Genomic DNA, 72,089 nt, shown 5'->3' with positions numbered 1-72,089 from the left:
CACTGGCTTCCAGTTAGACTTTGTGCCATTGATCATGGTCACTGTGTAAACCCTAGTGAACGTGCAGTGTCACCACTGACCTGTGCTGGAAGAGGAAAATGACAAGTTACATGGTGGTCCAGCACTACCAGGGTCTTGTGTTCATGCAAGAGACCACTTGCTGCATGTGAGTAGAATTCAGTGAACTATCTACATGTCCTGGTTTGGGCCAGGATAGAACTAATTTTCTGTCCTGTAATTTTTCTTTCAACTAAGTCTCTTCTAAGTAGTTGCACTTGCTGAACAGGTTTAATAGTAATAATAACAATGGCAGAATTACAAATCTATACAAATAGGTAAACACAGAACTTCCACTCCTCATTTAGTAACTACTTCCCAACCAGATAAATCCCAAACTGGATGCAGCAGCAGATGCTCCTGAGTCTAGGGTCCCAGTGACAGTGCTCAAAAAGCCTTGGAGCAGCCAAGGCAGAGTCAGGAGGAGGCAGCTCCTCTCTGTGAACAATGTTCTTTCCCAGCAAGAAAACAGGATGCCAGAACAGCAGCCCAGGGAAAGATAACAGCATGTACAAACATGTAACAAACATCCAAAGCCCAGCTCAGCCCACACCCCAGGCAGAGCAGGCAGCAAAGGGCTCTCTGAGGAGACATTTTACACAGAGCATCCTGGGCAGGAGAGCTGTGATTTGGTCACTGAGGTCTCACCCAACTTCTCTGCCCCCCATGGCCACAGCACCCATGGGGGGTGTGGGGAGCTGAGTCCAACATGGGCATGGATGGTTTTTATCCTAGTGCTCTCAGACCAGGATAGAAAAGAAGCAATTTATGTCTGATCTCTGACTCTGATCTCCAACTGCAGCTAACTCTCAAGCTCTAGGAGGAGGAAGGGCTGTTGTCACATGTGATCATTTTGAGAGGAATTATTTCAGGTGAAATTTCAGAATTTTCAGAAATTTCAGGTGAAATCTCAGAATCACCCAGGAACTTGAAAAATTGCAGACCTGTATTTCTACTGCTTCTAATGGAGGAAATTTATCTAGAGAGGGATACTTGCATTTCCTAATAGATTTCATGACAGTTCATTTAATGTTTCTTAGGCAGGAATCAGCGTTCTGTCAGAATAGTGCTCAGAAACCGTCTGGGCTTTCCTCCTTTTTCCAGGAGGGAATCTGGTCCTAGATATCCAGACCTTTACCATCTCAGGTGTGTGTGTAATTCATTACTTTTCCTGTTCTCCTAAAACTACCTGGGAACTTCTAGAAATCAGAATAATAGTTTACACAACCAGCAGATAATGTCAGTGTTCAGAGAACTGCACTGACTGCTAAATGGATTTTCAGGTGAAGTGTCAGGCAGTGGTTTGGATTTACAATGATTTGGGTTAACATCCCCAACACATTTGTGGGGGAAGGGATGTTGCACAGTGGTTGGGGTGTGCTTGCATACAGTGGTACATGCAACATTTGAGCTTACGCTTATCTGAAAAACTGCTACACATTTGGATCATGAAAGATCCCTTGATACCACAGAAAAGAAGCAGATAGACAGATCCTGATGTGAGTAAAGATGAGACTATCTTGTATGGTGCTGAAGATTCTTGATAGTTATTTTTTTTCCATAAATCAAGGAATGCCTGGGCTTGGACTTGTCTGCTGGGGGCATTTTTCTTGAATCAGCATATCAGTAGTTTAACATTGCATAAAACTAAACAGTGTAACAATGATTATAATTTTCTACTATAATAATTGCTAGAAGCTTGTGCATTACATAAGAAAATGTCGAGATATAAGGTTTTCAGCTCTTCTGAGGTTTTATAGGTTGATGGAAAAAAACTTTTGTTGGTGAGAGGGGAATTCATACAACTGGGAACTTTCTTCAGAGTAAAATTTTTTTCCACCTTAAAGAAAAACAATAACAAAAAGTAGGAAAGTGACAAAGATGTATACTCACAGGTATACAGGAGGCAAAATCTGCATCAAAAAAGCCAGAGCCTGATCATCTTCATTTTGTTCAACTTCAGGTTTGATTTTGTTTCCAGAACTCTAATGTCTCCAGATTTTGTCCACAAGGACTCTGTCAAGCAGCTACTAAAGGGCTGCAGATGATTCTGATCCTACTTTTCATCTGAGTCTGGCAGGTTTGTTTCTATATCACAGAAGGAACCTTGGCTCAGGAAGCAGCACCCTTGTCTACTGATGCAAAACTGTCCTCCAGAGATCTGCTGCATCCACACCTCTGGGCTTCTACCTCTTTTTTATTGTGAGTTTTGTCACTGTCTGTTCTTGACTGGCTGCTCCTGAGGTGAACTCCTCTGTAATTCTTGTTGCCTAGAAGAATGTCTTGTCTCACTGCACATTGCTGTATTTATCATGTTTTGTGTCTCTGCTAGAGGTGTGCCTCATCATGCTTGTCTTTCCTTTCACATTTTCTTTGAAATATCTTATTAAACTCACAAGTGAAAGCTGTGCTAGCTTCACGTTATAGATGGGTTTATTGTACCCTGTATTTTATATTCACTGCTGTCTGAATTTTTAATTGTGAATCATTTTAGAAAACAGTTTTTTTGAAAGATGCTACCCAGAATGAATTAAATTGTATGGTCTTATTGCACAAGAACAACTTCCTCCCCTTCAGTTTCTAGGCTTCATAGTCTACTTTTTTTTTTTAGCACCCTGAACAACATGCACCACCCTTGAAGTAGATAAGGAAAAGGGAGTTGGGCTGGGAATAATTTTGGTGGTGACAGAGAGCACATTATACCTAACTTCTTTGTAAGTGATTCAGCTAATGTCACCTCAGCCTTTGTCTAGAGAGAGAGAGCCTAACACGAACTGATCAGCTCTGTGCAGGGAATTCATCATATTCCAGAATTTGTCCGTGGGCCTCATGGTCCCTTCCAGCCTTGTGAATGGGGACAGGTGGATGTGCATCTTCTCTGTAATGCTCTCCTTAGAGAAAAGATGGTGGTTGCTCTCCCTGGTGTCTTGCCAGAGCAGATATCAGACCTGTAAACCTTGTACACAGGCACAAACAGTATATAATTAATCTGCAGCTCCCATGAAATAACCCAACATTGCTTTCCAGTTAAAACATTCTGGGTTTGGTCATGTGTTTGGTTTTTTTTTTCTAAAGAATTTTCATGAAAAGTACTTCCCCTTGCTCTGGAAGTATTCTGAAACAAAAGCCATACCATTTTGTAAGCGTTTCCTTAGCGTGTTCTGCAAAAAATAATTGAGAAAGATTCAGAAAATCCTTAATTTTTGTTCTACCTTTAAGCCTTGGATAAATTACCAGCCATTGCATATCTGGCTGCATTGCTACAGGGGAAAGAAATGGGAACACTGCCTGGGGAAACCACTTTGAGCCTGCCTGGCATGCATGTAGGGTTCAGGCTCCATCCCTTCTGTGGTTTTCTCTTGGGAACATTACTCATATCCTGCATGCTTCTTCTCCCTTCTTGGATTTCATGCTCTTTAGATGCTGGTACCACTACTAAAACTGAGCCTTCCTAATAATTTACACCTTCTTTCCCATAACTACAGCAATTACGTAGTGACTGGGTTGATGGGGGATCTGCAAACATATAGTAGTTAATTACAGCTAATTCTACATCTTTAGTTTCTTTAATCCTTTTTTATTTTTTTTCACACATGAGATTCTCCAGCTTCACAAATTTTTGTTTGGTTTTAAATCCTATGTACTAATTGGAGGAGGGGCAAGAGAGGGTAATCTGGCATAAAATGCCTTTTTCATGTAATATGAAGTTTATTTACAATTTAAAATTTTCAACATTTATAGCAGGACCTGGCTGAATAATTTGGTTGGCTTCTCCATTGTTGTCAGCATCTTAAATCAATCAATAGGCTCAACTCTTTCTTTGACGATCAGGTTAAGGCCTCCCTTTCCTCTGGGATTTCAGGGTCCATTTGACAAGCCATAGGGCTACTGCTCTGTTGGCCCCTGCTTCTTGTGGATGCACCAGAAAAAACTCTCTTGCAGCACTCACAAATCCAGCATCAGTAGAATCCAGATGTGAACATTAAGATTTTGCAGATTTGGGTCTGAGAAATGAAAGCAGAGATTGGCATTGCCTCACGGTGGTGTGTAACAAAAATGACTCTTTCCTTAACCAAGTGTGAAAGTTAATTTAGATAAAGTGTGAGACTGTAATGAAATGGGAAAAATACATTTTAATTAGAATGTCAGCAAGATAATGCAAACCAAATCCTAAGCTCACCACCATTAAAGTTTCCCCACTGAGCCCTCCTACCATTGTTCCTGTCTCCTTCTGATTGCTTTTTAATAACAGCTCCTGTGTGGCCTTTGTAAATAATTCTCTCATTACAGGTTTGCTTGAAACAGGCAATCAGTTTATTAAGGTATTTTCCAGGAGAAATTAGCAGTTACAATAAAGCGTAATTATTCTGGTACTCATTCATTTTTAAAACCAGAGGTTGACCAGGTACCACCATTACTTCTGCCAGCCTCAGTTGTTAGTTTGATGGCATATGATTCATAGCAGTATTCAGCTTAATTCAGGCTGGGCATGCAATGGCCTTTTCAGGAAAATATTAAAATTAGAATTTACCTTGTTTTTCCACTCAGAAATAGTCTTTGAAACAAATAGAGAAGTTGAATTTTTGATTAGGTAATTTTTTGGGATATTGTTTATATATGTGTGTGTGTCTTGATCCCTGGAGAGAATGCTAATTATTTTAAAAAATAAGATCAAGAAGGAAAACAGAAAGTATTATAAATTTTTCTCTATATTTAAGATCAATGTGTAATAAATGGCATTGTAAATGGTGGACATCTTCTTCTACCAAAAAGGAAGACCACAGCATCAGAGTATGAGTTCAGCTGGATGGAATGAGGGAACTCAGGATTCCTCAACTACAGTTCTCTTGTGAAACAGAGACAGTAAGTTGAAAAAGATATATTTTTAGTTTTGAGTTTTGCAGTAGAAATTTCAAAATTTCTACAGAAAATAAAAGCAACATTTTAGCCACGTTCATTAATATTTTAATTTGCATTATTTAAGATAAACAGGGTTGGGGGGGGAAGAAATTACTAATATCTACTAACTCTTTATTCATCACTGAAAAATGAGCTTGGTATATAGGGACTGTTTCCTGGTTGATAGATTAATGCATTTGAATTACCAAGTCTGACAAAAGTCTGTGGGAATATGAGGATCTAGCTATTATTCCAGGATGGGAAGTCCATTCATGTCAGGACAGAGGCAAAGGAGGTAGATTATGATGGGGATTTTTGTTAAGGAAGTCTTCTTTTTGAGGAAGATAGAAACAGGGCATTTTTGATAAAGGAACTGATGGCAATGCTGTAGCTGAAAATTATAACTTTTGCCAGAGCAATTGCTCTGACATCCCTTGCCATCAGAAAAATTACATTCAATATATGACTTAAGTAAATTTAGAAAACTAAATATTTTTATTTTCTTCTGTGTGGTTAAAGCCAAAAATTTGAGCTGTAAAAAAAAAAAAAAAAAAAAATCTTCATAATTTGTTTCACTGTGGACTTGATATTTTAGTTTCCAGCTCACAATTAATGTCTTTAGCCCACTAGAAAGGTAACCCTGTCAAACACATGAACAGCACACCAATTTGCTATTGCAGTGAAAAATAGAGAGGAATCAGAAGTCAGCTGGTCAGTATTTATGTTGCATTGCTCAGAAGACAGGAAGATAACACTGCTGGCTTTCTCTCCATTGTTGGAGATGTAATGCGTCCAGCAAGCTAATCAGAAATGCCTCAGAAGCCATATTGAGAGCACAGACTGGGAAGTACTGTGGTTAATTTCTGCAATGTTGTTTCTAACATCCAACCAAATTTTAAGATTATGTGGAAATTAATAGCCTCAAAAATCACATCTTCCTGTAACTGAGAATAAAGTCAGCAAAGTCAACTGTCAGCTGAAAAATGATATTTGTACCATTGAATAATTACTCTTTCAGAGGTCTTCTTTATATAAGTAGAAAGAATCTTGTCCTCTAACTTCTGTTGCTATGAGTTGCCTTGCCAACTCAAAACACAACAGTTTTCTGGTGTGTACTGGCCAAAGAATACATGTGCTCCAATAGAAATTATTTTTAATTAAAGTATGTGAAAATCTGTTCTGGGCTTGGATCAAAAAAAAAAAGTTGTGTGCGGACTGAATAGCTGGCTACTAAATGCTGAAGCTGTGCCTTATCTCTGGCATAAGTGAGACAGTGGCTTGCTGAAGAGCTGCTAGCAGGGCCCTGGGCAGGAAAGGACCCTGGTCCTGAGGTGTAGTACCTTCTGGTTATTTTACATGGCTGAATTGAGTAGGAAATATTTAGGATTTGTTACTTCAGAAGCTGTAATTGTGCACAATGTCCATGTACAGAGCATTGTACAAGTCCTTATAGAAAAACAAAAGAGGATGAATTAATAAATGTGCTCTTGTAAGTATTGCCTCCCTGGGGAGACATAAAGAAGAAGCTTGGAGGAGAAGAAGGTGTCTAAATTTGAGCTTCCTGAGCTATCCAGTTCTGTTAATGGAAACCGTTAGCAACAAATGCTGATGGCAGCAGGAGTAACCATGTATCATCATATTGCTCCCTTGGTGTTACTACAGACATATCACTGTGTCATATTTGTACATGGAAGGCCCAATTCTTGTCACACTTCAATGTCATCAGGGTCCAGAATGTGAAATCCTAAGCTTTAAGAAGTGTGACTGAGTTTTAGGAAAACATAGGTGATGAAATAAAAGCTAATTCCAAGTTAAGAGTTTCAGTGGAAAGAAAGAAAAAAGAAAAAAAGGGAAAAAAAAAAAAGGCAAAAAAAAAAAAAAAGAGGGATTTCATTTTTACCTGCAACTTTATTCTACATTTTTCATTGTTATATCCCTGACTAGGTCTTCTGCTAAGATTTAATTTTGTCCTAGTATTCCTTTCATTAATGCCTTTCTGTGCTTTCAGTTCTAAATTCAGATTCCCTCTGTTCAAAGTCTGTTATCTTCCTAGCACCTCTGTAGAGTGAACCCAATTTTGCTGCTAACAGGGAGCTGGATTTAACCAGATGATTCCCAAAGAGATCCATGGGGTTTATTCTGGCAGAAGAAATTCCACAAAGGTACTTGCACACACTCTTTTTCTCTAATATTCCTTATATTCATCTTTCCTTTCAGGACTGCTACAGTACATTAATCAGTCCATCTGTCTGTTGATTTATCTCATCCATCTGTCCTTCCAGTTCATCGATGTGACACATCCCTGTATTAGTAATTCACACACAGCCATCAGTCAAATGCTTCCCATCAGTGTTTCAATCAGTCAGCTTTTTCTCTATGCTTTATGGAGTTAATACCCTCTCTTTTAATATGGTGCTGTTCATGCATAGTAAACTATTTTATCTTTACACACTGCATGTATTTATGAAAAGTTCTCCATGACTAACAGTACTGGTTATTAGACTATTCTCTGAGCTAAGGGAAGAAAAGTAGACAGAAGGGAGGATTTTTTCAGGTGTGAAAATAGAAATGCTTATAGCAATGAGAACTAAGCATCGTTCCCTGCTCAAGATACAATGGTAGGATCTTCCCCTGCCATGTGCACTGCTTACCATTTTTAGGACTTTGATTCAGAACAAACCACTATGCAGCAGAATAAATAAAAATAAAGCAGAATTTACACAAGTATAAAACTTATGTCCATTTGTTCCATGATGTAGTGGACACCCATGCTTCTACAGTGGAGGATTACTGTAAAATAGATTTCTGTTGATGGAAGATCAAAAAGACAACTTGATATTCTATGCCTGAGTATGGGAAGGACATAAGAGAACACAGGCCTGTGTAGCTTCACTGTGTGGTTTGGATTTACATACATATTTTTGAAATATATTTATAAGATCTCATGCAAAGCTGTGCAGGTAAGAGTGACCTGTGTAGCCTTGCAAAACTGTCCATTTTTTTCTCATGCTAAGCATGAGAAAAAATAAATGGTTGAAAAAAACAGAAAATAGAAATTCAGACAAAGGAAATTATGTCAAGATTGAAAGGTGAAAAGGATTTGATCATAGTCTGATGCATTCATAATAGCAATATAAAAGATAGAAAGGAAAAACTAATTCACTGTATCAGAAGATGAAAGGATAAGAAGAAATAGTTGGAAACCGTGGAAGGAAAAAATTAAGGTTGATAGCAGCAAAAGATTCTTAAATTGAATTCATATGGTAAAGACACACTGGAATTAGATGCAGTGTTAAGAGAGAGGAAGAACTGACCTACTTAACAGTGAAAGAAATTGGACAATAATGAAAAACAAATGTAGAAAGAAGGCTTTAGGTGTTTTAGGTGCACTGATTGAAGTGCTTTGTAGATCTTGTTGCTCCAGGTTTTTCTGCATTGGGATGTGGATGCCTGTGGGGTCCAAAAGAGCTGTTACATTGTATCCTCATCTTCCTGCCTTCCTCTTCAGGTATGGTCTGGTAGGCACCAGCCCTTTCATGGGCAGTTTTCTTATCCTGGTTTCAAAGGAAATCTCAGGCACAGGGTCATGGGCAGCCCTGGCATACTCATCTCTGGTTGTGGTACGGATGAAGTCCGTACCTATGACACAGAATGGTCCAGCTGGGAAATCTGGTGAGGAAACTTCCTCAGCTGATTTCAGGCATTAGTACCATGGTTGTCTTTCAATGTCATCGTTGTACTAAGCTCCCATAAAACCACAGGAGAGAAAGAGATTCTCCTAGGCCACAGTTTGTCATCCAAATACAAATGCCAGAAACAGACTGGATGGATTTCTGTAAGAAAGGATCTTTCTGTGTTTCATATTGTAGGCAGCATCTGGGAAAGGAACTCAGATTTCACTTGTCCGTCATATATGTTTAGATCCAGTGGGATCAATCACTCTGCCAGAGTGGCCTTGAGGCGAACAAGTCCTGGGAAACTTCTTGGTCATGGCAGCCCCCTACTTGTGTCTGTGCCTGGCTGGTTGGACTCTGAATATTAGGAGGATTTATGTGTGAACAGATGGAACTATGGCCTGAGACAGCTGTAATCTCAGGTGAGAAGCTCTAGAAGAAAAAAACAGAAAAGACTGAAGGGAAGGCACAGATGCAAAGGTAGTCACTCTAAAAAGAATTAAATATCTTGCTTTCTGCAAACTTTACTTTAAAAGTATGTCCCTGGAAAATGTAAAAGGCTGAATGATCCTCTTAGCATTTTTTCTCCCTTCTTCACCATCTTTCAGTCTCTGCAGCCTGGGCAGAGAGATGATTGGGCTCCATCCTTCCCCAGTGAAAATTAGAAGGCAGTGTCACAGGAAATGTATTAGGAAATGTACTCAGGGTTACTGGGCTGCTCTGAATTGCCCACATAGGACTGGTGTTTGTTTTTAATTTTTTTTTTTTTCTTTTTTTCTTTTTTTTTTTTTTTTTTTTCCCCTGGATGGTGCAATTGGACATTTGATTATTTATGAAGTCTTGTATGACAGCTGATTAGTATTCAGAATGAATACTTCAGCCTATGCATATTATTTGCACAGGTTAAGTATTTCTGATAAGACTTTTCAAATCAGACAAGCTGAATTTAACTTAATTAGACCAATGAATACTTATGGATAAAGTAAAAGGGAGCTTGCCCAAGCTTTTGTACCATGGAAATGAGGAGAAGGGGCATGAAGGGTAAGTATGCAATAGGGAAAATCAACCTCAGCCATAAAATAAAGAAGACAAGAAGAGAGAGATGTCACAAAAAGCTTACAGCTGTTCCTGTACTCTCACTGTAGCAGAGAATGGGGAATGACAAACCTTTTTACTGACATTTTCACTTAAGGAACAATCTAAGAAACTTTCTGGGTTATTTTTGGAAGGAGAATTAAAGGTGTAAGTGGCTAGAAAGACTTCAATTGCTAGTACCTCCAGGCTACTGTAAATCTATAGCTGCAAAATCTGCTGTGTCATTGGTCAGCTCTTGGGATGTGTTTTTTACTTTTCCTAAAATTAAGGGCAACAGAACCATTCTAAATAGAAGTGTGTTTCACTGTGACATGTTGTTTCATCAGTGTCAAAATGTTCCTGGAGAATATGTCAATTTTGATGAAATTTTCATTGGAAAGGAGCTGAAACAAATCACTTCAGCTGTCTTGGTTTATTTTGGTAATGTCAAAACATTTTGTTTTAGTAAGGTAAAACATATAATTTTGACTGCACCATTTTAATTTTTTTTTGTTCTGAACAATTAATTTTTGATTGAATTCATATGAGTTTTAAATGGTACATTGTACTGAAGATTGAAAATTACATTGTAACGTTTTCACATTAACAAAATAAGGTATTTTGACATAATTAAGTGAAACATTTCAGCATCAACAAAGCAGAACAATTTGACACTACCAAAATAAAACATTTTCTTAGTTTCAAAAGCCATAGAAATCTGTGTAGCTGTCAGAATTATGGATAGAAGGAAGTTTTGTTTGAGGTCAAGAGGAAATAAATTTTTTAAAAGCTGAATTTTCCTTCACAGCAAAATGTCAGTCTCCTGCTTCTAGAAATCAGATGTATCAAGCCCAGGAGCAGCTCACCCTTTGAGACATGCTCTCAACTTGCTATTAGTATCTGAGTAATTTTGTGGGAAATATGTAATGCAGACGACACTAAGTTCAGGAATTAGCAATGAAGTGTCTGGATACCTGCTGCACATCAGTTCATCAGAAGGTTGAACCTCTACTGTCCTTTACTCAGGCAAATGTCTACTAAGAAATTTTTGTAAGTTTTTATAAAAAGTTACTATAAGTGAGCACAGGATTTCCTTTAGTGGTTTGACCAGTCTATAGTTTTTTAAATATTCTGTTTCTATCTGTATCAGAAAACAATGCACAGGAAATATGGAACTGAAATAGTTACAAACACAGATACAGCCAAACCCAGAAATAATCATAGGGGACCGATGACTGAAGAATACACAAAAAAAAGGAAAAGTGCTTATGTACCAGTTGTTTTCTTTTTCCACTGGTTTTTTGTCTTTGAGGTTATGCACACACACTTCATTAGTGTGAAAGAATGATCTATAAATAATAATAATAACTGAACATTAAGGCTAAAGACTTTTTACTTGCCTTTACTCATGCCTTTACTCATAGATGTAAGCCAAGCCCTAGGTTGGTTCTTGCACTGTTATATTTACTGCAGACCCAGAGGTAGATTTGGAGGACCACAGGCAGGTTTTAAAGGCAGGAAGGCATAGTTGTGAAAAGCACAGAATAAGGGATCTTGTCTGAAAGAGCTGCTGTGTGTTCACTCTGTCTCTAGAGCTTTGTGTGAGCATTCACTAACCAGAGCAAAATATGGAAAATACCTCTTCAGTTTCTACATCAATGCTCAGAAATGTTACAAAACCCTCTAAGATGTGAAATATAAGCATTTCTAAACAACTCTGGCAAATTCCCAAAGTATGGAAAATATCCTTCACAACAAGTCTTATTTTTTGAAATTAACAGTTTGCTTGGATATTCTATCAAGACTGCACATTTTGAAAATACCTGCTCTCATAGAAAAGCACTCTAGTAATGCTTATAACTCTAATAGTATAAAGGGATTTCTCCTTTACCTCCAGAAACAGCCAGTCATGTGTCCTGAGGCATGAGACTGGTACTATTTTTTCTTGTGATATTTTCCTAGATAACAGTCAGCAGCTCCTAATCTTGTGCATATACCTGCCAAATCCTTTCTTCAAATTTGCAAAGCTTTTTACCTTATTGAGAGATGTAACAATGAGGAACTGAGGCTTGCATAATAAGCAGATTAATTTTACTGATTGCTGTGTTGGAAAATAATGCTTTTTTTTGTCCACTGTAAGTGTACTGCCTTTAAATGTTATTGAAGACTCCCCTTGCACTGAATGAATAATCTGGTCTTCCTAATTTGGAGCATGTTTATTATATACCTTGATGTTATCTTCTTGGTTTTGTCCCCAGTCAGGACACCTTTGACCACTCAATACCAACAACCATCATTAAAATGTTATAAGGCAGAATATGCATCAAAAGGGAACTTCTGCTCTGGTTTTGCTGGTTGTGTGGATGTCTGCTTGACTGAGCTCTCTATTGCAGCTTGCCAAACCCTCAAAAGGAAAAACTTTCCCTGGCACTGGATTTGTTTTCCTCTTTCACTCTCTCTTCCCAGTGAAGCAGCATTCTCTCTGACTTCAGACGACCCCTGAAGACCCATAGGGAAAATGAGAGAATTTACCTTTAATGACAAACTCCCAAATGTATACATTTGAGATTCCATCAATGTGTGAGTTTCATCAATTAAAGGGAAAAAAAAAAAAAAAAAAAAGATTGAGAATTCAGAACACCAGCCCAGCTCTAATCTCACTGTTGCTGATAGAAATTTATTTTCTGTCAGGTATGGAGAGTTAATTGTAATGCCTACTCCTTCTGCAAAAGGTGGGTAACACTGCAAAAAGTTCAGTTACTTAGAAGCATATGTGGAAGAATGCTTGCCTTCTTAACAACAGTAGAAAGAAAAACCACAATATAGTAAGGAACTTGAGGCAAGGGATAACAAATAGGGTTAGTTTCTTTCATAGTAACCTGCTAAAAAAAATAATTTTAAAGTAAGAAAGCTTAAAATTTGCAAGATTTTTGTTTCTACTGTCTCAGTGAAGAACAGCATGTGTGAGGGGGTGTTTCTGAGCCTTTCATCTTCAGTGGAGGAAATCTTTAGCAGAGCTGTAGCCCTGTAGAAAATATGTCAGATACAGCAATTCTCTCTGGAAGGTGGTTAAATAGAAATATCAGTGGACTAAAGAAAAAACCCATACAACAAATAATAATATAAAAAGAACCCCAAACACTCTAAATCCACAACTACCAGCACCAAAAAAACCCACAAAAGCCAAAATACCCCTCAAACACCAAACCTAGACACTAGAAGAGTTTCCTTCAGGGGGAGAAGGGGAGGTGAGGAGGTGGTTCCCTGCCCCAGAAGTTGTTAGGAGAGGCTGGGCCCGCCTGGCCTGACACTGCCCAGGCAGAGTGCTGCTCTCTGCAATGGCTCTTTGCCTGAGGCACCTGAAAAAGAGTCTGATAGAATGCTATAAACTCTGCCTCTGAGCCTTTCTTGCAGGTTTCCAAAGCTCTTTACCCGGGCAGGGTGTTTCAGATGTGCCACAGTAGGGCCTGAGCTAAATCCAAGCCTTTGACCTGAGAGATCTGGAGGATTAACCACCCAGCTGGGATGCCCTGCTCTGCAGGATTTTACTTCAGGTGCTCAAAGCTGAAGTTAACAAGGTCAGGAGGGGTGAACTCATTGGAGATTAACACTGAATTCAGAGGCAAATTGGACAGTTAATTTCCTTTGCAGGCTGCAGATTGTAATAACGCAGGAGACAAATTCAAACAGATGCAGGCAAGGCATTATAGTAAAAAAGTATTATATGCTCAGAGAAGGGACTATCTGAACAGTAGAGACAAACAAGGGGGGAGTGAGATTCATTTTCTCTTGGGTTTCCTCCTACTTGCTACTCTACCACCCTGAGGGAGGAGTGAGGCTAAGACTGGAAGGAATCACTGCTACTGCTGCTGCTGCTAAGCATCCTACTCCATGTGCATGTGGAAGCTCAAACTGGCACTAAGTAGTTCACATGTCTTGCCATAACAAGGAGCACGGCATGTTTGCTGAGATTAGCAACTCCACATCAGCAAAAAGGGCTTAGTAGCAAGCCTTGAGGGCTAGAGGTGGGCGTGTGCTACTCTCTGAGGGGATCTTTTTTAACACACTGTGATATTTTGCAAAATAAAGGCTAAGGATTCTAGTTTGTGCTCACTGCAATGAAGAAATAAGTGAAGGGAAAGCCTGGGTAAAGGAGGAGTGATGAGGTTGGTGATGTGAGGGTGGGGGTCAGGGTGCTCTGAGTCCAGGCCCCACTAAAAGCAGTTCAGGCAGTTTTGGCTGTACCAAGCTGCCTTCCCTAACCCCTGCTTCCTCTCCTGTATGGCCTCTGCTTTGCTTACAAGTTGACCCCAATTTCCTTGCTTCATTCTCAGAAATCAGTTCTCCTGTCTTCCTCATACTTCTCTCTTCATCTTCTTCCTCCTCATTTTTCAATTGGGTCAAACCCCAGTTCCAAGCAGAACTACTTGCCATCTCTTTCCTTCAGATAATGGAGTACAATACAGGCATGGGCATGGTATCTCTTTATTTTATGAGGTACAAATAAAGCCTTGTTAAGTCACAAAAATTTATCAGACCAAACTTCATGCATGGCTGGTTTCCTTGTTTGTTATGATTGTTTTTGTTTGCTTGTTTAATGGTGTCATGACAAATGAAAACCCTTTTAGCATTCTACAAAAACAACATAAATATTTATTATGAACTTATTGTTCTATTATGGTCAGAAAAAAACCCCCTCAAATAGCACAGGGTTTTCATATGACTGAGAATTTAATACATCTTTACATAGATGTATATACATAGGGTTTTATGGGAATCTGTCCATATTACATGTATAAAAATCCACTGGGAGGGGGGAGAAAGATAAAATCCTCTGAAATACCTAACCAGAGTTTTGAATTTTTTATTAAAAAGAAAAAAAAAAGAAAAAAAAGAGGGTGTTTTAATCTTCAAAGAGACCTCCCAACACAGAGATATATAAAAGGGCTAGAAAGGAAATGTTTTCAAGAGGTTTCATGTCATGGCAGAGTAGTGGGAATATAGACTACTATAGCTCATTACTTGGCAGTGCATTAGATCAGGAAAAGTGGATTGAGTAGGTATCCACAGAAATCATCTGGGAGTATCACATGGTCTGTCCACTGGGTGTCATTCTGTACCCACCTCTGGGTTAGCACTCAGCCCTACTTTCTGTGCTCCAGGACAACTGGAAGCTGAACTGCACACTTGGAAGAATCTGTCCCTCTCCTTTTCTTCTGACCTGTGTTGACAGTAGTCACAGCTGGAGGTCAATTTCCCAAGAAAAAGCTCAACAATCAGATGTCTGTTATAATACAAAATCAGCTCTCATAATGTTGCAAATATCTCCTCTATAATTCAAGGTGGAATTGCTTGGAACAAACAAGGATTCCTCCAAAATTTGAAGTTCTTCTCTGCCTTTACAAAGAGCAAGAGTGTTAGCAAGCATGGTTGCTTTTGAGTTTGAGCAGTTCTGTCAAAACCACTCTCTGTACAAGAATGAACTTCCTCAACCATACATGCTTAAAACACCTGTGGAGATTACTGTTTCTCCATACAAAAGTAAAATGTTTTTTAATGGTATCTCTACCTGTCTGTGTTTTAGCTACCATGTTTCTTATAAAGGAACATTTTGCTTTGGAAATTTATGTTTAAATTCCTTGCTATATTCTTTCTCTGGACTTTTTGGTACAAAATGATTTTTGCCTTTTTTTTGATAGTAAGAGTCTAAGTGCTATAAAGAACTATGCTTTCTCTCTTGTGCTTTCTTTTGCTAAAAAGCATGAGGCAGCTGCACTGACAAGTATGAGCAAAATACACAGTCTACAATAATTCTGCACAATCAGGCAGGAAGGAAAAACAATTCCTTGCCTTAGCAGTACGTAGCCACAGAACAACGTTTGCATCTTCAGCAGCCTGAAACAGATGAGTTCTCAATACAATCCGAAGGCTGGTGACGGGAAGAAAGCCTCTGAAAAGGATAATTAATCTTTGGCTTCTATTAGGGGTGAGCTGCATTCAGGCAGTGAAGAGGGATTCTGCTGTCTAGTCCCAAAGGTCAGAGCCTTGACAGTCTGTTGGTAAGGTCTTCACCAATGTTCAATATAACTTTTTACCACAAAAAAAAAAGAAAAAAAAAAAAAAAAAAAAAAAAAAGGAAAAAAAAAAAAAAAAAAAGAAAAGGAAAAAAAGAATCAGGACAGGGATGGGAAGGGAGAGTGGGAGAAGGATTTCACAACAAATAAACTCAACCTTATCAGAAATATTCCCATGAAAAGCTAATCACAAACACTTGCAGCATAAATAACTAAGGCAGGTAAATCAGGCCCTAGCCTCAGCATGTGGTGACACAATAGGATGAATCCCAACTTCTCCTTACTTGCATCTCCTGCCTCTCAAGGATGATTTCTGAAGTGGACCTGCAAAATCACTTGGACTGGGAAGGACAAACATTGCAATGTATCTGGGTGGCATTTGTAGTTAATGGCATGCAGTAATGTATGAATGACCAGAAACTAATGAAAATGTTGATCAGATATTTCAGCTGTAGCAAAGAGGGACTGATGAGGAATTTTTAAAATTTTTTTTGGGGGGTGAGTTCAGACTGATTGCTCTTTGCCAAGCTGTTTGCTTGCTCTTATTCTGGATGGACAAGAGAAGAGAGGAAGTGTTAGTACAGAAATACCCTGGTGGTTTTGCAGCAAAACGGGTTGTGATGTCTCTAATTTGATGAAGCTGATGCTTTTTCTTCTCACCTTGACAATGTCTGTTCTGATTAGAGTCTAGCAGCATGGTAATGGCCTTTACAGACTTACGCAGATGTCAAACAGTAATAAAAGTTGAGAATGTCAAGAGGAGGGGGGAATGACAGGCAAGAGGAGTGAGGGGATGTGTGAAAAAAGGCTTAACAAACTGGCCTTTGGGCATAGATTTGCCTTGAAAATGCTGCCTCAAAAAGAAGTAGAGATGAAAAATCTTAATGATTTTTGCCAATATAATTCACCCAATGTAACCCAGAGAAGTACATAGGAGCAACTAACTTAGGGTTTTTTACATGAAAAAGTGTTACTGTCTATAATCTCCTTGTTTGGCATGGTTACATTTGAGGGATGAGTTCAGTGTAAAAGAATTTTAAATATCTCCTTTTTCTGTCACACTGTTTTTCCCTGTTCATCAAGTTCTGGCATTGTAGTAAAGCTATAGTAAACAATGTGTCTCACACCTGTCTCAGGTTTAGCCCTGCTCCTTTATCTTCCTGGAAAATTATGTGTATAATTCAGGAATATCCTCATCATTTTCATTGCTGTCACTAGCAGAAAAAGAAGGATAAGTTATCTAGTCCTAACAATGCAGTATTACTAAGCTTTCTATAATGAAGCCTCAGTTGAATGGAGTTCTTTGAGCCCTTCATGAGGGAGAGTTGTTATTTTTTTGCCTCTTCACCTGAGGAAACCTTCTCTACTTCACTAGCTGGTTCTCTGCTCTCACATATCGGCATTGATTTTAGCAATAACAAAGCTTTGTCTTTCTACCCAAGAAACTGAAAGCACCTGAAAACATACATGGTTTAACTAAGCCTTTTTAAAGGGAGTAATTTATTATCTCTGTCAGAGAAAAGTGAAGCAGAGTCATGCCAGTTTTGAAAGCATGTTGAGGTTTTTTTTCCCCAAGGGCAATAGGCATCCTACACTTCACAACCAGTCACTAACTCCTAGGACTGGAATTAGCTAACAGTAAGGCAACTGGGCTCTTTTACAGCTGAAATGTCAGGTGAACTTACATTTCAAAATACCAGGGCTATTTAGAAATGATTTTCCATTGACTCACATCCGCTATAGATGAAGTATTCACAGTGATGTATTTTCCTTAGATAAAACATCTTCCATAGTGAGTGTCCCCCCCGTGCTCATTGTGCATTGCTACCTCTTGTATAGGTCATTATTTAATTTATAAATGCAGAAAGATGATCAGAAAGACACTGCTTTTATTATGAAAGGCCCCAAAATGTTAGCCTTTTAAATGCACAATAACAAAACTCAGGTGAAATCTTTTGGTTGATTCTTCACTGCCCTGAGCTGGAGCAACTTCATTGACATTGGTGGTATTGCAGAGACACAGAGCTGAAGTAATGCAAGGGGATTGCACAACCTTATCAAGAGCTGATGTCCTCTGTCACAACTCATGTTTTCTGAGAAAGGTGTGATAGAGACAGACAGTAAACACTGCCTAAATCTAGCTTGTCACAATTTACTTTGCCTTCTCTTCCTCAGCTGCCTGAGCTTTATGAATTTTTTCATCCTTTCAGCCAGAAGTCACTTACGTTTCAATACCTCAATTAATGGGCTTGAGGTTTTTATTTGTATTGCAGCTGGTATCCCAGTGAATTTGCCTGCAGTTAACTTGATGGCCAGCTTTGCTCTGAACTGTATGCCATCGATAATAGCAAGTGACAATCCTGCCATTTCAACAACTTGATAAATCAACCAGGCTTCAAAATAAGTCAGTTTCACCTGCCACAAAATGCAGCAGCTTTTTTTTTTTTTTTTTTTTTTTTTTTAAATTTACATCCCCAGAGTCAAACATTTCTGACAGAGATCTCAAAGCACACAGGCTGGCAGGCTCACTGGGCAGGTCAAGCTTTTGATAGAGTGGACATTAGCAGTGAGGAGGAGTGAAAGGTGCAGAGGTATGGAGTGGCAGCTTTTCCGTGCTTTGCAGTGCTATGTTTGACTTGGTCTTGTGTTGCATTTGGGACAAATCAATTCTTAGTGTGCCCAAGCATTATATGTTAAATACCACAGAACCACCACATGCAATGCTCACACTGGGGACTCTCATTAAGACAGGAAGGTTTCTGGAAGCTGTTTTCATCAGCAGTCAGAATCCTAAGGTGGTTCCATCTGAGTTTAGTTTAAGATGCTGTGAAGTAAAAATGAATGGAAAGGGGCTAGTTCCTACAAGTGCAGTATTCTGGTTTTGCTGTGTGCTGAGGAGATGCCTCTCTACAGATGTGCCTTGGTAGACCCATGAAGCAATCCTGTCCTTTTTTGCAGCATCAGTAGCCACAGACTTAGTGAACACGGGGCATGCTGTTGTAGGTACTTCTTGTGACCTTGGGAGAACTTTCTGATGGTTTTATTAAGAAAGGGAGTCAGAATGTTCATTGGGAACCATTTTTATTATTATTTTAGGGGATTGGTGTTGCAAATGAGTATCCAGGTGTCTTTGTGGAGTTACGTCCTTTCTTATTTCAGTCCAACTGTATCAAGTAAATGATTGCAGGCCTCACCAAGAAACACAGCTCCACTGATAACATTTCTAAAAGTCCTCAAGGCTTTGTTCTGATTTCACAGTCCTTTTGTGAGGCTTGATATTAAGAAAGGGGCAGCAATTCCCCCTCTACTTTAGACTTGGGAAAAGAGCACTTTTCATTTGTACATCTGAAAGATTGCTATAGGACTCCAATCCAGTTGTACAGAGCTTCCTTTCAGGGTTATTGAGATAAATAGATACTTCCAGACTGGGAGTCAGGTGCCTCTTGCAGCATGTCTGAGACCAAATCAACACCTCAGGCTGATGCTAGCACAGCTGCTTAGATCTAGACTGGGAAGAAGAGAAATCCCAGGTAGATTTAGCTATACTAACATTCATCCTGTTGTTGATCTAGTTATCCCAGCAAACTTACATCTTTTTTCCATCATAAGAGGCAATTCTGCTGTTACAAAGGTATATATGCTTTTGCAGAAACACCTTTCTGCACACTAAAAGTAATGCACTCTTGGGGAAATAACACTGCAGTTTACAAAAAGGCCATTACAAAACTGTAGGTAGGGAAAACCTTTATTCCTCCAGGCAGTAGCATTTTTATGTTTCTTTTTCTACTTCTTTTGTTTATGTTTCTGCTGCGAAGGAACATGGATTAATATGGGGACAAATGGATTAGAAGCATCTGGAGCTAGCAACATTTTGGTTTTGCCATGCCTGTAGCAATTAGCATTTGCTCTTGATGAACATTTGAATTAGAATAATTGTGTTTACATGAAGTAGAGCTGACATACTTTATTTAAAATGAAAAGCATGATAATGTTGATATTTTTCATTAAAAATGCACCAGATCTTTGTGAGTAGTATAAGAATTCAATAAGCATCTAGGATGATTTTTAAACAGTTTATACAGATGCTTATGGTTTTTCAGGATTTTAAAATCTTAATACAAATATTTCCATAAAATAGCACTATTTTTATCAGTTTTCAGAAAAAGTTAATTTCAAACACAAAATGGAAATATGTTTCCAGCAGAAGTTCAGTGGAGCTGCTTAGAAGTGCTGTGTTATCAGCGAACAGAAATAATACCACAGGATTTATGCACACCAGGAGATGACCAGTATATATTATTTAAAATAATGAATAGTTTTTAACAAATCCAGAAGCTGAAATTTGTTCACTAAAGATAGGTTTTCAGATACCTGTGAACACTGAATCACAGATTCACAGAATAGGAGAAGATCTCAGGAGACCAAAATGGTTCTCTCGTTTACTTCACATTAAATATGCTGTGAACATACCTACTGGATATTTGTACAGCCTATTCTTATAAAGCTCCAGGGAAATATCTTTTGCAGAAATCCCTGTGGTGTAGGTTCCCATGCTTCACTCTGGCTTAGATTTTCTTCAGTATACAACTGGAAGAAACAGTTTTTTTAAACCAAATGAAATTCTTTCAAGCTCCTCCTTCGTTTGTTTTCTGGCTCTAAAGGCCTCTTTTGTTAGTAACTAAATTGTAAAATGAAGGAAAGTTATCCTGTCTTCCCTTTCTTAGCCTAAAAATTTTGGTCTCCTATAGCATTTATTCATAGGTTATGTTCATCTTCTCTTTCTCATTGCTTTTCACCTCATACATATTGTCCTTTTATTTTTCTCAAAATGTGTAATCTAAAACTAGCAATTTTCTAAATTCAAATTCTAAAAATAATTTGTGTCTTGGTACCAGCATGAACTGAACTGGAATTGTGACTGTGGGGTTTTTTGTAGAGTGCTTCCAGTGTAATATATTCCAGTGTGAGCTTTACCTTTCTGCAACAGCATCCTATTAATTTTATCATACTCAGTTTGTGATCTGCTGTACTCACTGGTTTTCCTCTGTGCAGCCAGCTTAGTCACTCGTTCATTTGGTTTACTTTGGGCTGTTGCCAATTGAATTTCATCTTAGGGATTTCAGAGTGGCTTGCCACTTTTTCAATATATTTTATTTTCAATCCTTCTGAAGAACTGGCGGTCTTTTCCAGCTTGCTTTTTTACACAGTTTTTGTAAGCATCCTTGTTCTGGTCAATTAAAATCATTAAGAACCACAGCCAAGCCAAATGCCTGTGGGATAATTCTTAAAAATCCTCTTCAGTTTAACCATGAGTCAACTATTCCCACTGCAGTTATGCATTTATCTGAGAAGAAACTTCCTGAGTTTGCTTATGAAGCTCGTTTCTTACACTGAGGAACTGTCAGGGGTCTAGGAGTTTAGTCTGACAGGAAGGTTGAGACTCACTTGGTGGCTTCTTTTTGGACTTTAGAGTTGTGCTTTTGTGATACATGTGCTTCCATTTAACAGCAACATCTGGATCTATTGCTAAAACCAGTGATTTTTTTCACCTTGAATAAGTTTGGGTTCAGCTTGCCTTTATAGGTCTGGCTTGTTTTTATTTTATCCCATGAATTTTACAGCTCCTAGAGAATAATTTATTTTCAAGAAAAAAGAATCAGAAAAATCATAAACTGATTTGCATTTAATACAAACAAACAAATGGAAAAACAATCAAACAAAAAGGAACCAAGCTTCAGCCCCAAACTTTTAATTTAAAGAAAAGAAGTGAAGTCCCATAACAACTTTGAAACACAGTGGATATATTTTTTGCTCACTGTTAGAACATCTTACAGCTATTGTGGCTTCTAGCTGCTTTTACACAAGAGTCTGACATATATGATGAGTTTCACTGTACCTCATAAAGAAAGCTTTTGCTTCTTGAAAACTTGTATTGCTGATGTAATAAGAAGCTTCCTTTTGTCTCAGAAAACAAACTTAGTTATTGAAAAGGACAAATTCATCAGCATGGACTTCAAATCACTGTTCTCTTCTTACTGTTTGTTTGTTTTGTGTTTGTTTTTTTAAAGTATTATTTCTAGGTTTTGAGGCTGAGCCCTAAATCTAGTTTTATTGAGGTCTGGGACATCTTACTCAGGCAACTTCAGCAGCGGATTTGCATAACTGATCTTGCCTCCAGGCCTACTCTCTCTCCTCCCAGTCAGTCTTCCTGCTTCTGCTCATTATCTCCAATTTTCAGCAAGCCTTCAAATTCCTGCCAGGCATGGTCTGAAAGACTTGCTAGATTGAAGTCTTCCTTGTGGAGGAGTAAGAAATGTGGGCAAGCAAAAGCAAAATCTTCTGGTGTGCTGAAGACCTGGGGAGGAATGTGCAGGAACCAAAAGGGGTGACAGAGCAGGATTCCTGCAGGATGCAGAGTCAGCATGGGCAAGACCATCACCTTCTTTTCTGGTGGGGTGGTTTAAAAGCACTTCTTCTTTCTGTGCCCATGTGGTGACACAGGTGACACATGCCCTGCAAGCATGGCCATGCCTGTTCTGCATGAAGATGCTGCTGTATAGAAATGTCAGCTCAGATGGCAGTGGGAATATTCTTATGTCATTACAGAGAGTTGGGCTCCAGGGGAGACCTTGCTGGGTGCTCACTGCAAGAACAGAGCCCTGCACTGTCTCATCCAGCAAGGGCCAAGTGCCAGAAGGGCTCCGTGCTGAAAGACAGGAGTGAAGTAGGAGCCTCTGGGGAGCAGAGGAAGGGAAAGAGTTGGGGGGAAAGGGTACAAGGGAGAGAGAAGAAAGGTGCTCAGAGTTCAGGTGTATAACACTGGTTGAATCTCATCACACTTTCCTGTAGGCTTTTAATAATTCCTTTTAACCCCATGGAAATTTACCCACATGGGGGACATTCACACCTGTACACTGACCAGAGGTGTTGCAAAAGGAAGAGCAGACACTTTGTTGTTTTATTCCTTCATATAGATTTATTTTAAAAGCCTTTGCCCACTATCTATTAGCATCACTTTGCATGATGTCTGCTGCAAATGTAACTGTCTATTAGCATTGCATTGTGTGATGTATATACGTGGATGCACTTATAAATCCGTGCTTGTGCATGTGTATCCATACAGATCTACTACATGCCTCTCTCTCAACAATGCTATCTTCTGTACTGTATCATTATTAAGAGCTTTTATATTTAGATAAAAATTATAATGTAAATCTAGGATTTTAGTATTACTTCCCAAAGTAAACAACATAAAATGGAAGGTGTTCACATTTCAAAGTCTGCAGAACTGAAGGAGGTAAGGTAGAAGCTTTTTCACCCAATTTGTTGCAGGTAAAATAATTACTTTCAAAAGTGAGAAATATATTACTATTTCCCCAATTACTCTATCATACTATACCAGGGCAATAAATGACTTTAAGTGCAACGTTTGTCTGTTTAAAAGTTACAGGCACTTAATTTTCATAAATAATATGGCCTTTTTCTAAAGCAGAAATTAAAATTCCCTTAAAAACTGCAAGTAATTTTTTTAAGCTCTTGTCAGACAATAAGGTCATTACTGAGGGAGGAATTAATTACTTACTGGGACAATGCATTTTAAAAATTACTTTAAACAAGTGAAAACAAAGGGTCATTCATTTAAATGTGAATGGAAAGAAACCAACTTCAGTTTCATACCATTTGGGGTGCAGTTCACTCGTTCAGTGATGAATCGGGCAGAGATTTGCCAGCCTGGTCTGACATGAAGTGATGGCAAAGGACTGACTGCCTCTCTTTGGGTCTGAGGAGTGCTGGATTTGTTGCAGGGGGCTGTACAGTGGTGGGTGGATGTTGAAAGCAGAAGGAAGGGAGAATCCAGCCTGTGTGCCTATGGTTGTCCCCATGCCCCACCTTGAAGACGGATCAGAACCATTCATGGGTTTTAGCAAGGGGCAAAGGAAGCCCTACTGAATGCACTGATGCACCTTGATCTGAGGAAGATGTAGGTGTAACACATGAAGCTGGGTAGGAGCAGGGCCTCTCAGCTTGATATGAATGTTTAAGAAACCCTCCCTGATGGCTGTCCTTCCTAATACCATTGTTGTTTATACTTCCATGTGCAAAGACACTGCTTTCATGTTTCAGTAAATATAAGCATAATTCTGTGCTGTTAAGAGTTTGTAGAAACTGCTGGCACTGCGGATCCTGGAAACTATAAATTTCAGATGAGCTTCCTCCAGGAAGTGTTTTTTACAGAAACATTGGGTTCTCAAGCTTGATAGCTACCATTATACTGGTATCCCTTGTCTTCCTATAAAAAAAGTGTCTTCTGGCTATTGTTTTTCTGCAAGTCAGGGTCAGTCCTTGTCATGGAGAGACTTGGAATAGTTTGTTGTCTGTAGGACAATCAACAATTGTCTTTCTGCCCTTCTGCTTTAAGTACAGCTTACACTGACAAGGAGGAGATCCATTCCACCACTCTGTTTTAAAAGGTGCTACACTTTTTAAACCCTTTGTAAGGTGGCATGTGGCAGTATATGCGCATACATACAAACAAGCCATATCAAGAGTCATATCAAACAAGCCATGCTTGCCCATAGGATAGATAAGGGCTCATAAATCACATACTAAAACAATTGCAAACAGTGTGAATGACATATTTTAAAAATGAGTCTTTAAGAATCAGAGGAAATTTTTATTAAGATTTACTTTATTGTCTCTAGTTATGATATCAACTTGCTTATGTTCTCAAGCACAACAGGCTGACATTTGTTGTGATCTAGTGGCACTGATTCTACCCTAATATGTTGGAAAAAAAATCGGTTTATACCACTAAGTAAATCAGAGATTTCTGCACCAGCTGTAAACTAACACCTGAAGCCATCTGAGCTGCATCTGTGTTTCTTGTGAGTCTGATTCCTCTTCTCACTGGGGAAACACTCAATATGCAATGCACATCAAGTAATTTTTCTGTTTAGCTTTTCTAACTGTTGCAGCACATTTCTAATTTTCCTCTTTTTGTAAATTACTCTAAATAAAGGCTCTAGTATTAATTTAATTTTTTTGAGAGAAAAAGAAACCCTGCAAAAGCAGAGACATGCATTGCTCTTCCTTCCTCTAATCAGTTTTATAACAGATTTTTTTTATTGGCTTATCCCCTTGAATGAAATTACCATTTTCAAATGAGGGACATATTAGAGTCTAGGCTGTTAAGCCTGCCAAAGCTTGTTTCCATGGCAGGGCTGTGTGTGATTTTCATAAAATAATTCTGCTCCTCAAATTATACTAATGACAATGTGTTTTTATTTCCAAGTGTTTTCCTGGGGGCTCTTTATGAATGATATAGTCAAGGAAGCTGCCTTTTTTTTTTTTTTTTTTTTTTTTTTTTTCCTCCTATTTTTTTTTCTTTTTCCTCCTCTCTGCTGTAAGGAAAGGCTGCCTACAGTTTGGCACATCTGTGACAAAAGGAATTCACATCATCCTGAGGGAACAACTCTGCCCCTGTGGGGCAGTTCTTCCAAAGGTTCCTGTGATAAGGGAAGCTTTTGAGGTTTAGGAAAGCAATTAGGGAGAAGTTTAAAATGTGTTGAATTGTCAGGTTAAAGTAGAGACATAAATTGCTTTTCTGTTTCTCATAGTGCTTCTCCTGTGGTACCTCAGAAGCATCCCTGGATGTTTGTATGAATGCAAACCATCAGAGCTGATAGAGGGCTAAACACACAAATTACTACCAACAATATTTGAGTTTCCATGAAGTATAATAGCATGGAGTTTGATTACCTGTCTCATGTGGACTGTTTTTCTTTCCTGATACTCGTCAAATTGTTCATGACTGACAGTCTGGGGCACAGGAAAATCTGATCTCAGGGAGTTGTTTACTCCCTTTCCATAAAGTAATGAGAAGTTTCTGGTAAGTAAGGGACAGCACAACAGCTGAACGATAAAGGAGCTTTACTCCCAATGTCATTAAAGTGGTAATTGTCCCATAATTAATGATCTGAACACTTTAGTCCTTCAAATAGTGAGTGCAGAGGAAAACAACATTATGGGAACACAGTGAGTGTGCTCCATAAAGACAGAGGACCTTCACAAGTGGCAGAGCTTGTCAAGAGTCCCATGTAACTGTGATAGTGTTTGCCCAGATGTTATCGAGTTTTGTACAGGACATGGAGTCATCTGGGTAATATCAGAGATTTTTTTTTCAAGGAACTATTTTCATCCTGTGGTAAAAGAGAATAGCTAACCCTCTTCCTTTTCTATATAGCTAAACGTTTTCATTCTCACTTCTTCAATATGCTTCATAACTCTCCATGGATCTTATCTTCACTGTACTGTAGTGCTAGGACTTGCTGCTGCCTCTACTATTGCTCTCCAGAAAAGCAAAAGGGCACTGAGGTTAACAACACCCAGCAACTCATTGACTGAGTTGTATTCCTGGCACTGAGTCAGGTGAACAATCCCCTACACATCTGTTTTCTCCCCACATAACATTTTTGTGTCATGGACTGCATCCAAACAGCTATGGGGTTTTTTTCAGCAGTGAAACTTATTTTTGTCTTCAGTGTCTTACCACAGCTATTAGGTAAAAAGAAAAATAAATCCACCAGGCTGATCTATTCAAAAGCTTGTTCATGCCCTTCTTTAATGTGGCACATCTGTGCTGCCTTTTTTCCAGCACCTGGCTGTCCTCTGCCCACCTTATAAAGCATGGAAAAATGCCTTTCCCCCATGTAATTGGCTGGCTGTGGAAATACTGTAAAGGGCAAAATTGCAGTCCTTCAAAGACTGATTCACAGAAGAACTTAGCTTTGATTTATAATTAGAGTCCTGAAAACCTTTCATTACAAAGTTGGGAAAACCTAGGGAAAAAAGTAATTTTCACCTGTTTTCTGCCTCGCTTGACTGGTTCATGTTTGTTCCCTGGCTCTGTGTTTGCAATGTTTTTGATGGTACTGGTATGAACCAATTTCAAAGGGAAATTGTACGGCAAAGGGAACTGGGAAGCATCCTCTTACCCCATAGCTGCAAAGCAGGTTTTTGCTTCCTTTGAAACCAGTGGAATGTTAAGACGTTCTGTTTAGCTCAAAGAAATGGCAAAATTTGCCTCACTTTTTCCTTTAGAAACAATGAATATTATTTCTCCATCTCACAACCTTGGTGTGTCTGGGAGTTTCAATATTATGAATATGGACATGGGATGAGCTTCTGCCTGTTCAAAAGGCAATGGGCTGTGCTTTACTCATGGCCTGCCATTTCACCAAACTGTCTAATGTTGTTTCTACCCAAACCAGGAAAGAAGAAACACCTTTTCCATTAAAAGACTTTGGTTCCCTCTTGGCCTCAGTCCCTTGAAAAAGTCCTCACAAAAATAAAAGCCCACTTGTAAGGATACATCTTCATTTGAATGAACGGATAAGCACAGACCTTGCACAGAAATTCTCCCTATGCATCTTTTTAAGTTCTTTTTTCTGTTCTTCTGCTCGTGTTCTTTGACATCTTCTTTTTTCTTGCTCTCTTCTATCTGTTATCCTAGGCTGCTCAAGATGGCTTTTTTATTTTTTTCCCTCTTAAAACTGTAAAGAATGATTACTTAAACATCCAGAGGTAGGAGCTGCAATCAGAGCCTTGGATTTCAAAGAAAAAAAATGCATTAGTTCTGTGCTATCTTTGATCAACTGTGCCATCTATGTCTTCATGGACCAAGCCATGGAGCTTTTTTTTTTTTTTTTTTTTTTAATTACATTATGTGACTGGACGTCACTGGTAATGTTCAGGTATGACAATGTATTGCTTCAGTTAGTATTTTCTGAAGCTTAAGAGGGCAGCAGTTTCTCATTTTCCCAGTCATGTTCCACAAATAGCTGTACTGAAAAAAATAAGTGATGTGCTTTTGACCATTTATCCAAGACCTTATGGAGTATGATAAAAGATTTTTGTGAGCAAATAATTTATTTGGTGTAATTTGGAATATAGATGACAAATAAACATTTGTGAATAGAGTTATAGTTAGATGTGGAACAAAAATTAGACAGCATACTTTGGGTACATATAAAACTGAAGAAGAAAAACAAGGAAAGGGATGAGGAGAAATGTGGCACACACCTCTGAGATACAGCTGTGAACTGCAGCTGAATCATGATTACTGCTGTGTAAATGCCAGGGCTCTAAGCATCAGTGGTCAAGTATTCCAGAACTTGAAACTCAGGTTTTAAAGGAAACACTCTATTTGCCTGTAAATGCAGTACTTTTAGGAACTGGAAAGTGGATTACACTGGATTAGCTGGAAGTAAGACAAACCCACAATGACTTGTAGGGAAAGCAGCAAGGACAGAAGGATCCATTAATTTTCCTAGTACAGTACATGGCATATTGCAAGGTATGAGAACCATGATGGATCTGGAGGGCTTCCCTGTGGAGCTGTGGAACATACAGAGAGAGAGGCAGTGGGTATGGTGTGTTTAAAGACTTTCCTTAAATAAGGCATTTGTGTTTTGAATGGGTAAAAATTAGGCAATCACGTTTTGTGCTCTGAGGATGGGAGCACTCAGTGTGACTTAGTCACATAACAGGCATAGCAGGTTTATTATCTTGTGTCCAAATATGATCACTAACAGACATACCAGAATGAAGTGATAAAACGGACTTGGTTGGCTGAGCATAAAGCATATGTCAATGAACCATCAAAATACTCCTCTTTGGCTAAATGTGTGTGACATTTTTATAACAAATACCAAACTTCATAAAGTGCAAATCAAAACTGTCCTGACCTACAAAAGTCAAAATATATCCTAAAGCCTGACTGTGTGGCACCTGGAGCATTTTGCAGATGTCTGTATTCATTTTGATTTGTGTCCTGTCCTCCCAGAAGCTGGAAAATGAAGGCACAGTCCAGTAACTCAAATAAAAAAAGGCATTCTCCATGAAACTGTCTGACTCTCCTATAGTCTCAGGAACAGATCTCGAAGTTTAAAGTTTGACTACCTTATTCTGAAAGAATGAGCTGAATGGGACTGTATTTTTGATAGTTTAGAAAGAAAGAGATAGATGGAACTGGACTGGAAGGCTGGGTCAGATTCTTAGGAGCAAAATGTCATCATTGTCACTAAAAACATTTATCACACCTTCACTACCCTTTTCCATTGAGTTTCCAAAACTATTACTTCTATTTCTACAATGTTCTGATTTAACTGTCCTCATAAACTTCTGTAACCCAAGTCTTCTGAAGGCTGAAAAGTCACATATTTTAGAATATGTAACCCTTTGGCATCCAGAAGTAAACACTAAATTCCTTGTACATTGTTTACCCTGATAGCATCACAAGAAGGGTGTAGTTAGATTTCACAAAGTCTTCAATTTGAGTAGTGAATATATTAAAATACTTTAAAAACCCTCCAATAAAACTGAACCAATAAGAAGTTAATTTTATACTTTCAAATCAATTTGGGCAGTACCTCAGCTTAGGGGGAAATAGTGAGTAAGTGTAGACTCAAATGAAGACAAAAATCAGTTCCAGATACCAGTGTCCCCCTCTCTCCCTTTGAAAGAGGCTGCATTGCCATCCCTGTCATCTCTCTCACAGGAAGGATTGGCCTGTGAGTTGTAATATCTCCCCTGTGCATATCACTAGTAACTGTGGCAGAGAAGGATCTTTGGATTTTAACTGCACAAAATAACAACCAATAAAAACCTTTTGTGATTTAACAACACAAAATAACAGGCAAATTTTGATGTCGTGGAATCATGATGTGTTGGTAGCTGTGGTATTCCCCAGCCCACACAGGGAACAAGGGGAATGTTTTATGCTGTTAATACTTCTTCCAATTTCAAGATCCCACGGGGTCTGCAAATGCAGAGTGACATTTATCCCAGCTCCTTGGACTAGCCACAAGGTCTGGACATCACTTACATTCCTCTTAGGGGTTTAAATGGTGCATGGGTTTTTGTGTGTGGGTGGATTACATTCTTAATGAAGTATGCCCCCTGGGAAGTAGGTATAATTAATCCCCTTTTGCAGACAACAAAAGGGATGCATTAAGGGGTGAAATAAGTTGCTGAAATTCAAAATGAGAATAACAGAAGCTGGGACATAAGTAGAAAATTTCCATACAGTCATTAACTTTTTTACACAGAATCACAGAGTGCTTGAGTTTGGGAGTGACTTCTGGACGTTGGTCAAATGATTCACCCTTCACGGCTCAGGTGGGGCCACCTTACAGCAGGCTTCTCAGGGCAGTGTACAGATGTCTTTTCAGTGTCTTCAGGGATGGAGACTCCACAGCCTCTCCAGACAACCTGTGTCACTGCTCAGTCACCCTCAGACCAGAAAAGTTTTTCCTTATGTTCATATGAATTTCCTTCCCTCCTTCCCTCCTCTTTCCTTCCTGCCTTTTTTCTCCATTCACTAGTGGTCAAGACAAGTGCCAGGATGGCTGAGAAACTCAGTGAATCTTTGCTACCTTCACAAAATCATAAGAAAAAATGCAGTGGAAACTTACCTGTTTGTCCATTTCCCCCAGGAAAGAAAGATTGCCTGGCTTCCAGTTCCCTACCTAGGGAAGGCCAATGAGTACATTCTCTGGGAGGTTTTATCATCATGAAATATAAAATCTTCCTTGCACTCTATTGTCTGTGCTGTTAACCAGGGTCTGTTCAGGCTGCAGAAAAGCTGATTTTTTTCCCTACTGTACACATCTTTCCTAGGTTAGCAGGTCTATAATCAGCTTTTTCCTTCTCGTCACCATAATTTTGTTTTCTTTTTCAGTCATTAGTCACAAAATTGCTGCCTTGCTTTTCCTTATTGCATCACTGCAGATCTTTTTAACCTATTAACAGCCCACTCAGCTCTTATTTCCTCTAATCTTCACTGGTGTAATTTTTGGAGCTTTTCTTTTGCTCTATATCAGACAATTCATTGTTCCTTGACACTTCTGCATGAACCTTCATGTTGTTCAGAGAGTTAAGCCCCAGTTATAGGTGAGATACCAAGAGACATGTATAAGGGGATCAGGAATGTGGCACAGTACTTGGAATTGCAACACACTCAGATTCTGACTTCTGACTGTCCAGAGTATTTCCTGTTCAAATGCCATCTCTCATCCATCCCTCATCATGTCTGACCTCTTCTTTTTACTCAGTGCTTCACACCTTCTTTCATGAACTCAGCCTCTGTCCTTCAGTGTACATAATGACATTATCTCTCAAATCTCTCATTTACTTACCTCATCTTTTTCCTCAGTGATGACTCAGTTGCTGAGAACACCCTGAGGAGATGCATAAAATGACTTTCAAGAACTCAGCCTAGTGGAAGCATTGGGTAAAGACCTGGATTTAGCTTGGTACATACTTGATCCCAGCATGAGCCAGTGGGAGGAACCGGCCAAGTTATGGAGTTATGAAAATTCTTGGAACCTGCTTTAAAATCTCTTGAAGCTCCAGTTCAATACTGGGCCACACTTGGAAACATGTATTTTCCAACATATGTGAAAAAAATTAAATTGATTTACGTGGGCACTAGGTCTTAGAGTCAGTATTTCCTGACACAATAAAATCCTGGTTAATCCAGATTTCAGAGTGACTTTTCTGTTGCACATGGAGGAGTGATTTAAGATATCCTCACTGCTTTTTGTATGTTTTGTTCCTTATTGATCCAGAGATCAAAACTAAACATGAGACCATTTTACTTCACCCCTACCCCCAGGTTATTTGGTGGTGGTTGTTATTACTACTGTAATTTTCTTGCAAGTGCAGTCTGGGTTTTTTTCTGCTTCCCATGCAAAAAGAATGAGCAGTGAATGAAGACAGGGAATCTTTAAGTGAGATTATCCCTTTATCAGAACAAAAGTAAATCTAAATCCCACTGAAATCCACTGTCAGCTGAGATCATCTGTCACACATGACAGCAATGGAGCAAAATGAATTCTATTTCTACTTGCTTGATTCAAAGCAATCTAATGTTAAGATTATGTCAGTCGTTCCAGTACCATAGCACCTGGACTGTGATATTTCTGGAATTCATAGTCTTCATTTTTACTGCTCAATAATCTCTCTGGGGACTATTTTTTGGCCCTTAGGGAAATGGCACCACCTGCCTGCATTCATACTTCATAGCATGTGGTTCTGGGTGAAGGTAACTTTTGGCCCTGGAGGGGCTGAAATAGTCTGGCATAGTGTTAGATGGTTTTGTAAGGAGATGGAAGCCAGAACTCTCTGTACTGAGTATGGGAGATAGTTCCTGTTGTACTCTGCCACCTGAGCTGTGTGCTGCCTCCTGGTCCTTGTGCTTGCTGCCTGCAAAAAAATTTGAGGACATCTACTCAGTAGATGCTCTGCCACAGAGCTCACTGTCAAGTGCAATAGCTGGTAGGAGTGACAGGCAAGACACACAGGAGATTTGGGTAAGGGAAACAAGTGCTGTGATCTCAAAGAAATTCCTCTGTAGGAAGTGTGCCTTCTTTCTGCCCCAATTAAATTCCCTATCCTCTTTTCAGTGTCAACCAGTGAGAGTGACAGAAAGTTTAGATGTGTTCAGGCATTTGTTTTGTTTCAGAGCTGTGGGAATGATGAGGTGGGGGGAAGGCTTGCAGGTTGGCCATGAGCCATGATGAGTGGAGTTGCCCCTCTTCCTCTGGATGGGCCCTTCTGTGCTGGGTGCTGCCTTGGCACTGAAGGAATGCTCTGCTGTGAGGTCTGCAAAATATGCATTTTACAATTTTTATAATTGGATGAAAGTCCCTTGTATTTTGTGAAAAAGTAAGGTTTTTTACTTAAACTCCTGAACTCTGAGTCTGAAGAAGTGATTACGTTTTTTGTGTAGCACTAATTTTCACGGTCACTGTTAGTTGCAAGCTGCTTCTCTTTCACCTCTATTCTGAAAGGCATCTTCAGAACTGTTCCACACTGGAGAGAGCTCCAAACCAGTATTGGCTGAAAAAATTATAACATGAAGTTTATGATCTTCCAGATCAAATCACTTGACAAATAATATGCAAACACTGCTCATCCATAATAAAATCAGCTGGGTTCAGAGGTCTGGGAGATGAAAACATATGGGAGAGGGAAGGAGAGAACTCATAGAAATTACAAGGTTAAGTTCTGCTAGCAAAGACAGTATGAACACAGACAAATTTAAAGGATCTCCAGAAGCATAGAACTGCTATTCTAATGTCCCTGATCAGTCAGTCTTTACACTGCTAGGGTTAGAGTTTATGGATAAAACAAAGAGACCAGTCTGTAGCAACCAGAAAGATGATGTCTTTTTTTCTGTTTTCCTTTGGTTTTTGGAGACAGAAATGGGTCTCAAGGGAACCTTTGCATTAAGGTCTTTGCCACATATAAAAGTCACAATTATTTTGTGCCTTGGTGTCTGAGATCAATGTTGCATGAAATTCAGGGTAGATTTACAGAGCACATTTCATTTCTCTGGAAGCAAGGCATTGCTATATTGTGATGATAGAAGAGATCTCAAAACAGTTATTTAAGCTGCATGGGAGCCCAGTATAAAACTCTGATCTTTATTTCAGATGGCAAGAGTACGGATCATGTGTGCAGTCACATGGGACAGGAGCAAGACCCTAAGGACCATTCTGTGGTAGGTTCTTACCACTTGTTCTATCATGATGATGAATAATCCATCTAGAGTTTGGGTTTAGTTGTTGGAACCCACCTATCTATGAAACATGCATCAATGCATTTGTAAACTCATTGGTATGGCTGTCTTAGTGAGAGAGTGCCAGCCCTTTGTGCCTCTGACAAAGTTTTTCATAGGGATTTTCAGTACTTCATCTGCTGGTCCCAGAGGGACCTAGAAATGTTAGGGGCATAACAGATGTGCTGGATAGTTTTGCAGATCTAGTATTGGCAATAAATTCAGTTTTATGGTCTTGTTTGAATGGGGTCAGCTTGGCTTTCCTTTATTTATAACAGCTTTCAACAATTATGCCTTCAAAAATGTCAAAAGTGGAACTCTCAGCTGAGGGTGATTTCACTCTGTTCCACCCAACAGAGGAACTAATAAAGTCAGCAGGAGGCAACATCTCGGATTAACTCAGAATATTATTACACTTTTCTTTAATACTTTCAAGTTTTTTAACATGGAAACCTCAAGATAAAGCCAGTTTTCCATTGTACTAAGAAAACCCATGTTATACAAGAGAAATCACATAAATAAATAAAATAGTATTGTCTTCCCTTTACTGAGAGGGATCTGAACCATATAAAAATTTGAAAACGGTAAAGCAAGAATTGAGAAGTCAACATAGGACCACAAAGCAAACTTTGTTTCCTGAGTTTTATACCTCTTCCTTCAAGCCTCTGATAGATAGTTGCATCCCTTACATTTGAAGAGATAATTACAAGAAGACAGCACTTATTTCTTATCTTATTGTAAATGTAATCACGACATAGCTGATGTGTTTTCTGTTGCACATAATTTTGCTGTGTCCTGACTGAAATCCAGTACCTCCTTGTGGCTACAGTAGACTTTAGGATGTTTTCTGACCTGTCTGTGGCTTGCAAAACCTTGTCATTTCTATCTGCCTTCCCATACTGAAAGCAGAGCTCTGTAATGGACTTTATTGTGGTAGAACTGTTTTCTCCTAGGGTGCTTCAAAGCAGTTTTTTCTGACCTGCATGCAGCTTTATTTGGCAGTCAGGAATGTCCTTACAGAAAAAGGACATTCTATAGATAGATGTTTCACACTCAAAAAAATTGTAAATAAAATATCAAGTAAAATACAACTTTCTAAAATATACTCTGCTTGTCACTTCTCTTAGTCCATTAGGTCTCTGATGATACTGAAAGCTGACTCTTCTTTTAATCCTCTGTGTGAGTGCTATTTTTGAAGTTTCTTCTAAAACCATGCTAACAGAGATTTTCAGATTATTTCCCCTCTGCTTCTTCCTTCCCCTCTAAAGCATAGTATTTGTTTATGGTTTTATCCTTCCATTTTAGAAGCACTACTTAACTTCATCTGAACTTTCAGTCTATCTAGATCTCCCTGTGAGGCTGAACTTTCCAGGTTGATTGACACCTTCATCAAACCTCCATCTCCATCTCTGTTCATCAAAGATGGATGTAACTTTTGTGTTTCAGTGCCAAATCACTCTTATCTTCCCTCAAAGAAATGCATGAAGGAAGGACTGAGCGTACAAGGCCGGTACAGTAGGGGACTTCCCTGTTGTCAGCAAGGTGAGAGCCCAGCCAAGCTGCAGGCAAAGGAGTTTCTCTTGTGACTGCAATCCAGATGCAGTCATCCATAGCTCTCTGTCACTTTTCCTGCCATCCCACTGTGACATCTCCTTTGTTGTGTAGGTGTCAGCTTCCTCTAACAATACAGTTCCTGACTGCAGCACAAAACATGGCTAATTCTTTTTAGGTAGGTAACTAAGAGGGCTACTGTCACAGTTTGATGCTGGGTTGGCAATTAAACAAATGACAGATGCTCTCTATTAGCCCTATTTTCTATAGGGAAAGGAGAGAGAATCAGAGAGAGACTTAGGGGTCGGAAACTAAACTACACAGCTTTAATGAAACAATATTGATCAAAAGGAAAATAATTAAATACATACAAATATATAAAAAAGTGTTGTCAGTTGATTGAAAAGAAAATAATTAAATATATACAAATATGTACAGATATATACAAAAGCATTATCAGGTGTTCCCCCCCACTAATGCTCATGTCACCACTGAGGCTGCAGGGCAGGCCCTGGGGAAGTCCCAGACTGGGCTCCTGGACTTGGTAGCAGGCATAAATTGGAGACAGGAACACACAGATTCAGGAATGCATGGATCTTGATAAAAAGCAGATAAATGGACAGAGTCCTCTCAGGACGCCGGCCATGGACAAGAGATCTTGACCCTCACAATCCCTCATATTTATACCAAGTATGATGTATATGGGATGGAATAATTTTCAATTTTCACCACCTTTTTTGTCTGCTTCTCCCCAGAGGAAGGTTTCAGGTCACCCCCTTTACTCCCTTTTGTTTCCAGAGTATGTTTTTCAGAACCAAGCAGTGTCCTTGGTTCTTCATGCCATTCTCCTGTAGCAACTATAAACAATTGTTACCAGTCCTAGAAGTTGACACTGACTAAAAAACATGCTGATAATTTCTGCAAGTGCAGCTACTTAGAAAAGACTTAATCAAAAAGTTAAAATTACTAGAAAGAAAATTGGTTCTGTTGTGACTCAAGACAGCTACAAACTGGCAACCAGAATCACAGGGCACAGGACATTTTCCAGAAAATGGACCTTTCCCTCAGTGTTCAGGACAGCACAAGACATGTCTGGATATGCAAGAAAACAAGGACAGCAATGGATCATGAAGGTTTTAAATGAGAAAGATCCCTGTTTCAGTGATTAAAGCAATGTAATAATCCCAAAGGCTTTTCTTTACATTGCATGCTGTTGTGGATGCTTCAGATAGACAACTTAATCTATTACTGCCTGGGGAAAAAAATTAATCTTCTTGATTTTTTCACACATCTTATCCTACCTGGGGCAGTAAGTAGTAGAGTGGGTGGCTCTTTTACAGCCACCTCATCTCATCTGTTCATCTAGTTGGATGCTCAGTTCTGAGAATTTTAACATGGCCATCCTGGTGTTCCAGTTTTTGCGGGACAGGTGAGGCTGTGCCCTAATTATCAGCTCATCATCCAATAGGCTCTAGGAAGGAGAAAGCTTGGATAATCCTTTCCACCATGCATAAAAAATTAGAAGCAAATGCAGTGCCCAGGTGTTAGTTTATAGGCAGAAGAAAGCTGGACAATTCAGGTGGCAGGGAGGGAGGCTCAGGATAAGCACATACCATTTCCCCTTGGACAGACCTCTTCTCATGCATAGTATTTGCTTTATTAAAGGAGATCCCATGGGTTTCAGGTTCCTTTTCTTTGGCCACCAGTTTTTCTATTACCCTTCTACACAGTCTTCTGCCTTCTGTGGACAAGTTATTCTCTTCCTCTTGTTTGTTCAGCCATCATTAACCATAATCAAAGAAGAGCAGAGCTGTCACAGTCATGACTGAGATGACTGACAGGGGTACTGCCCTGTTGTTGGAATCCCAGCTTCCATGAGACTCATGTGGAGAGCCCTGCTTGTGTCAGATGCTTTCTTCCTTGTCAGTCACTCTCTACCATAATGTCATAGCATAGTGAGAAAACTGGAGCTTTTGTGCTATCTGAACATGATGCTCTGGCTATTAAATAACTCCTGCAGAATACATTTCTCATTCCCCTGCCTTTGCACAGAGTCCCACATACACAGTGAGTACCCAGCTTACCAAGCCACAGGCATTTCAACCTTGCAGTGCTGAAATGATCCATCCTTACTCCTAGCTTTGCAAAGAGCAGCTGGCTCTTTAAAAATAATTGACTGAATAAAAGAAGGACATAACTAAGCTGTCCACTCTTAAACTACTTGTCTGTGGTTAAGGGCAGCTGAGTTCAGTTCCCATCTTCCCAATTCCCAAGATGAGGCACTCTGTGTGGGTTATGCTGAGTGAATGAAGTGATGAAGTGCATGCATCTTTGATCTGTCTCTAAATGAGCCAATGTGGGGCTTGACCACAGTGCAGCCCTGCCTGTGCTGTCAGCTGCACTTGAAGCAATTAAAAAAACTGGACTGATTTAGGGCTGTGCTGAAAATATTGTACTGCTTTCTGATATGGACTAATGTGGGCTGTGGTTCCCAAGGCTCTGTAGACAAAACAGCTTACACTGAGGTAACAAACACTTGTCCAAAATGCAGCTTCCTTGATTAGGGTTTTCATCCTTTATACATCCCTAGGCAAGTCATGTATACCAAATTCTGTAACAATATAGATTAGGGATTGAAGTGTCCGGATTGATTTCTAGAGATGATGTAAAATCCTGCTTGTCATTGACTTAACTGTGGGCATTCACCTGAAAAGAGGAAGCAAACCAGGCCACTTAGTTTCAGTTTTACCTCTTTCTTCTTACTTACCCCAGCAGTGATAAAGAGGCACTTTTTTTAAGTCTGTAAGTGTTCTAGGAACTCCTACTGAAAGATCTGTATACTGAATCTAGCTATAGAGACCTATTATTGAGTTATTGTTATTATTTAGAGTATAAATTATTTTTCTTCTGCCTTAGTGTTGGAAGTGGTAGACTCCTTTGTATTCAAACAGTATCTGAATCTCAAAGACCAAATCTTACCTCCAATTTCACCGATGGAAATCAGAAGTAACTCCATTAAAGTTCCTGCAATAATTCTGACTTTACCCTAAGGCAAATGAGAACAGAAAGCAGCTTTTTGCTGCCTAAGTGGAAATTTAAAGAATACTTTAAACAGGCTAATTTAAGGGAACAGGGAGGCCAACATTGACAAGTAATTTCTATATTACTCCTAGCAGTTTGCTTTACACTTAAAATATATGATCTCAAAACAGTGGAACCACTTGGCCGTGTGAGATATAATAATCTTAGAGGTGAAAACTAAACAATGGACTCCAGGCCCAAACTGAGGAAATAATGATTTCAAGTAAGATTTTGTTACCTTTTAAACTGCTTTTGGTTAAAATGACCCACGTCAGGTTTTCCATCTCATTTTTGCTGATGTAGTTGGTACAAGACAAATACACCTTTGGAATTCTTTAGGAAAAGTATTCCCCTATCTTTTGTTCTATATATCTTGGGAATTCTTTTTAGAAAACTACTTTTATTCCTGTAGTACTGAGTGTGCTGCCATCTCATGCAGGAAAGTGACTGGGTTATTTTTAACTGTGGGATACAGGTGAGAAATTTCAGGAAGCATTTTGGTGGTCATGAAGGTGAGAAGCAGTTCTGTGTGATATTACTCCCCTGCTGCAATCCTCCAAAGCATTTTACACAAAGCCTACAGTGACAAACTCTCATTCTGCTTCCTCAGAAGGTGTGCTTTCCTCACCTGCCTTTCCCATGGAGAAGGTTTGAACAGCATATTAGTGATATTATTTTATGATATCTCTTTATATAATTATTATATTAGTGTATGATGGTGGGATCAAGCATTTGGATCAAGCATTTTTGGGGCCCATTTGCCCTCATGTAACAATGTACTGTCCCAAGTCCTTTCTTCAGTATGAAACTAAAAGTGCCTCTCATTCTGAGAAGATATTTGATTTTGGATTTAAATGTTTTCCTGAGCTGTGGCCCCAGGGCCTACTCCAGAACTCTCCCCCCCCTCCCCCCCCATCAAATCATTGCTGAACATCCTGGTTCATTCTGTGTCTTTTGAAAAATTGTGGCAATCTTTATTGCTCAGCAGGAATGAGGGTGCTATATAATTACATTAGAGCAAAACAAAGACTGCAAGGAAATTTCTGTGAATAAGTATGTTTAGCCAGTTTATTTCTATTAAGAATAAGAGCATCTCTCTTGTGTATTCAGTTTGTGTTGCCACCTACTTGTTGTGCAACTGGCACAAGCTTGAAAGGCTTTCAAAGCTTGCAAATTTCAATGCTTCATGCGTTTGTTTTTCCAAAATCAGAAATTTAAATCCTTGCATATTAATATTGACATAGCAAGTGATCTAATCAAGAAAAACGAATCTTTAACCTTTCTAAGATATTCAGGTGGAACTTTGAAATATTTGTGATCTATCCCTGACTTCAAAATGTTTGAAATAGTATCATTACAATACAAATGTTTCTGAGGGAAACAGTTTCTTGATGAATAACTAGGTAGCAGGTTAAGGAAGTTATCTTCAATACAAACATCAAATAATAATAACAATAAAGCATACATACACAATCTTCCCCACTGTTACCACAATAAAGATGAAAAAAAAAAGAAATGAGAAATAGGGAAGACTCTTTTAACACATATAATTTGCTTACTATTTCCAGACTGATTTTCCTCCCCTGCTGTCATCTATTCTTCTTGATTTTTGTGATTCTAAATTTGAATTTCTTCATGCCACACAGTATGCATTATGTCCTTTAGGAGTCTATTCTTCAATCTATTGGACCAGAAAGGAAACATATTTGTCCAGATTTGCTGACTGAATTTTCTTCTCTTTAGTATTACTCTGTGACAATGGATTATATTCCTTTTTACAGTCTTAAATAATTTATTTTATCTTTGTTATTTATGGTCTTTGCCTTGCATGACCTTCTTTTATCCTGACTCCTCAGTTCTTTTAATATTATTTTTATTCAGGAGTCCATCTGTCTCTTAATCATTTGTTCTTCCATTTCTCTGAGTCCTTTCCAATTTAGTGGCATCTTTCAGGCTGTAAGAAGCTTGAGACTTTATGCAGTGTTCATAGAATGGACAAATAATTCATCAGTTTAGTGCAGCTTCTTTGGAGCAAGGTCCTTGGCTTTCAATCCACCGTTGCTTTCAGTATAGATTCAAATCCCAGTGTCCTGGCAACTCTGAAATAAAGAAGGGAGTGAACTGACAAGTCAAAGTGCTTTGTCTCTGCCTTCTGGAGATACTCTGGTCAGCACTAGGTGGGCACCTCACAGGCAGATGCAGGTCAGTCTCAATCCTTTGAGTGCTTTCACTTATGTTCCCTTTTTCTCCATTTGCTTTGCACCAAAACCTTCCCCGTATTCCCTTGCCAAAGATGCACAACCATGGTTACTCTAGGACAGGTTTTGTTGATTCTGTGTCTTTAATTAGTGCTTATGATAGGGCTGGTAATTCCTACCTTGGTTGCTCATTCTGCCAAGCTTGCACCTCCTACTTATTGCATATGGTGTCCTACAGTTTTACACATGCTGCCATCTTAGTGACCCAGCTCAAGGAAGGTCCTTTGCACATACATGACTCTCCTTTTGTTACTTGTAGCATCCTGCAGTTCCTCATTTTCTTGTCTTCTTAGCAGTACCACAAACCAGGATTATTTATCTGCTTGCATCCCAGAGCACATGTTATTATGGACATTACAGCCCTTCCTGTAAATCAGGATAACAACATTTGCACTTGCATGCCTCAAAACTGGGCTTTGTGGTAGAGCTAAGCCATTATCTGTAGCACTGGCTATCTACTTTATTATCACCCCCTCTGGAGTGATTCAGCCCTACTGCTGAAGTTCTCTTAACTTTCAGCTCTGATTTTCCTATTCTAACAATTAAAATTGCATAGTGATATTTTAGAGAACCAAAATAATAGAAGATCTGCACAAAGAACCATTGACTTGGTAATTTTCTGTCACGATGAATTGGGTCTGCTTGAAATGCTCACTCTTTCTTTCAGAAAAGTGAGGTGATTTCAGGATTAAAGATGATAATGAAGATGAGACGCTTGAGTTCTAGTCCTGCTCCATCAGATTCTCTGCATGAACAAAATCACAACGTGAACAAATCACTGATTTCTCTCTATACGATAGATAGAATAAGATATTAAATTTACATACTCCAAAGACTCTGATATTTTTGAGAAGGGAGCATGACAGATATTTAGGATAGTTATTATCGAAAATTTCTTTGAGACTTCCTGCCAGTCTTGAATTTTAATTGTAGCCAGAATAATTGGTTGAATCTTCATGGATGTGTTTATGGTGATAACCTGCTAGAGGGACTGTGTCATTAACAGAGCTCCTAGGATATTCTAGGATATGAAAGGAAGGGGTGGAGAATGTGACAAGATTTGAAATAAAGTTGTTCATTGCTGAAACAGCATTTACCAGATGAAACCTTTGTCTTCTGTGTCACAAGAAAAAGATATGATAGCCAGTATTTAATGCCTTAGTTTACTTTATCTCCTGCTATATTTTAAAATCAATGCATTGAGTATGAGTAATGAATCAATGGATAATACTGAAATTTTCTTATCCCACAGTCAAATACTTTACTCCATGGTCTATTACTGTAAAAAACTTACTGTTTTTAGCCATTGTCTCTTTCATTTAGAAAAGCAAAGACATTAAGTTCTTACTCTGTCTTTCAATTTATCTCAGAATTTTCATTAGACTTTTATAAAGAGTGAAATTAGTAAACACGACCATTTATTATCCAAACCTGTGTTTGAATTGTTATCTATGTTGGGGAATGTCTATGTTAGTATAGTAGTAGTATTATATTTAAATATAAAAGAAAATTCTCCATGATTTTCCTTCTGATACGCCCTCTCACATCCAGCACTCCCACTCTCAGTGCTTACACAGAAATATGCATTTCTCTTGCTGCTGGTTCTGGTGAGAATTCTCTGCTAAAGATGGATCTGCTTGCTTTTCCCACAGAAGAGTACGTACAGAAAATAAAAGGATGTTGCAAGAGAAAGAGCCTTTGTAAATGAGTAGTGGATAGCCTGATGTATTCTTTGTAAGATATTGTATTAATAGGCTTTGGAAAAAGAGAATACTATGAACCTAATTTGCACTTCTTTGACCAAGAAAGATACCATTGGCTGATGAATACTATAGGCTAATAATTCTCCATGGTCTTGGGAGGTATACTATCAGTATTAAAATACTGATGTTCAGAAAGGAAGGACAATTTTTCTTCCTTCCTTGCTGCAATTAAAGGGACCTGTCTTCTCTTAATGTCCTTTGTAACTTAACTGATAAAAGCTTTCTCTTTCAGCCTAGTTTCACCAGTAGTTAATATGTATGGCACATCCTTAGTATTTGCTCTCTGTGCTGAAGTAGAGAAATATTCAGAAAGTGAAAAATCACCGAAGACAAGAAAACTTGTGAAAGGTGAAAGGATCTGCATGCTTATCCCATTTACCTGAGTCTCCTGATAGTGAAAAATCTTAATGGATGTGTGAGGATTTTCTGGTGGTGTTCAGCATGACGGGATTTTGCTTAGACAGAGCCCAGGTGCTGCATTATGTCAGTGCTGGGGAAAAAAAATAGAGGAGGTAATACAAGTCTTTGTTTTTGTTTGTAAACCCCAAAACAGCTTGAAGTTTGGCCTGGCTTTTGAATAAATGTTCAGGTTTGTATTTTATTATGCAGGCCAATTAGTCTAATCTAAACAGCACATTCCATATTTCCATATAAAAGACAAGCCTTCTGAGGCATGTCCTCCCAACATTTAATCTGTATTTTGGCTGCCAGAAGGGCTGGAATAGTTAACAGGTCCTTTTATTTTCTTTTTATTTCTTCTCTTTCTCCCTCCAGATATAAAAGATTGGTACATCCTCTCTTTTTATTTGTTATCCTTGGCCAGGCAGTGTACTGCATATAGAGTAAACCTGAAGGGTAATAGTCTGGGAATGTAATTTGTTTCTTGAAAGTATGTGAGCAGGTAACTGTAAGAGGTTTAGGAAGGCTGCTTTGATATGGTTCCACACTGGGTGCTGCGAGTACTCAGTATTGTGAGTATTCTATAAGCATTGGCTTCATAAAGAAATTCTTCAGTGTGAGGGTGGTGAGACACCAGAACAGGTTGCCCAGAAAAGTTGTGTCTGTCCTCTCCCTGGAAGTGTCCAGGGCCAGGTTGGATGGGACCTGGAACAACATTGTTGGCTGGGAGGCGCCCCTGCCTATGTCAGGAGTATTGGAATGACTAATTTTAGGTCCCTTCCAACCCAGATCATTCTGTGATGCTGTGATTTGGGTTGAAGAATTACTGCTGCTGCATGCAGTAAATAGTCCAAAACAGTGTCTGCATCAAAGGACCAAGGCTCTGGGCACCATGAGCTGGACTCTGTAAGCTGGCCACAGAACTGAGACTGCTCATTGCCTGGTCATACGTGAGACCCTCATCTCCACTTCCACTCTGACAACAATGCAGCTAAAATGTGCCTTGAGGAGCCACAAGCAAGGGTGATGTAACTCTTGCTCTTCTGAGAAGGTTGTCACCTAAGACAAACCAGATGTAGATTCAAGCACAAGGATAGCTGGTAGAGTGAAGCTACTGTGTGAGCAGAAGACAAGAAGCCACTCATGGCTTTCCTGCACAGAGCACAGGTTCTGGCAGAACCAGGAGGTCTTGTCCTCTGGGCAATGGCACCCTCATCATGGGAGCATTTCCAGGGCTTCTCTGACATTAATGCTGTCTTAAGCCCGAACTCTTGGTCATGTCTAAGCACCATCCTGGGAGACGTTTGCAATTATCATCAGGAAAAGCCTGTGCATGTGTGCCAGTTCAATCCTGCCACCATGAGGGGCAGTTGCTGCATCACTGGAATGACAAAACCCTTTCAGCAGCCAAACACAGCTTGTGCTGTCTGAGTCCCTGTGGGGTCTGGAGTCCTGACAAGCGGTCTCAGGGATACTCTGTGAGTGCTGTAATTCAGGCACCCAGCAGACATTTCCAGTGAAAGAACCTTGGTTTAACATGGGCATTACCTGCTAGAGCTGCACTGGGAAATGTCAGGAAGGATGAGTTTTGGCTAATGTGCTCAGTGACACTTGGTAAAGGGCAATGCAAGCTAAGAGTAGGCTGACTAATGGCTGTGGTAGTGCCTCATGTATCCATGACTGCTTTGCTACTTTGGGAAAGGTTTATGCTTATTTATGCCAAGATAACTTGTTTCTGAGCTTGCATTTCATTAGCTGTGGGTCTCACTAAGGTTAAAGTGGGTTCTGTGCCTACTGCTGCCTGCAGATTTAGCTATAAAAAAGCAAGTGACATAAGTTTGGATCTCAGTGGTAAGCAGAACTCCCATATGAAGCACAAATATTTCAGACTGTTGTAATTAGAGCACACTAAGGGAGTCCGATGAGCAAACCTTTTTTATTAGTATCATTAATTTGCTAGTTTTAGGAGGAAAAAATATGAAGTGTGTTTTTTAATATTTCATCTGCCTTCAGATATATGCTGTAGGTACATAGAAATGGTGGAATGAACAGAGACTAGAGCTAAGAGGGAGCTGGAAGCGATCTCAAGAGGTCATCTTAACCCATCTTTTTACTCCAAAGCAGAATCAGCTATACCCAAAGCATCCCTGACAGGCATTTGTTTTATCTGTTCTTCAAGAGCTTTGGTGAAAAGATAGTACTGCTTCCTATGGGAAACTTCCCTAGTCCTTCACCAGCCTTACTGTGGGAAAATTTCCCCTACTTCCTCATGCGTTACCTTCCATTCTACCCACCTGCAGGACAGAAAAATTAACCCCTTATTCTTTACAGGATGCTTTTCCATTCCTTATTATACTTTCCTGCCATCTTTTCTCTGAGCTGGCTATTTATTTTTTTATTATTATTTTTAAATTTTTTTATTTTTCACGTAGCTGGGTCACATTTTTAGACCTTTAGCCTTTTGATTCTCATTAGTCTTCTCAGACTGAATGGTCCATACTTTTCTTGAAATATCATGTCTGAGACCAGGCTCAGTATCCCAGCTGTGGTCTTATGAAGAGAAGGGTTATTTTCAATGTCACAGATCATATCCTTGCTCATGTACTTAAAGGTGATATTAGAGAGTCTGGGAACTGTTTAGATTTCCCTCACTGAGTCTATGAATGGACATACAAACAGCAAGATAGCACCAGGCTCTCTGAAATCACACTTGAGACATCCTCCAGTATGACAAGAGACTACTAATCAGAATTTGCTAGGAGAGATCTGTAATGATGCATGAACATTAATTAATAGTCAGAGTATGTGGTGAGCCCACCTCTTAAGGCAACTCTGAAATATAATTCATTTCTCAAACTGAACCTGAACCAAAAGTGATGTTTAAAACTCTTTTGTTAGCCTTAAACTAAACTGATTCAAACTGTTGATTTTTCCCTGAAGCTGAAGTGAACCTCAACTATTCTGGGCAGCATTGTGGATCCCAAACTGAAATTAAATTGAAAAACTTTGTTTGCAAATGAGTCCAAACTGAAATTTGAGTTAAATAACACTGTTTTAATCCCCTTACAGTAGTATGATATGGACTGTGGTTTTCTAGCTTGCCCCTGAAAATACAAGGAGGCACAAACAAAAGCCTATCCTAGATCAGTGCAAGCTAAAGACTATAGAGGTAAGGAGATGGTAACATCTGCTGCAGCCAAAGACTGGGATGAGCCTGATCTCCTTGGTCACCCTCTCAAGTAAATGCAAAGACCCAGAAAACCTCATGCTCTGTCTACATTTAGATCCATGTGAAACCTCATGCTCTGTCTACATTTAGATCCATCTGCTTCCATTCCCCATCCTCAGAAAGGGGAAAGAAGAGAGATTTCTTCCTCTGTCATGTTTTGTTGTTTAAGTAAACTCACAGCATAAAGTTTGTATGTGTCCAGTTTTTGCTTTAAGAGTACTCTGCTTCACCTGCCAACACCATAGAAAAAATGAGTTATAAGAGCAAATACAGCACCCAGCATTTTAAAGTTTTTTCCTAAAAGCAAGCATAAATATGCAAGGAAGATAATTCTGCTGCCATTACATTACTTGAAATCATAGATCAAGTTTGACATTGGGGAAGTAAAGCAGAAAGAAAATTGCCTTTTCTTTGGTAGCAGAAAATACATCAAGCTACCTTTTGGAGCATCATTTTTACATGCATGGATAACAAAGCTCCAAGTGATGGTCTTCAGGTTGTTGGAGAAAATATATAAGGCATGTTCCAAACCAATTTTACTGAAAAAAACCCACACACCTGATATTTTAAACTTTTCTTTGAGGAACCTGACAACCATTGGCTTCCTGAATGAGATCAAGGGAAAGGACTGTGTAGGAGAGTGGACCTCTCCCATCTGCTACTTTCTATTGTTTTGAAGTAGAGAAGGGGACAGACTCAGGGGATTACTTAAAGGAGTTAGACAAGTGTGAGTGTCAGGATTGTTACTGAAATGGGAATTTGTGGTGGTTGTATCAGAACAGTGCTCTTTTCAGTAATTTTAGCAACTATTCTGCAGCTGCCACAACTGGAAGGTTGTTTATAACTCATTACTTAAGATTTTCACTGATTAATTATATTCTGATTGTTAAACCTTCATTCTCCCTTCTCTGTGGTTCGAAGATAACTTTTCTCATGGGAGAATAGTAAAGCGGTCCATAAAAACTGATAGTGACCCTGAATCCTAATCCATTTGTTAAAACAGACCAAATTGGAAAATGTCAGGCATTTGCAGGCTATGTAGAAGTTTAGAGATATTTAAATGGTGGGAACTCAGCTATGTAGCTCATTTTTGCCAGACCAGCACTGACATTCTTAGTCAGTCTTAGTGGATGGGATTCAGCTGGGGAATAATTTTAGAAAAAATCAGATAAATCTAAGATCTGAAGATCTTTAGGATGTGCCCATCAAGCACATCTTATTCAAAAATTGTGGCCGTCATGAGCATGGCATTTGCCAGAATAGAAACATTTCCCATACCTAAACCTGGCAAGCTAAAAGAAGAAAAAGCCAGAAGGGACAAACCCTAACCAGATTTCCTCTCTGATGGAGAGATGCAAGAGAGTTTACAAGGGATTTTACTGATAATTGCTCCCTTTTACATGGAAGGTGCTCAGACACATTGGAGGGTCAAATCTGACCTTGTTTTTTTTTTTTTTTAAATTGAGGAGCAAAATCTGACAGTGAATGAACTCATTACCTGCTCTAAATTAAAATAGCCTAATAAAAGTCTGTGACTGATACTCTCTCCCTTCCGTAATCTCTGCTAGAAAACAAAAAAAATCTTACCCAGGTATTCACTCTGTGTAATATCTCACATCTGCAGCAAACCACAGAAGAGCAGCTGCCTCTGCAGAGAGGTGGGAAGGCTTCTCTTCTCTTACAGGCACAGCACACAGAATGAGCAAACCTCACCTCTTTTCAGTACCATTAGCTGCATAACCCCCAGTAAGTAATGCTAATTTATACAGGGCTGCCTAATGAAATCAGTGTCCATGCAATGATCTTATGCTTTACAACTGCTGCTAAAGGCTGTTTGACCATACTTTCCAAAGGTCGGTGCACAAAATCAGAGCTGAAAGAAAAAGGCACCGGACTAATTTGCTTTGTCCAATAAGGATTGTGGTGACCTTTCTTTTAAGAGGGTTTTAACCTGTTTATTGGTGATATGCCTGAAGTTATCTTTAAGGAGAGGTACCTTTTATGTGTTGCAGGTGAAGAATTCCAGCCTCTTGGTATGATGTGCTTTCAACTGCAATTAAGTGGTGCCTGTTTTTCAAATGAGTTAGGTTAAAACAAATGGTTCCTTCTCTACATAAAATAAATATACAGTGGCAATGACAATAAAAATCAGCTGCTGTTTCTACTGAGGGCAGGCGAGAGGAGAGGGGGGATAGGGGAGGGCTGCTTCTGGAGGAGGAAGAAGCCATGTCACTGAATAACCAGTCCTCAGCAGGAGCCCCAGCACATAGGCTGGGAGCTAAACCCAAACCCAAACAGAAGCAATTCAGCAGTTACATGTAGATTAAGTTTTGAGCATCACCCATGAAGAAAAGTCATGTTTTTTTTCTGAGGAATCACAGATGCAGTTCAGAAAAGATTATTTGGTGCCCACTCAACCCTCTTGCCAGGAAGCTGTGACAGCTGAGATGTGTAATCACTAACTAAGCTCATGGCAGTGTCACTGATGGGATTAAGCCAGATCCTTCCCTGTACTAATGACTGCATTTTTTCTTGCTTGTGTGCACGTGGCTAAAGGCTTAGAGCAACCTCTACTTTCTTCATGCTTTTATCTCTACGTGAGCTTAAGCATCACAAATTTTGTGTTCCTCAAGCCTAGTGATTTATAAATTTGGATTCTGAGTTCTTATAACCAATTTTTTTTCCTATCTATATGGTTTACATAATGGAGTTGCCAAGCTGCTGTGTCTGTAGGAAGGCCACTTCTTGACTACTCTTCTTTCTGAAATTAAGTCAGTGGTTTGGGAGTTGTAGGATGCAGCTGCGATCTGTTGCTTTATGTTTGTGTTAGAGGGTCTTACCTCCAAGATAAGTCACTGGAGTTGCAAGATTATTCACAGTAGGTTGAGACTAAACCATCTAAGGCATATTTCTTAAAACTGGCCCCTGTACAGCCCTTGTATTACCTGTGTATACTGCACAGATAGGGACTGACACAGCTTGGGTCTCAAAACCAGCTTCATTTGAAAGGGGTGGGAGGATTTACCTTAGAAATGAAAAACAGTATTATGAGTGTTAGGAGTCTTTATATAACAGAAAGATATTTTCCCAAGACAGAAAGACTGTGTTATTAATGTGTCTAAATGCAGTATAGATATGCCCAAATATTCTGTTTTAAATTCGCTTCCAAAATATCTTAATCTGATTGATGATCTCTGGCTTCTTATATTCAAATCAGTTTGAGATGTGAGCTGAGTGTCTTATAGAGGAAATGCAGGTCAATAATAGGGAAACTAATGTCTCTGGGTAGTTTCCATCCTCAAATCTCTCTTCATTCAAACCAACTGTAACTTTCATGAAATGAATTTTAGACTGCCAATAACACTCATCTTCTTTTTCCTTTTTATTTTTTTCTTTTTTCTTTTTAAAGTGAATAGAATAATTTACAGTTTAAGGGGGAAGGGAAAGATAACATCTTTTTGATTTTGTTTGGTTTGTTTTTTCTTTGTACTATCAACTACATGGATGGACTAGCTACAGGCATGCTCTCATAGCTGAGAAACAAGGAAAAATATATGTTCTCTGTACGATTAAGTCAAAGGCAGAGTGAGAAGAGGAAGACAAGATTCTCATATGACTTCTAAAGCAAGCTACAAGTAATGTAAATATGAAATACATGTTAGGAAAAAAAAGGAAAAAGTGAAAAGTAGATGTAGCAAATGAAGGTGAAGAAGAGATGATGGAAACCAGATGGGTGAAGTTGTGGATAATGTGCAGAAATATAATTGGAAATATACCCTAATTCATATTACGAAGTACTCCATATTAAAACTCTGCAGGCAACCCTAAATATTATTTTCTGGCATTTTGGTTGCTTTGACCTCACAGTCTTTGTGAGTGTGCACATGTAACCTGTGCATATTAGATTGTGTGTCAGTCATAAGTAATGTGAAAAGAGGACTTTGTATAGAATTCAGAATTGCAGTAAGTGTATGTGGAAAACCCTGAAAAAACATTTTTTTTCAGATATTATTTTTACATAACCAAACATGAACCAAATAGATTTTTCATTGGTGCTTGTGCCTTTTTGAAGTTTGTACAGTAGATTCTTGTGCATTTTCTTCTTGCTTGGCATGCCTCAGCTTTACTTTTTTGCCACCAGTTTCAAGTGATTTTGTCTGATGCTCCTTCTTTGCATTTTTTAGAGGGAACAAGGGGAAGAGGAAAAAGAATAAATTTGTTGGGACTGAAATCACTCAGTCAAAACTGATCATTTCCACTCCTGTTTGCAACACAGTTGTCACTCCACAGGCTGGACTGTTCTTGGACCACTACTGCAATCTTCTCAACATCTCACTTGAGAACAAAAGGATGGCAATTAACCACAAAAGTTAAAATGTAAATGCTGCTTTCATTTAAAACAAGCATTGTTTAAATAAAAATAGTAATGAATGGACGAGAGGATTGTGAAAGATTTAGGTAGCCCAACAATAACATATGTAGGTGTAACAGTAGGAATCAGATCCTTACCTGACAAATACACTGCAAATCCCTGACAGTGGTGGTTGCAACAAATCCTGTTTCTTTTTCAGCACTGCCAATGATTATTCTGATGAAAAAATATATTGGACACGTTTTTCTCTGCAACTAGTGCTGTTGTGTTTCTGTTTTATTCCAGCTGGACATGTGTCAAGTAATTTTCTGTCTTTCAAGAGATTCATTCCAGGGGGCACTTAGCACACAGTGGTTTTGTGTGACTCTCAGCACTTTAGAAGACAGAAGAGTTTGAAAAAAAAGCTTTGTTTAGCTGCTCCCATCTCCACTTTGCCTTTTTTAATGCATGGCTCTATTCCATGCTGGGAGCAGATTGCACACACTTGAGGAGGTGCAGAGTGTGAAGGAGCATTTCCCTACCCAAGCACAGCTTTCTATAAGGTCTGCAAACTGTGGTGCCCTTGCTGCATCATATGTGAGACCCCTCTCCTGGACAGGATGCTGAAATCCTGGATGTTTGCTTCAACATCTCGTGGGGTTGGAGGGTCATCAGGCAGCTCTGCAAAGAACAGCCCTTAAGGTCTTGTAGTCAGCTACTTCACACACACTTGTTCTTGAGTAAGGCCTTGGAAGGATATTTAAAGTTTATTTGCTGAGCTAGTTGGTGCAGAAGGCATTTTAGAGTTTCCCTTTCATCACATCATTTATACCAGCTCAGAAGGTATGCAAGATGTTGCAGAAGAGAAAGTTATCTTTTTGCATGAGGACATGAACAACAGGACCTAATGCTGATGTTATTAGATCAGATTCTCACAATGCAAAGCACAAGAATATTAGAAAAGACAAAGGTAGAAAACCTGTGGATGGAGTGAAAAACCTGACTGTCTTTTTGCAGACACTGATAATCCAGAAAAAAGACTGTGTATTTTGGCAGGTTTTGGGTCAAAAAGACCTGGTAAAGAGAAAAGATGCTGCCAGATGAGTCTGCTTCACTACCAGCTATTTCTCACGGTCAGCTATGACTAGAGCTTGAAATAAATAGTGCTTTGAATTTATCAGTTCCTTCCAGGAAACTCCCACTGACTCCAGTATCTTTCAGAATGTGACATTTGCTAATGAGAAGCCTGGTCTGCTGAGATGTCTTCTTCCTGGTACTGGAGACCTCAATGGGAAGCAGGGGTGCCCAGTACCTTGCAGAAGGACTCTGCCGATCATTCCCCAGCCATCTGAGAAAAGTACCCCAATGTCTTAGGGAAGCATAAGTTAGAATGTTGCCAAGGCAGGAAATAGATTTGTAGCTTTAGTCTTTTAGCTTACACAACTTATCTTCTCTGTGAATGTTTTGCTGCACATCCTGAAGAGCTGAGTGTATACTTGGTTCTGGCCCAGGTGTCTCTGGCAACTGGAGACCTTTTAAAATGTAACCCATAGCTCCTAATTGTTGATATTTTCTTCAGACTTCTTGGTTGCCCTTAATTCCCGCAATCTTTAATTCATTGTGAAAGCACTGGAAATCCTCGAACAAGAGACATTTCAGTAATAATTCTAGGGGAAGTCTCAGAGCCTGGCACTTTCCAACTTCCTAGAATACAGCTCCAACCACCTATCCATGCTTTTCAGGACTAAGAGGGAACAAGAAGTGGTTAGGAGTTTCTTTGCCTCTGCTTTTAATGTTTGTCTAAAATGGTTCCCACTGGCTCAAAGTTTAAACAGGCAGATTTCCAAATGCAGACCCTTCTAGTCTGCATATTTTAGAAGAACAGGGATTCTGGGTTGTTGGATTTTGTTTCTTTGGGAGTGAGGGAAAGAGTGGTTTGCTTCTGCTTCTCTTGTTGGTTTTGGTAATTTGCAAATAATTTGTACATGAGGGAGCACCAAAAGCCCATAAACCCCTTCTCATTAATAGGAATGGTTTGAAACCCAGCTTTCAGGATGCTTCCTGCTTCATCAAAGAAACCTTTTACCCAAAGAAACTTGAAGAAATAGAACTTGTAACAAAAGCCTGTTAAAATCTTCTATGAGATTCCCCCAGTCTTCTCTGCTTCTTTTGAGTTTGACAGCAAAAGAAGAAACTCAAAGGACAAACATGCCATTACCAGTTTATGCCTGCACTTCCCTGGCCCCTTTGTGAATGAATTTTGCACTGGGAAGCTGTGTCAGCACTGGGAAAAACTGATGTGAGTGCAGCTCATCTTTACTAAGCTTATTGTAAACTCTGTCAATAGCAATGTTGGTGTTTCAGATACTCATTGTAAAGGCTCAAGGGACAACTGCTCCCTCCACACTCTCCGTTTCCCATCCCAACTGGAAGGATCTCAGCTGACATAAACAGATGTAGCAACACTGATATTAATTTAAGCCACACAAAGATTGGGTTCACCTGCAATTAATGAAGGAAAGGAGAAAAAAAAATGCATCTAGTAGTACGCTACAGAATTCAGAAGTTGCTGATTTCATCAATCTGGCTTATAAAAAGAGTTAGCAGAAAGCAAATAACACAAACCATTGCTCAAATTTGTCATGCAAACTAGATAACTGTACCCACTTTCAGAATCCAAACATGTTTAAAAAATCCAAACCCACTCTGCAAAGACAGTTGAATTTATTAAAAATGTCCTGTAAAAGGATCTATGCTGGGCTTGACTCCAGAACTTAACTCCTGCAAAACATGTATGGTATTTATTGAGCATGTTGTTTTAACTGCTTTGAACAGTGTTCAACGAGGCTGTTGATGAGTTTTAGATTACTGTTTTCACAACTGCAGTGTTTGGAAATCTTAGCAATAGGAGTACTTTGGTTAATTGTTATTTTTGCTGTCATCATAACAGAGAACGCATAATTGAATTAAAATAATTATATTAATAGTAAACAGAGTATTTCTCAAGGCTCTATGAAATGTCATTCTGGATCATATGAAAAGTCTATCCAGCTCCAAATGTTTCTTTCTACAAGGATCAGCTGTATGTAAACACTTAGGATTAAGTCTTAAGAAACAGGTAATTGTGAGGGTGGCTGTGTCTTGGTGCTGTAAGACAGCTTCTTCAGAACTGACAAATGCTGGATGTTGCCTCCCTCTCATCATGTTTAACACCACACCAAGAGATCTGTCCCCAGGAGCTGTCTAGGCAGTTCTGAATACATTTAAACATTAATTTGTCTCTGCATCTTGCAATAATGAGTACTGCAATTTACTTGCAAGTTGTGTAAAAGTAGTTTTATTCATTTGCTCTTTCTATTAAAAGATTAGGGTACCTCTAGCTCTTATAATTACTCACAAAAAAAGTACTCAAAAAAGTAATTACTACAGGTCTGCTGGTTAAGATTGGTAGACCTCTTTGATGATTTTGGTCTTGCCTTTTCCAAAAAGAAGAGTTGCAGGCTGTACCCACATGTAATCTGTTCTGTAGTTCTGATCACCCCTACTATGACTTTCAAACTTCATTGTACCATTTCTAAACTGATTTAATTGGTTTATGTTCAAGATATGAGCATGTTGTGGATTTACAAAGCTTCACAAATATATTATCTGTTCTGTTACCCATACAGTTCCTAATAACTTCTAACATTAGATTTGCCTTTATGATCATTGCAGAACATTGTGTTAGTGTTTTCAGAGAACCATTCAAATACTTTCTGACTGATGATATCTAATTTAGCAACCACCATCATTTATTCCTGCTTACTTGGGAACTTTATCTTGTGTATTACTCCGGATTTCATTGAGATCTCAATTTCTTCTGCTGCTCTAGTGCCTAGGCAAATAAGTGCATAAAAATTAATTCTTAGAAAAATTGTAATTGAGAAAAGTAAAGCATGAGAGTTAGACTTTTCTGAGTCCAAAGTTAATTAATAACTTTTAAATGAGGTGATACTAAGTTGACACTTTGAGCACATGATGCTTCATGGCAGTTACAGCATAAGGTCATTCCTTCATCTGCTCCTTATCCCATACACTGTTCTAGAGCTGGACAAAGATTTACATATCAAGCAAGTTGTATCAGAAGTAATTTACAGAGAAAGATATTCAGGTGAATTGTGTTGAGTTTGCTCAAAATATTATGTATTCAGAAAGAAAATTTTATATTTGCCGTTTGGGAATGGCAATTCTAAAAGACTTAGGAATACACTTGTGTTAGTTGAAAGAAAAATCATATGATTTGTATCAATCAGTGTTAAAGAACAGTCTAAATTCTGACTGTTAAATATTCTTAATGAATCACTTGACAGCAGCTCCAGACTAGGACTCTGAAGTTTTATTCTGATACTGAACCTAAGAAGCTGTCAGCAACCCACTCAAAAAATGTAAAGTTGAATAGCTACAGAATTGGCTTTCAAGATTTGTTCACCATTTGTACTCTGTATCAAGCAACAATAAACTTGAGGAATGGTTTGCCCGGTGCTCAGGCAGGAAAACATAGCAAAATAAATCAGAGACATTTTTTCCTAGGACTGACTTATTCAACTGTAATAAGATTATTCACATAATATTCCATTCTGAATACAGATAGATGTGTAGATTAATTTTATACAATTATATAATTCCACATATTTCATTGAAGATCTGTTTATATGAGCAAATACATAAGATTAAGAAGCATTTTCCTAATTTCACCCTTAAATAAGTCTTGGAGCAAGGCTGATGAGTAAAGACTGAATATTGTGAAATGTTTTCAGGATAGAACAGAACTGTTCTTTTCTCATTTCAAGACAGATAGAAATTTTAAATTAAAAGAAATAGATGATGGAAAAACACTACTTTCCTCCCGATTTGGCTAGTTGTCACAAATAACATCCTAATGTTTCTAGCAATTTAAACGATAATAAAAGCTACAGCCCTATGAATTTTTTTACAGTAGGCAACTATTCTCTCTCTGTGGTTATAAATAATACGAGAAGAAGCAGAAAAAAGCCTAAGATAAAGAGGTCCATTAAGAAGTACCATAGTACCTTATTTAACATAGTAGTTTAATGGTGACATTAACAGTGTCACAGATTTTTAGTATATCAGCATAAGTCTAGCTTCCCCATTCAGAGGGTAAACAGCCCACAGCCTATACCCAGGACACCTCTATCTCTCCTGTATGGAGGGTAAGGGGGAAGCAAATAAAAAGAAGGGGGAAATAAAAGGGATTACAGTATACCAGGTTGTTATTCATGTGACCGAGAAGCAAAAGAACTGAGCAATTGTATGAACAGTCTCATTTTTGTAAAATTGATGCTGCATTCAGCACTGCAGAAGCTTTGATTTGACTCCAACACCTTTAGAACTCTGGGAAATTAGTAATGTGCAGTGTGATGGAGCCTTATTTCTGTGCCAGCCAGGATGCCATCAATGGCATTTTAAGCTTATTTTCCCTCTTTGGGAGGGCAATGCAAGGTCTAAGAAGTCTGGTGTCTGAAGGTCAGAGAAATGGCAGGATGCAGACTGGGGTTTTGATTGGAGCGTGTCCCTGAAGTCAACTGCTGCACAGAACAGGATATATTCCCTGTCTCCCAGCAAAGCACCATGCTGGGACATGCAGCCCATTTCATTTTAGTTAAGAAGTTAGAGGTGAGGTTTAATGTTTTTCTACTGCACGGTCACAAAAATATACTTGTACATTCACTGACCAGGCATTTGCCAAGGTTATTGTATGTAATATATGGTGTAGAAAAAAAATATAAATTGGGGGCAACATCTTGAAATCCACCAACTTTTCTTGAGTTTGCTGCATCACACGCAAAAGGGTTTTGTATGTTAGTTGCCACACATTCAGTCTGTCAGACAACCACAAAACATTCTCTGGGTTTTTTTGCTCCTTCTGCTGGTTAATGAGTGGATGACATTGGAAGTGGCTTTCTAAAATGCTGTTGAGCATTCCAGTGTTTGGCTTTTAGCTTATATTTGCAAGTGGCTGTTTTTTGAACTCCCTGCTCAAATGAACTAAACTAGCACCAGGCCTGAAAGAGGTTCTCACTTGCTGGATTACTTGGCTGGCCAGCCTGGCAGAGCTGAAACAGCAAAAATAGAGTGTGTTTTCCTTTCCTGCCTTGTCTATATACACAGCAGATGGAAATACATATGTACTGGGCATCCCCAAATCATGCCATTGCAGCTTCTTCCCCTATTTACATTTGCTTTTGTCCCTTTCTTTGTGGCTAGAGCAGCCTAGTGAAGTGGTATTGCTCTGCTCTCTAACCTGGCATAATCCCACCTTTGGGAAGTGGAAAAGTGGCATTTGGGACCCATCCGTCCTAGACTTGGGTGGAGAATCTGAACACTAAGCAGTCCAAATGTTTGATATTACAAGTGTACAGTTTCTTAAATAACCTTTCTGTTGCTGCCTCCCCAGTGCTGAACAGGAGCTCTTTTGCAGCCATGGACACCATCCACCTTTTTTTCCCATCTGAACAGTGCAAAGGAGACAGGACATTATGTTGCAATTCAACCAGACATTCTTTAAGAGGCATCAATACCTGCTCCATGCAATTCCAGTGAATGTATATCCTACATGGAGACTGTCTCAATCCTTCACTTTTCAATTTGGCCTCAGTGTTGGATGCTTAGCCTATAACCAGGAAATTTCTGACTGTTTTGTTTTGTTTTGTTTTGTTTTTCAGAATAACAAATTGCATCTAGTTGTGAGTACATGATATTTGTTTTTGTGTACAGTGGCTTCATGCTGGACCGACCTGGGTGACACACTTACATAGGAGCTTTTAAACCCTACAATTCCCCATGCACAAGGTGTCTTCTCTGGCCTTAGACTTCAGATATTTCAATACCTTCAGCTGCACCATATGAGCCATGGTGATATTTTTCTGGATTTGCATCCAAACCCAAGTGTAACAATTCCATTTGTTATTTTTTTAATCATTTTTTCCCCTCTGAGATGTCACAGTTCCATTACTGTAGAAGTTCAAACAAAATAACTCAAGATGTCTCAAATAGTAATGAGAAAATAGAGTAGTACATATTCATATGTGTACGAATGTAGAACAGATAAAATGAGTAAAAGACATGGTTCCAGCAAAACACAGTTTTTCACTTCCAAACTCCAGCTGGCATGAAATGTAGCATGAAGAAATGCAGATGGTTCCATTCATAACCCTGGCTTAACCGGTACACAGAAATGTGGGCAATGAAAATGATGCAATATCAGACTCATGGAAAACACGTATGGATGAACACAAAATGTGTTGTGCCAGAAACAGGCAGAGCAGTTGGCACCCTAGAACAGCATCTTCACTTCAGTAATTACTAGAACACTGTGAGGACGAGCAATTCTATGAGGACTGGGAGTCAGGAGATGTGAGGGTGTGAGGGCTCTCTTGGGGTGACAAAGAAGGATCAGCAACCAGGACCCATTCCACCACTGTTCAGGGAGCAAGGGAAATGGGCAGCCCCAGTCCTGGGCATTAGGCAACTCCTTGGGGATGGGGACCAGCCAAGGACAGGCTGTTCTGTCAGCCTGTGGGTAGGGGTAAGGAGCAGGCGTCATGAGGGAAGCTACATCAGACACAACCCTAATATGTGCAAATACATATTATTAAGAAAATTACCATGCTTACAGGTACAGACTGAAAAAAGGTGTATTTCTGAGAGATACTGCATAACTTGTGCCTTTCTCTGTCTTTTAAAAGTGGGTGGTGTTCTGTAGCCTGTAAAGAGATGTTTGGTATCCAAGAGGTCCTAATTACTGTGACCACACAGAAAAGGTGACTGCTGGAAGATACCACTCCATTAAAATGCATATTTAAGCCAATATTCTGCTGTGAAATCAGACTGTGCTGCATGAGGAAGCATTCAGCTGGAGGCAGGCAGTTCCCTTGGAACTGATCTTGTGACCACTCATTAATCAGTAATTTTGTAGTAATGTTGTATGCTAATGTTGTATGCAGATAATACGTAGTTGAACAGCATCAGCAGTGGAGGAAAGGGTTGGAATTTCACAGAAAGAAAAAAAAATAGCGACAAGGTACTTGCTGAAATCTGTAAATAATGCAAAGTGAAAGGGGCAAACAGGAAAATCTTCTATAAACTCAGGAAATGAGAAATATATATTGGTATATAGATATTTTTTTTTTAAATTTCTGTCAATAATCAATGTGATATGAGCATGGAGAAAAGCAAATGTCAGTCCGTAGCACAAGGATAAGGTGCTTCAGTGGGAAGAGGAGATTGCTAACACAATTTTGCAAGGCAGCTGTAGGCTACAGCGTCACCAGCAGGTCCAGGGAGGTGATTCTTCCCCTGTACTCAGCGCTGGTTAGGCCACACCTCGAGTACTGTGTCCAGTTCTGGGCCCCTCAGTTTAAGAAGGATGTAGAGGTCCTGGAGCAGGTCCAAAGGAGGGCAACCAGGCTGGTGAAGGGACTCGAGCACAGGCCCTATGAGGAGAGGCTGAGAGAGCTGGGGCTGTTCAGCCTGAAGAAGAGGAGGCTCAGGGGAGACCTCATTGCTGTCTACAACTACCTGAAAGGAGGCTGTAGCGAGGTGGGAACTGGACTCTTTTCACAGACGACCTTCAACAAGACAAGAGGACACAGTCTTAAGTTGTGCCAGGGGAGGTTTAGGTTAGATATTAGAAAGAATTTCTTCACGGAGAGGGTGATTAGGCTATGGAATGGACTGCCCGGAGAGGTGGTAGATTCTCCGTCCCTGGAGACATTTAAAAAAAGACTGGATGTGGCACTCAGTGCCATGGTCTAGCAACTGCTCCGGTGGGTCAAGGGTTGGACTAGATGATCTCTGAGGTCCCTTCCAACCCAGCTAATTCTATGATTCTATGATTCTATGTCTGGGTACAGGCACAGTCAGATAAAGGGAGGAGACATGGAAGTGGCAACAGCCATAGGGAAAAGAGGAGTAGAAGAATAAAAAAATCTAACTTGTGAGAGGAGACTAGGAAGTAGGTCATTTTCTAGCTTGAAAAAAATGAATGCTGAGAGACCACATGGTTGCTCTCAAGGAACACATCAGTAATTGGACACTCTCATAGTAAGGAGTGGGACTTGTTAGCACATGGTCAAATTTTTTTCAGTGCTTGTATTTTTCTTGTGGGCCTACAAACAATGCACTTGCTAGTGCTAGACATAAGAACAAGTCTTCCTGGAAGACCTAAAATCCAAGTTGAATAATTTTTAAAAGTTAAAGAACACAATATTCCTTTGCTATGAAATCAGCTATAGCTAATGGTGAGATTTAACTTCCTTTTGGCTGTGATAATATTCTAGGAGGGGGATCTGTTTCCAGAACTGTCAGAGAAGTTTCACAGTGAATTGAGAAGTGGATTATGATCTACCCCACAAGCACCATAGGTATTTCAGCAGAAGTGAATCTCTGTGCATCTCTGCTAATGTGTGAAGTGCAAAGAGTACAAACTCTATATAGCACAGAGATGTGCTTTGGCAACCTGTAGCAATGTGATAACTGGGCCATGGAACTTTCTTTTGGAGAAAACTCCTCAGTTTCTTACTCAGCTTTCATCCCTCTAGTGTTGTACGTTCATATGCTCATGCAGTCCCTCAGCCTTTCTGGAACTGCAGAGCTGATCTCAAGAACTTTTTTTATTCTCTTACCTGCACCCAGTCAAATTTCATATGCTCTTCAGACAGCCTCATTTGGTGGCTTTTAGCTACCTTAGATACACACAGTCTCAAGTCATGGGTGATAGATGAGCAAGTAAAATGCAAACACAAAGCAATAAAATACAGATAATAAAACTTGTATAAATTGTGAAATGAGTTGCGTGTGAGCTTGAGATATGTTCCTCTTTCTGAGGAAGCCCTTCTCTTATGTTTACTACAAGCATTAATGTTCATTCAGTGATGAAACTATAACTGCATTAGAGAACTAATTTGTACCTCACTGCACATAGTTCTGAACTGATTGGAATTTGCTGCTATGGAAGTTGTTTTTTACATATCCAATGACGGAAATTGTGCAGTGAAGCAGGTACCTAAAAGAACCTGGTAGTTTTAAGTTTGGAAAGACATGTAGCAAAAGCCAGCTGGCAGCTCACAGACCAGATCTTATTCCCAAGGAGGTGTTAAGGCAACATCTGCTAACCAAGTGGCTTAATATCTTCTCTTGAGTTTGCTGGGATTAGCACTACCCAGGTGATGGGCTGTGACTGCTGCGGCTATGAAAGTTGTGGAGGAGATGGGGAGCCAGCTCCCTAAATGGCTAAGGTTATATCAGTTTGTACTTAATTCAGTTTAGCCACTGACAAACTGTCATGGTTAAGTTTATCTATGTGCACAGCCAAGATTTTACGAATTTTGAAGACTAAAGAGAAAGAGAAGGGATAGGTGTTAGCTTTGAACAGCCTCCAAGGAAAGGAAACAAGGGGTTGAACACAGCACTATGATTGCAGTCATGTAGAAAGAGGAAGAGGATTTAGCAAAGGTCTTTAGGAAGCTAGTTGAAGATCTGTGCTCCAAGATAGGTTATTGAATCAGTGTTTTACACACTGGATACCTGAAACAAGACTGTTTAGCATAAACTAGGACCAGATGTGTCATTAGTCTCTCCGATTTTATATAACACAAGACAAAATGTTTCAATCATGATTTTGATTATCTTTTCCTTTTTGGGGCTTTGGGGCTCTTGTCATTGGTGGTGGGTTTTTTGGGGTGTAGGGATGCTGGTTATAATTTGGAAATATGAACAGACATTTCTACGCTCAGAAAACCAATCTCTTCCACTTTATTGTCTGTTACAATAAGAAACATAAACATAGGTTCAAATTTACAATAAACTCCTGAAGAACTTCAATCTTTTCTTTTGGTATTTCCTGCCCCTCTCCCATTATCTTAAAGTGGCAGATATTTTCAGTATGTGAGGGTTAGCTATCCTATGAAAAGCAGGTCTTCTGAAAATGTAATCCCTTGTGTTTCATTTAGAAGATCTGGAGATCTAATTTCTAGCTGTGATGTTTCATGAAATATGAACTACTTGTACATATCAGGAGAGAAATTAAAGAGACAAAGCTCATTAAGAGATCTGATCAAAAGAGAACAAAACTTTAATTGAAGAATATTTTCTTGATGAAATTCTCATTACATATATTGGGTTTGTCATATAGTGTGGTCTAGTCTAACAATAGTATCATCTAGCAGAGTTATTAATCCATTATGAAACAACCATTCTTTGAGGTGTAGGTAATTTCTCTATTTGTTTTGGAACCAATGAGATAAAAAATTACAAAAAAATGGGACATTACAGGTGACATTACAGTTCACTGGTGGCAAAATATTATGTCACAACCAACTGGAAGCTGACATCATATGCTGGTGTAATCTAACACAATCTAACACAATGCTGGGGCCAAACTTAAAACTTTTTATGCTTCAAGTGAAACTAAGGAAAATATATCAGAAAAATATCTTCAAAAAGGTTATTTATTATTATATGGCTTCAATAAGCAGTATCATCCTCCCAGCCTAGGGAAATGTTTAGATCAGACAGCTTCAAAGACATTCGGAAAGCTAGTACATGGTATAAAATTTTATAATAATACATTATTAACGTTAATATTGTGTGTAATTCTTGTTTATCTAACAAATTTAAAATACACACAAGTCCCACTATACAAATTATATATTCCAGAGCTGAAACACAATCAGATTCCTCCTGCTTGCCCTCTTAGAGCTCAAAGTATTGGCAAAGAGCAGATGATTTCATTAGCTCCAGGCACATGCACAAAAAGAAAGAGGCCGAAGAACTGATAGAGTGAGATGCTGTGTTCCAGGCCTACAACTCTGGATATAACCCTGTGCCTTTCCACTGGCTCCCTGTGTGACTTCAAGCAAATCACTCATGTGCCTCTGTTTCTTTAACTGAAAATCCAGAGACACTAAGGTTCCCATTGCCTTGGATTTCCTACAGATGGTACCTGAAGTTACGTGGTGGGGACACATTGCATGCCCCAAAGGAAGTATGATGTAAAGTGGGGAAACTGATGTGACTCTTCACAGTGAAATAAGTGTGGGAAACAATCACAGCCCACACAGCAGAGTGCTTCAAATGTTGTTAGGAGCTCATTTTGGAGGCTATTGGATAATTTCCATTTGAGTACTAAAGAATTAAGTGTAAGACTAGTTAACCACCATCTGCAGACAGCACTGTATTCTTGGAGAATAGCCTGAATTAAAGAAAGAGGATAAAAGTGATCCAGGAATGATAGACTGATAATCTGAGCTCAATAATATGAAAAGCTCTGAGATTAATTTTTAAATTTAAAGATAATTAAATATGAGTATGAACATGAAAGTGGGAGAAAATATGATATAGGTTTGAAAAAAAGCAGATTGCAGCACATTAACCTAGTTCCATTTTTTTTTTTTTTGTGAACCAAGAGATATATTTCCAGAAAATATCAGCAATTAGCCCATCACAGTTCTCCTAGGATCTTGTGTACAGTGCCTTGCATGGTTCTGCTTATTCTGCTATGTTCAAGAGGGCTGCAGTCATACTGGAGGAGGTACAGAGTGCATATGAGAAAATGGAAAGACATCCTCTGAGAGAAGGCTGATAGCATGATTGACAGAGGGTGTGTGTCTTGCCCAAAGTATATAAAAGCACAAAACTGGACAGTTCTGATACTTCAGAGTGTTCTTCATCTCCCAGCTGAGGTTCTGCAGCCTTAACCATCCTCCTTGGGTGCTTTCTTCAAGTACTGTTCTCTAATTAATTGTCTTAGTTGAGAGCATGGGGTAGAGAGGCAAAGCAAATATTTGGATGTCCATCAACAGATGCTGGAAATGGGCCTGAACTATAAGTCCAAATCAAGTGCTTAAGGATGTCTGAAATAACCATGATGAAAGTAGACATTCTGTGGGAGTGTTCCATATGTGTGCTGCATCATATCCAAAGCCTGTCCTTAATAGCGGACTTGCATAGGTGAAGTCAAGAACAGCAATACTCAAGGAGCAGTGGGCACCTTTAATCTCTAATACCCATTCTTTGTTAAGAAAATTAGTTGATTGTCTTGCTCTCTCACTTACCTAGAACCCAAGTTTCAGGGGAGGATCTGGCATGTTTCCTGTGAATAACTGAAAAAGACAGTGGGATTTGAGATTCTGTAAATATAGCTCAGGCTTAGAACTGACTTGATTCTGTTTTCTCTCCCTACATGAGAAGGTCTCTAAGTCAATAGAGTGGGTATTTGAGATTCACTTATTAAAAGTTTTAGCTGAGTCTGTTATTCTGAGCCAGCTGTTTTTCCCCTGGGATGGAAGTATCCTTGCAGGCCCTTAAGATTATTTCTGTTTGTTGCAGAATTCCACTGAATTCCATCTTACACTGCATGCTGACATCTCTCATCAACTCAGCTGTGGAGTTGCTTACCATGGCATATGAAATATCTCACCATGGCATATGAAATATCTCTCTCATAGGATGATTCTTCAAAGCAGATATAACTGCAGTCACTCACAGCTAAGAGAAACCACTGCTGATCAGACTGATTCAATATTGGAGATAATCTATTGCTTTCCATGTACTCAGATAATTAGAATAAGCTGACTGGGCAAGCAGCCAAGATGGAGTTTGCACAGAGAATGGATTCCCCCTGAGTTTGGCCTTTTAAAACATCACCTTTTGTTGGAAGATTGAGATGGACTTAGCATCTCAGTATTTTGAAGCTTGTCTGGGAGGGGAAGGAGAAACCCACCAATGGGCAAAGTAGCAGGAATCCTCCTTAAAAAAGATACCAGGCAGGTGTAGGAAAAACCTGGGTCTATTATTTACATGCATGGAAGAACTTTTCGTGGGCACCCTCAACTTATTCCCCTCTCTTTCCAGGCAATGTGAGGGGTTTACATCAAGGCTGATTTCAGTGAGGCCTGGCAGCTGAAGTGAAAGAAGTGGGATTCCTTCCAACCCTGACCAGTTCACTTTCTGTGATGGAGCAGCTGTATCATCCAGGACATCCACCCTGGGGAAATAGCTGTTTGTATACATTTGAAAACCCACTGGTCATTGTGTCACTTTTAGCTCTGGGGTATTTGAATGCTACTTATGAGCAACTTCTGAGGAATCTGTGTTATGCAGCTAATTTCCAGTGAATTACACAGTTTGACTTGTACCAAAAATTGTTGGTAGAAGTGAAAAAAGGGACCTTAATTAAGTATATTAAGTGCTTCTGTTGTATGACGTGTCTCTAACAGAGATTCCAATTTCTCATCTGTAGCTCTTCTCAACAGCACCTCTTTATTATTACAAATAAAAAAATAAATATATTCATAAGTAAGGCAAGCCTTTGGCCAACAAATTTCATGTCAGTCTTATCTCTCCCAGCATAGTAAACAGCGTGCTACCATTTCTGGTTTTGAGATAGATGGTTATTCACTTTCTATTCTTGTACCTCTAATGTAAAACCAGATTAGAGTCCTTCTGAAATATGTCCTTCTTTCTTGTGTTCCACTCTTCATGTTATTAGAAGTACCCATATAAATGATTTATAATGTAATACTAGTTTCCAAAATGCTTTTATGCTTGGAACCATAACCTCAGAATGTTTCACTGTTGTGTTGCAATGGGTTTAATTTGCAACTACTACTTCTAAATTATTGCTAGACCTCTCTCATGTATAAAGAGTTGCTGCAAACCTATAACAATTATGTGCAAGAGAAGAGTTAGAAACAATGAGAAAAATGCATGCTCTTGCCTGAGACCAACATACGGTGGGCAAGAGAATTTATTCTAATTATTTATTTGAAGATTTCAACAGTACCTACAAAGATGAAAGGATGTTTTATTCTGCCTAGTTCAGTTCCTGTGGTTTGAGTAATTAATTTAATTTTGCCGTCTGTTGTTGCAAGTTTTTGTTAGAACTGAGCCAAGATCTTAAATGAAAAAGGAGATTATATATGGCTTTCCATAAAAAAGTGTGAAATCAGTGTTTTCAAGTACTTCAGAAATAAGACCCTCAGAAAATCTGTATTGTCTGGTAGATTTGTTGTATAGGGTGAGACATGATCTAAAGTTTATTGGGTGCTAGAGGAAAGTACAAGGGCATTTTAGGAGAGCTGAGCAAACAGGTGGCTTAAGACTGAGTGAATGTTTTTCTGAAAATATTTCAGAGGCATCCTGCTACATTTCAGTTAGAAAGGCAGCCCCTGTTAAACAGCACACGGCACATTACAGTTAAAAACACATCAGTTATGATATTTTAAGATTCTTTAATCACATATTCTGTTGCTTCTAATTTTTAAGGGAGAGATGGAAGGTCCTGCTCCAATAACCAGATGAATTATCACTTCTAAACACTCACGTGACTAGGGAAGTCCTTTTAGCCCCTTTAGGTGTCCTTTTTTTGACTGGTAGTTCAGGAATTCATTGCAAATATTTTACTGGATAGCATGTGGCCCTCTCCCTTTCTTTTTCCAGTGTGTATTATTTCACTCTCTGTTGTATCAAAAATCCCTTGTGAGGAAAAAAAAAAAAAAAAAAAGAGAACCACCTCTGGGTTCAATCCAGCTTATTTTCCAAAAGCACACTGAAAAAATGTTCCACTGCAGTGTAGGAAGTACTCATATGATTAGACCTTCATTTCTATATTTGTTTTCCTTGCTTGGAAAATAGCTGTAGATGTACTTTGGAGTGGTGGTTTCAGTTTGAGATCTTACTCACAGGACCAGTTATTCTACTATGTATAGAACAAGTTTTGAGTTGGTCTCTGCTCATCTTACTCCTCTCTTCTCACAGTCTGAGCACCCATGGCATTAGCACAGCCTCCTTTTTGACACAACCTTCTTGTTTCACAACACTCCTCCCCTGTTATCTCAACAACACATTTTTAATCTCGTAATAAACGTACTGAATGTCAGCCTTCAGACAACTTTTGTCCCCAAATCTCAACTGAAAGTGTATTGCCATTCTTCCTTGATTTATATCCACTTGCTCTGTTATATATGATTATCCTATAATATGATTGAGATTGCAGTCCTCATGGGAGAAGTACAAAGAAAGGGAAATCATAGAAGTTCTCTGTGTGTAGGCACAATGCTTATAGGGAAAGATATTTTGCACATAGAATGGAATATTTTTTTCCCTCTACTTTCATGTGTTCAGAATTAGCCTAAATACAGAGACTGCCTCATTCTCTGTACTGGACTCTGATCACAGCTGGAATGCTACCACAGGTATATGTTATTGTGATAAAATAAGTATTACTAGACAATTAGGGCTTCATTATGTTGAAAAATAAAATATCACCAGAAGGAAATATGGCACAGTTATTTTTTCTCCTTTAAGTTCAGAGACATTTGTTGTTTTAATTTGATTATCTGAATCATTCCAGTTTTATATTAGTGTTATGGCAAATAAATTGTACCAGGGACTTTACTCTGCTTATGTATTCCTAGGTAAAAAGGACACTGATACATTGGTCTTTTCCAATCCTCCTTGAATCATATACATTCTTTGGTTATAGAAGATACACCTTACATGCTCCTCCATCTTTGCAATAATCCTTTGTTGTTGATCTGTTTCTTGTAGCCTTGGAATTTTGCAAAAATCCCCTTTTTTACTTTCTAGAAAATCCTTGGGACTGGCATCTTTGGAAAATGCCCTTTTCTCTCAGAATTCAAAAAGCCTAAATTGGTTTTGGAATTGCCAAAGAAGAGCAGGTGATTAAAATGCTGTGTACATGGAGGTACAGGTAAAACACCACACTCTGGGAATTCACAGTCATAGGATCAGTCTTCCCCTCTCCCTGTTTTTCTCTTGCTAGTCTTACTCTTTTCCATCCTCATTTCTCTCTTCCTCTGAATACCCACTTTTTTTCCTCTCTATCTTCTTATGTATAATTTTATTTTTAAGGTAAACATTTGAATAGCTTGGTAAGGCACCAGCCCTCTGGGACCTCCACACTTGACAGGGTGTCTGGCACCATGGGAAGATTTGTCAGACTCTGTAGAACAGGACACCCAGTTTCTGTGTCTTCACTGCAGCTGTTGCAACACAATAAAAAAGAAGATATTAGACATCAGACTAAATGAAAAGGAAAGAAAATGAAAGGGATGGCTGGGGTGTGAAGATACAAAATATAATGTTGGGCGGGCTGGGCTTGGAAGGGATGCATTACATGGAACAGCATTTCCTTGCTCACAGAAAGGATGCCTCACATGGAGAAGTGTGTAATCTCACAGCTCTGTGCTCTGTCAATAGCAGCTGGAGCTGATGGCAACTATAGCCAGCTCTTGTTTTCCTGCTGAGAGGGGTAGTAGGATAGGGGGATCAAGATTACTACTTCTGGCCATGTTTCCAGGTCCTGGGTCCAACACCTGGCTCTGATGTCCATCCACAAGCAAGTCCTTCCTGCTGCACCCCATCACCAGCAAGAGCTTTGTGATTCCCCTTTCCATGTTAGCAGCTGTTTGGAATGACCCATCCATTCCTCCTGTTGCCATCATCTTTTTAGTCTTCCTCATTGTCACTCATTAGGTGCTCTGGCTAATTTCCAGCTCCAGCTTTCCGGTCATTTTCTCTTTGTTACCTTGATTCCATTTCTGCACATTTCTTTCCCCTGCCCAGTTATTTACTACTGTTTTCCAGTCTGTACCCCAGTTAGCCAGACACTTTCTGTCTGTGTGAGCACTGTAGATCACTGTTCTTCATTTCCCTACTCAGGCTGGTGCTCATTTTGTTTAGGGCATTTTATGCCACTCTACTGTATGCTGCAGCTCTGAAGTGAGGGTAAGTGTAATCAATGCAGGAAGAGATTTTCAAAGGCACAAATGGTAGCCAGATACCTGAGTCTTGATAACTCTTAATGGTAGCTGGGCACCTGATCAGTGTTTATGTCTTTGATCACGTTCCTCTCCCCCCCCTTTTATTTTTTGATTGTAAAATGCTTTCAAGAATCACTGGGAATCAGATGCAAAATCAGAGGGAGTTTTTTACTTCTCAGGATGAACTTTCTCTAGGGTTAGCCAATAAATGCTCTGCTCTGTTTTCTTTACCTTTCATCTCTGGAGACAAATCCAGAAGCCAGATGAGATAGTGGATATAAGAAAAAAGTCAAACTAAATTAGGCTTTTTGGATGTGAAGCAAAGAGCTGTTCATCTGTGTGGAGGCTGGTGTGTGATTTATCTCCTTTTCCATTATAATTTCCATATTCCACTTTGTATAATTCTTTCAGGATAGAAAAAGCAGTATCCATTGATAACTGTTATTGCATACCCATGCTAGCAAATGTCCTTCTCTAACTAATGATGCTAGAAGCATTAGTGGAAGTCTATATAGAGAAGAAATTACTGAAAATTTCAGATCTCAGACTTCAGCCTATTTACATCCAGTTGTTTTCTTTTAATTTCATTTTATTCTCCATATCTACTTCCAGCAGATACTGAAGTGGCCTTGTGTCCCTCCTCATCCTGTCATAGCACTAGATCTGTTAGAGGAAGGTTATTTTGCCAAGACACCAAGCAGTCAGAGAAGCAAGAAGTTCAAAATGAGCAATCAGTACTCTCATTTGAATCCAGAGATACTCACTTCTGTAGGAAAATAGAAGGACAAAAAGTTATTTCTCTTTTGGAAATAAACTCCCAGAAATCCAACTTGCACTGTATAATTCAAATTTTGGTCTCAGCCCAAAATCTGGATGAGAAATCTCTGTTGTAGATATATAGAAATAAGACAGCAGTGGTGCATTAGGTTGGAAGCTCAGAGAGAACAGACAACTCCTATTTATCTATGATGATACAAACCACCATTTCTCTGACTCCTTAGGGCACATTGGTTATCTGCACCCTTGAACAGGGAGCTTGCTGCCCTTTCACATGCACAGCTCTCCAGGTTGGGCACAACAGGTGAAGTTTTTTCCTTACATGGGAATCATATTAATAATTTTCCAGCTTGGCTTCTGAGAGAGGGATTTCAAGCATAACAAGTATGAAAACTACCAGAATGGCCTGGGATCAAACTGGAGACCTTAAGGAGCAGGTTGCAGAAACTTCAGTCAAAGCTTAGCAACTAATGCTAGAACTGTCTTTCTTCCCTAAAAGCTGAACAAAGAGGAGGGAAAAGACTCAGTAATCGAAGCTCACTGGTGGGCTGAAAATCCCAGGAAATGGAGGCTTCCAGTGTAGGGAATCTTCATGCAACGCTGTTTTTACTTGATTGCTAAGAAGAGTTTAAAATCCTGCTTTAGCTATACATTTTAGCTACATTTTTAAAAAGCTTTAATTTTTTCTGAATAAACACATTACAATTAAGCCAACACAGTTAAGCTATAATTTGCAAGATTCTCATTTACACTGAGATTCCTTTAAGACCTCATTGTGTGGGTAGAGTGTTGCAAAGTGCAATTGCACTTCATTAATACTCACCTTAAAGCCCCTTACAGCACTAGAGCAGTAGAAAGGCTTTGATGTGAAAATAAGTACCTAATCCAAGTACTCAGGAGTCTCAGTTCCTATTTGCATTATGGCCAATTTCCCCCACTTATAAATATAAAATCAATATAAAAAGACAGCAAATTCTCTTTACCCACTTATTAAGGCTTTTTTTTTTTTGGAGGAAAGCAGTATCAGAGCTATTAGAATAAATGAAAAGCAGGCCCAGCATCCTCATATTTGGTTTCACATTTCCAAATTAATCAGAAGAGGGTGGTAATAAAGCATCTATTCAATTAAATCTGCTCTTATAGATTGACTATGTGCCTGTCATGGGTGTGCGAGCAGGGTGTGAGGTTCCAGGAGCTACAGAGTCTGGGTCCTGGGGCTCCTTATTGCCATGGCCAGGACAGACTGAGGACAAGGCTCATTAAAACAGGGCTGACTGAATGAATCTTCAGAACTGAGTTTCTTTGAGTAGCTATACTTTGTCCACCTAAACTGCTGACTCTCACAGCAAGCCCCATTCTTCTCAGGCATCTGGTGTAAGAAAAAATTTAAAACAACCCTAAGAAACTAGTAAGTGTTCTTATTTTATGACTGAAAGTAGAAAGTTGCCATTCAGAAATATTATATTTCCCCATGGACAGGACACGCTCTACCTAAACTGATTCCTGACAGATGTTTATCCAGCCTGTTCTTCAAGGACCAATGGATGCTCCACAGCATCCCCAGACAATCTATTTCAACAGCTCATTATCTTTAGTTTTAAAATGTTTAATTTGGCTCTCCCTTGCTGCAATCTGAGATCCTTACTTGTTTGCTATCTGTGACTGAAAACGGATTATTGTTTTCCTCTCTGTGCCAGACTTGCAGCATGTCTCCCCTCAGTCTGCTTGTCTCTGGTTTGACAGGGATTAGTTCTTACAATGTTTCCATTAGGCCATGACCACAAAGCCTCTGATCACACTCACTGCACCCCTGTGCACTCTCTCAAGCCCATTACTTTTCTCAAGTGAGGTAACAAAAATTGTCAGTGAGCTTATCCCATGCCTAGGACAAAGGACAGTCCTACTGCATTTACTTCTATTTTGCTATTAAAGTGCACTTTGCTGAGGCAGTATATGGACCTCACCATGACGTTTAGGTCAAGTAAATTCTGATCCATAACAATTTAACCTTCTTCTGTGTTTATATGTCTGTGTAGATGATTAGAGGACTGAAGCACCTCCCCTATGAAGGCAGGCTAAGGAAGTTGGGATTGCTCAGCCTGGAGAAGACAAGGTCACTCCCAGGTGACCTTATAGTGGCTTTCCAATGCCTGAAGGGAGCCTACAAGAAAGATGGGGTATGAGAAAGATGGGGTATGACAGCTTTCATGGGCATGTAGCGAGAAGGCGAGGGGCAAAGATTTAAAACTTGAAAAGGGGAGTTTTAGATTGATAATAAGAAGAAATTCTATATTATGAGGGTGGTAAGACACTGGATCACATTGCCCTGGGAGGCTGTGAATGCCCTGTCTCTGGAAGTGTTCAAGGTCATGTTGGATGGGGCTTTAAGCAACCTGATCTACCGGTAGGTGTCCCTGCCCATGGCAGGAGGGTTGGATCTAGATGGTCTTTAAGGTCCCTTCCAGCCCTAGCCATTCTATGCTAAAACTGGACCTGAGCTCTTCCTTACCTAGTTAATTTCAATCATGTTCTGATCTGAAGACTGGCCTGGTCTGTATGAAATACATGAATACAGTGGGATGCTTCTGGAAAGGTTTATATCTGCAATGGAAATGTATTTTGTTGGAAAGCAAATTTTAAAGGACAAAGCTCAGTAACTAATAGGGATGAAGCTTATACCTCTCTAAGCCACATGGCACCCTCCTCACCTCACCCACCTTTAAGGTTGTAAATTAATCCACTTTGTGACCACCTCCTGTTTTTCCCAAGGAAGAGGATTTAGTTTGCACTAACAAATACAGTAAATTGATCTTCATGCTATTCACAGGCCTTGGAGTTGGGCACAGCAGATGTATTAATTTGTCCAAGCCCTCCTTGGACAGAATTGTCAAGGCTGCATTTGAATCTCTGTCTTGGCTTGTGATTTCCCTTTGTAGGTTGTGGTAGCCTCCCTAAATGACCAGACCTGCTGAGATTACAGGGAAGCTGTTTCTCACTGCCTTTTACCAAGATCTTAGCAGAGTAAAGAATAAAAATCAAAGAAAGAAAGGGAATTGGATGTCTACAAAGCTCTAGTGTCTCATGCTGCCAATCTCTTTAACCTTCACAAAACAGAATTACCTAAAAGATTAAAAACAGGCTAGTGAGTGCCCTTCTGTTCCTCTGTATACTAATCATTTTATTGCCATGACAGCTATGCCTCCCATAGGCACTGTGAGTGGGACTGCTGCTCTTCACGAAATACACCACTTTGTTAACCTGCCAAGCTTGCTACATACCACTGAGGTTCCAAATGCAAATCAGTGGGAAGATCTGAAGTAGCAAATTCATTGGGTTTATGGACATCATTTATTATAAATCACATTCCTTCCTGAAAAGGCCTGAGCGTGGTGGCCCAGCAGGGCTGTTAATCTCCCATTTTAGTGAGAAAACTGTA

Source organism: Calypte anna, chromosome 3, assembly GCF_003957555.1.
Source record: "Calypte anna isolate BGI_N300 chromosome 3, bCalAnn1_v1.p, whole genome shotgun sequence".
NCBI classification, from domain to species: Eukaryota; Metazoa; Chordata; class Aves; order Apodiformes; family Trochilidae; genus Calypte; species Calypte anna.
Note: the sequence above shows the minus strand (reverse complement) of the source record.